Source organism: Bidens hawaiensis, unplaced genomic scaffold (genome assembly GCF_021521415.1).
Source record: "Bidens hawaiensis isolate Kalapana, Puna unplaced genomic scaffold, B.hawaiensis_p1.1 tig00057023_1, whole genome shotgun sequence".
Classification (NCBI taxonomy): Eukaryota; Viridiplantae; Streptophyta; class Magnoliopsida; order Asterales; family Asteraceae; genus Bidens; species Bidens hawaiensis.
The window spans coordinates 1-72089 of record NW_027506380.1 but is presented as its reverse complement, the minus strand read 5'-3'; the positions used below and the strand labels follow the sequence as shown (position 1 = coordinate 72089).

The following is a 72089-nucleotide window of genomic DNA, read 5'->3' as shown; positions in this document are numbered from 1 at the left end:
TTAACATTCAGAGATAAATCTTATTAAAAAAAAATATTTACGTGGAATGTTTTTTTAATGAAAATCAAGTACTCCCTCCGTTCTATTTTAAATGACATGGGATCCAAAATACATAAATTAAGAAATGTTTAATCATTTTATTTTATGAGCTATAAAATGACAATAATGTGCTTTAAGTTATGTCATATGCTCACTTGTTTTGTAAAATGAAACATCTAGTATATGTAATAGTAAGGGCACAATTAAAAATTGAAATTATATGTATAGAAATGACATTTAAATTGGGACAACCAAAAATGAAAATATGAACATTTAAAATAGGACGGATGGAGTATTATTTTATTTGCCACTTGTCCAAATTCTGTTAGTTTCTTGGATTTTTTTTGGATAAACTTTATTATCTAAGAAACTCAAGCATTATCTAATTTAAAGTGATTTAAAAAAATCAAACTCATGAGAGGTAGGGGGTTCAAACCTCACTATCACCAATTTATATTGGAGATATGAGGGATGACCATGGCTTGCCAGGGTTCGAGTCCTAATCTCACCCGGTTTTACCCGCTCCTCGCTGTCGTGCCATTTGGCGGGCGTGAGGGTCGGGTTTTATCTGGTGAATCCCTCAATAGGTGGACCGCTAGGGACTCCGTCCGTTCGAACTAGTGGCCAGCTCGGGCTACCTTTAGCCAACGGGGGCCGCGTACGGAGTACCCAACGTTACTTAGTTGGTCGTTAAAAAAATGAGACTTTTAGATATATTATAAATTATTATATAATAGTTGCATACTTTCATATCCACTTTCAATTCTCTATCTCTAATCTCTTTTAATTTCTAATTCTCTACCATGAATCCTTCATTTCTAAGCTTTTATTTGTGTGTTGGAGATTCTAGAGATTACCAGAATAATCAACACTATGAAAACACTTGTTACCTGTAATTTTATATCAAGTGTCACGTTTGTAACTTAAATTACCTATTTAGTTAATTATTTTGATGAACATAAATAATTTTTTTTAATATTATTTATATTTAAAATAATTTTGTTTAAAGAAAACATATATTTTTATTATGGGGAAAGTAAATACGGTGTGAGTCACCATTGATATCGACACATCTGACAAATGTTCTGAAGTTCCTCTATGCAATCAGTTTCCTTCTTCTTGTTGCTGCATATCTCGTTTGTACACATCTTCTCTTTGTTTTCGGGGCCTCTAGTGAGTTACAGACAGAGTTTGAAAATGTCAAATCTTTGTGATTCCATCATCTATGATTGAGTTGTGAAAGCTTCTGGATAGGTATCCTACATCTGAACCGAATTCTTTCTAGTTAAAGAATCTCTTTCTAGTTGCTCTGAAACAATTAGGAGCTTCTCTAGGCGGCAACATGCTATTGGGTGGTGGTCCCGCTTATGGGGTCAAATCAGGGAGGGATTTTGACTGATTTAACAAAGAAATTATCTACCCCACAAGCCAAACCCATCAAAACAACGTAGTTTTGATTAAAAACATACTAATTCAATATTTATCTCTTCCTAACCTAATGAGATTGAATAGACATAAGTCGTAAATGGTTTCAAACATCTCTCTAGATTACTAATCATTAGCTTTATTTTGATTACGGATGTTGATTTGAGGTTTCATCCAGATCATTTACATGTAAAAATTAGGGTTTAATATATTCTCTTCCTGCACCTGCTCATTTAGAATCTAAACCTATGTGTTTAAATTGATTCATTCTAAAATTCTGCATCTTCTCAAATTCCAGGAGTGCAATAAGTGTTCGTGCGCCCGTGGGGGATACTGATTTCTTCCCTGTAGAGGTAGGCCTTCACCGGGGGTCAGCGTTGAGCCCGTTTCTTTTTGCAGTAGTCTTGGATGAGTTGTCAAAGTCGATTCAGGGGACGCTTCCGTGGTGCATGATGTTCTCAGACGATATTGTGTTACTTGCTGATAGAAAACAAGACCTAAACAGGAGGTTAGAGGAGTGGCGAACAACCTTAGAGACAAAAGGTTTACGAATTAGTCGCTCTAAGACGGAGTACCTTCACTGTGATTTTGGTGGAGTAAATGACAAAGAGGACACCCAGATCACCATTGAAGGGCAAGTGTTCCCGCAGGTAACGAAGTTTAAGTATCTAGGATCATTTGTTCAGAGCGATGGGGAATTAGACAGTGATGTGATCCATCAAGTTCAGGTAGGATGGTGTAGATGGAAGCAGCCACAAGTATATTGTTAGGGCACAAAAATTTGACACTGTGGATACGTTATCCTGACATATGTTCTTGGATCAGTTATCCTTAGACAGATCCTGTCAGGATCAGTGGTCCTCAGTACTTGGTATTATTAACAATTGTTTCTTGTGTGTAGGTTGTTATTTAATAAGTATAACGGCGCCACGACTTATTCTACCAGATATCTCGCTATTGGACTTGTCAAACACGTGGTCAAAGTCGTGGATGAAGATAGTGGGAAGATAGCGGATTTATAGGACTTCTTGTTGAGGCACAAATAGCTGAGTACTGAGGATATGTTATTCTTGAAGACGTGTCTGGATCCATTATCCTTCTGAAATATTCTCTAGCTGAGTCTGGATCCAGGATCCTGAGTCAATGTTGCTATTGATGGAAGATTGTCGTATGAAGACTGATGTTTAATAACCACAACGGCTCCAAGACCTGGTCTACCTTGTATTTCGCTACTGGACTCCTTTATGCACGTGGTCAAAGTGATGGGAGTGGTTAGTGGAGTAGTTGCGGATTTTTAGGAGTTAGTTGTTAGTTGTATTTTCCTTTATAAACCGAGATAAGATCGATTAGAAACACACATTGTATTACACACACTCAGAGCAGAAATCATTATTCTCTCTATACACATTAGCAATTATTGTAACATCGATCTAGTCTCTACAACCATTTGTAACCACCTTTCGTTCTATTAATATAATCGATGGTGATAGTTTTCACCGTCCGAGGGTTTTTTGTGCAGGAGACCACGATAATCATATACTCATCGACCAAAGGTTACCTTGTTGATCATTGACTAAAGTAATCCGACCAAAGATTATCTTATTAATCCTTGACCGGAGTTATTTTACCAAAGATTACCTAGATAAGTTTTGACCGAAGTAAGACTATCTTGGTTAAGGGATTTTTCCCTCGTGATCAAACCTTTGTGTTCACCAACTTTACGCATATACATTTGTCATTATCGAATTAGCACCTCACCTCACATAACAGATTTGGATACTTGATCCTTAGCAGATTTTTGTCCAAAACAATTTGGCGCCCACCGTGGGGCAATTGGTGCTATAATCCATATTATTCTTATCATTCTCAACTTTTTTATACCCATATCACTATCAATGGCCTCTCAATCAACCTCTACTTCATCAACCATGCCGACTACGGTTCCTCTCTCATCGAGGACTTTGCCACCGATGCCTCCGCCAATCACGGGAACGCAACGGCCTGCTGCTGCTGGAAGCAAGACGCAACTACCAGTTTTCCAGAGCTCAAAAAATGCTGCTGCCCCGGTGGTTAACACTAACAGTGATGTTTCATCTATGTTTTCGTAGGTTAAAGCCTACATGGAACAGCAGAACAAGACCAACCAGAGGATCCTTCGTGAGATCGAAGATCTCAAGAAGAACAAGAGGCCAGCAGAGGATCTCACCCCCTGATGCCAAGGATGATGGATTTCACCAGTCCAGAATCCATGGCTCAGTTCTCTCAAGGATCATCTATCCTTCAACAGGGGTCCATGGGTCAACAGACTCAAGGATCCTCGCGCTATTTCAGCCAGGATCATCTATCCTTCAACAGGGATCCATGGGTTAGCATAATCAAGGATCTCATATTATCAGCAAGGATCAGTCATCCTTCCACAAGGATCCTATAGTACCCAACCTCAAGGATCCTTCACCCCGAATCAAGGATCCTTCTTTCCGAATCAAGGATCCTTGGGCGTCCAACATCAACGATCCTCTGAAGTCCATGAAGGAGATATAATCCCCATGCAGACCATAGCTTCTGGGGGACTTACTCCGATTGCTGACTCCTCTTATCCCAAATACTCGTCTGGAATACCAAACTCCACCCAGCAGAGAGGTAACTAGTACGATCCTATATCTTTAGATACTAACCATGTTCCCATGCAGGATTCAGGTATCAACCAGGCCATGGCCAGAGAATTACAAAAGCTAAAGCATATGATATCCAGTGTCCCGGGAGTGATACGTCCAATCCCTGAAATACCGGAGGGAAGTCACAAATTATACAGATTCGCTCCGCCCATATGTGATGCTGAAATCCCGAAGCGGTTTCAAACTCCCAACATGAAGACGTATGATGGAAGCACCGATCCTGAGGAACATGTAGCCCAATATCGGGAGAGAATGGAAATTAATCATGTTCCTGAGAGACTCAAAGAGGCTTGCCTTTGTAAAGGTTTTGGAGCCACACTAACGGGAGCTGCACTAAAATGGCTGCTAAGTCTCCCCCTTTCTCGGTTACATCTTTATCTCATTTTGTTAATTTGTTTAACACTCTATTTCCTGTAGTCGGAAATTTGAGAGGTTAACCAGTGATTTATATTGTGTTATCCAGCCTAGTGATGAATCCCTTATGGATTTCGTTACCAGGTTCGGAAAGGAAGCTCTAGAAATCCCAAACCTTGATATGACTACTGCTGTTGAAGCATTCAAGATGGGAATTCAAAAGAGCTCCCTTTTTTATGATGATTTAGTGATGACTCCATGCAGGACATTAGATGAAGTCAGAAGCAGGGCATTAAGATACATCCGCTTAGAAGAAGATAAAAAGATCCAGGATCGTCTCGGGGGACAAACGAAGCAAGAAACTCCTGAAAAGAATAAAGGGTCCTGGAATAGGAACTACAATTCAAAGCAGTACGCCAAGCCCAATAATCACAACGTACAGGCAGTTGAAGAAGGAGATGACGATGAAGACTATCCTTGCATCTCTGATTATTGCTTCTCTGTGGACACTCATGGCTTGATCTGTGCCATGAAGGACTTGGGAGAAAAAGCGAGGTGGCCATGAAAGAATGAAAAGGTTGTCGGCTTCAAAGACAAGTATAAGTGGTGCGCTTTTCACGAAGATTTTGGCCACGCGATAGACAAATGCATAGCCTTAAGGAAAGAAATTGGATACCTTCTGAGAAAGGGTCACTTTAAAGAACTCTTGGGAAGGAAGAAATCCAAGATCCAGAATCCTGAAGATCCTCCACAAAAAGCAACACCGCCACCCCGCCGGATGCTCATGTGATCAACTTTGTCTTCAGAGACTACGAATTGTTTAGAGATTCTTGTGCCGTAGCAGAGAGTCTCGCAGAAGAATTCGAGTTGGATAATGAGAAAAGACTACTCATCCCCACTATCGAGTGACTGATCAGAGAATCTTTTTTAATTCAAGGATCCAGGATCCTCGACAAGACAAGCCAGATGTGCGAGCAGTTAACTTCATTTCGGGAGGTTCAGACATATGTGGAACTTCCTTCTCTGCCGCAAAAAGATTCGCCAGGGAGATCAAGATGGATAACGGAGATCGTCCAATAGTGTCAACCACATTAACAACAGACAAGAGAATCTTCTTCGATGAGGAAAACAAGCTGAACATTCAGGATCCTCATCATGACGGTTTGATTGTTACTTTATTTATCTCTAACCATTATGTACGTAGGATCCTAGTAGACGGCGGCAGCTCGGTCAACATTATCCAACATGATGTCATTAAGAAAATGAATATCCCGGATTCAGAAATCATCCCCAGAACATCGGTGCTAGTTGGCTTCAGTGGCGAAACCAAGAAGACACTGGGGGACATCAACCTCCCAATTTATATCGAAGGGTTAAATTCATACCAAAAATTTTGTGTTATAGATAACCTTTCCTGTTGCAATGTTATTTTAGGTAGGCCGTGGCTCCACGGAATGAAGGCTGTAGCCTCAACTTATCACCCGTGCATCAAGCTACCTACTCCTTGGGGAATTGTAAAGATAGTAGGTGACCAAGCGGAGGCCAAGAACTATTATTCATCATCGATGAAGCCAACACCCAAGCCAACCATAGCATAGCAACTACAGCAACATCCTAGGGACGTGATGGAAGCTCGGGAGAAGACCTTAAAGAAGTATCATTGGACCCCGAGGATCCTGAAATAAAAGTGTTCCTAGGATCCAGTATCCCAAGTAAGATTGAGGAGGATATAATATCCTTCTTAGGGCAAAGAAGATCTACCTTTGCCTTCAAGCACTCGGACATGACAGGTATTTCAAAAGAGGTAATCACTCATAAACTCGGCCTTGATTTATCTGTTAAACCCGTCCATCAGAAGCGAAGAAAATTCGCTCCTGAGAGGAACAAGATCATACAAGAAGAAGTTGAAAAACTTCTTAAGGCCGGTATGATCAGAGAGGTTCAATATCCTCAATGGCTAGCTAATGTGGTCGTTGTTTCAAAAAAGAATGGAAAGTGGAGGGTGTGTGTCGATTTTACTAATTTAAACAAGGCATGCCCCAAGGTGGATGCAACGGCAGGACATGAAATGCTTACCTTTATGGATGCTTCCTCTGGATTTCAACAAATTCAGATGGAATCATCTGATCAAGAGGATACAGCGTTCATGACTCCTACAGGCATATATTGTTATACTGCTATGTTGTTCGGACTAAGAAATGCAGGGGCAACATACCAAAGATTAGTCAACATGATGTTCAAGGATCAGTTGGGTAAGACTATGGAGGTCTACATAGATGATATGGTGGTGAAATCAAAGAAAGCTGAGGATCACCTTAGAGACCTCGAGGAAGCATTCAACATCCTCGACCAATATAACATGAAATTGAATCCATCAAAATACCACTTTGGTGATAAGGTTGGAAAATTTCTGGGATATATGGTAACTAAGAGAGGAATTGAAGCAAGTCCCGAACAAATTGAAGCCATCATCAATTTGAAATCTCCTGCAAACACAAAGGATGTCCAAAGGCTTACAGGAAGAATAGCTGCTCTCAACCGATTCATCTCAAGATCCTCCGAGAAATGCAAAGACTTCTACGATATTCTTAGAAAGAATAAGAAGTTTGAATGGACAGAAAAGCATGAGGCAGCACTCAAGTCGTTGAAGGATTACTTATCCTCAGCACCATCCTTAATGAAGCCTATGGATGGAGAATCCTTATATTTATACCTAGCAGTTTCAGGTAATACAGTAAGTGCTGTTCTCGTTAAGGATCATGAAGGTGAACAACACCCCGTATATTATGTAAGTAAGAGTCTGTTAGATGCAGAAGCCAGGTACTCTCATCTTGAAAAATTAATTCTTGCTTTAATTATGGCTTCTACTAAATTGAGACATTATTTTGAAACTCACCCTATTATTTTGAAAATTAATTATCCTGTGAAGAATGTTCTTAGAAAACCAGAGTTATCAGGTAGAATGGCCAAATGGGCAGTGAAGTTAAGTGCATATGATATCCAGTACGAGCCGAGAACAGCAATCAAGTCCCAAGCACTGGTGGACTTTGTGGCTGATTTCACTAGTGATCTACAAAAAGAAGCTGACTTGGAGGTCCAACAACAGGAAAAGATCAAGGATCCTTGGATCCTCTTTACAGATGGAGCATCCAACGTAAGAGGAACGGGATTGGGCATACTACTGAAATCGCCACAGGGGGACATAATACCCCAGTCCATTGCATATGCATTCCAAGCTACCAACAATGAAGCAGAATACAAAGCACTCATAGCAGGTTTACTTTTAGCCAAAAATATGAGGATCAGGTATCTTCAAGTTTATATGGATTCTTTACTCATTACTAACCACTTTAACGGTTCTTATACAGTAAAAGGTGAAAATATGATCAAATATTTAGAAATTGTGAAGGAATTAGCAAAATCCTTCGAAGTGTTTAGTATAGTATAGGTACCAAGAGAAGAAAATGCTGGGGCAGACGCTTTGGAAAATTTAGCCTCATCCCTAAAAATACCAAAAAATACTAAGATCCCAATTATTCACATACTCTCGCCAGCAATAGGAGAGCAAGAAGTTGGGGAAATAACAAGTGATACGCAAATTGTACTTTGGGATCCATTATCCTCGGACAATCAAGGATTCTGGATCCTCCCGATCAAAAAGTACATCCAAACAGGAGAAATTCCATCAACAGAGAATCCCAAATCCTTCAAACTCAAGGTATCACAGTACATTTTATTAAACGATATACTATACAGAAAATCTCTTGCAGATCCATACTTGAGGTGCATCGAGGATCCTGAAATCCAGGAAGTACTTAAAGACTTTCACGAAGGAGATTGCGGCAACCACACAGGTGGAAGAGCATTATTTTCCAGGATACTCAGAACTGGATACTTCTGGCCAACAATGAAGAAGGATGCAGTGCAATATTCAAGAAAATGTGATGCTTGTCAAAGACACGCGAACATCCTTCATCAGCCAGCGGAGCCTCTATATCCTATATCCTTCTCATGGCCTTTCATGAAATGGGGTATGGATATTGTAGGCAAACTACCAAAAGCACCAGGTGGAAAGGTCTTTATGCTTGCTATGACTGACTACTTCTCCAAATGGATTGAGGCAGAAGCATTTGTACAAGTCCGAGAAAGGGAAGTAATATCTTTTATTAAACGAAATATTATAACTAGATTTGGTATTCCTGCTGAAATTATTTGTGACAATGGTTCCCAGTTTATCGGGAATAGAACCACTAACTTTTGTGACAGTTGGGGCATCAAAATGATTACTTCCACTCCGGTTCATCCTCAAGCCAATGGCCAAGCAGAGTCTAGCAACAAGATCATCATCAACAATCTAAAGAAGAAGCTAGGATCCAAGAAGGGAAAATGGGCTGAAGAACTTCCTTATGTTCTTTGGGCAGACAGAACGACTCCAAAGAATGCAACAGGTCAAACACCCTTTTCACTGGTGTTTGGATCCGAAGCAGTAATTCCCACAGAAATGGTGGTTCCTACTGCGAGAACGAGCATCCGTGATCCTCAAGCCAATGAGGATATCCTTCTTGAAGACTTGGATACTATAGAAGAACTCAGAGACCTAGCAAAGATCAGAATGGCAGCTTAGCAGCAAAGGGTAGCTGGGGCATACAACAAGAATATTAGGATTCGAAGATTTCAAGAAGGAGATCTAGTTTTGAGGAAAGCCTTCCAAAATACAACCAATCCAGCGGATGGAAAGCTAGCACCTAAGTGGGAAGGCCCCTACTTGATCGAGTCAGAAGCCGGAAAGGGGGCATATCACCTGCTAACTATGGAAGGCAACAGGTTACCTAGAGCATGGAATGCTATTCATCTCAAGAAATACTTTTTCTAATCAGGATCAAGTATCCTCAGAAGGATCAAGAATCCTAAAATTGGTAATATCTATCCGATGACTTATTCATTTCATATTCTTATTAATTTAGGATAATATATTTTTAATGTTTTTCTTTTTCCAAGTTTTAAATAACAATGCAGATTTCAATAAGAAGTTCAATGTCTAAGAGGCTGGCCACCTCTCCTTTACATATAAGGTACTTTACTATTTCCCTTGGCCTTGCCCACGATTGGGTATGACCCCCGTTGGTCATATCCCCTAACGTTTAAAGGTTTTCACCTTTTTCACGATCGCCAGTTGCACATGCTATCCGAGGTATAGTTCGGGGTAGCGGGACCAGTACACGCTTAGTGGCTGACAATTTCGTTGTCTCCGGCTATATGGAGGATCCTACGAATAATGGTAGACGTACCATTTCCTAAGGTTTAAGGGGTTTTCACCTCTTCTCAAGGGTCTTGTCGCCAGTTTAATCATAAGGTTTAAGGGGTTTTCACCTCTTCTCAAGGGCCTTGTCGCCAGTTTAATCCTAAGGTTTAAGGGGTTTTCACCTCTTCTCAAGGGCCATGTTGCCAGTTTAACACCAGTCTATTGGGCTTGTCCCCAGAATATTTGTTGGGCTTGTCTCCATTCTATTGGGCTTGTCCCCAGAATATTTGTTGGGCTTGCCCCCAGTTTATTTTATGGGCTTGTCCCCATAATATTTGTTGGGCTTGTCCCTAGTTGCACGGGCGTTTCCCCAGTTTATTTTATGGGTTTGTCCCCAGCTTGTTGGGTTTAATCCCAGTTAACATTATAAGTTATTTGCAACATAGTTTCTAAGTTCATTATGAAGATCAAGACTTATGGATTCAAAATCCTTAAATTGCTTCTACCAGGATCACAGAAGGATCATTACTTATGGTAACCTAGGTCTAATTAGACCTTATGGTATGGTTTCTGATTGTCAATTTACCTTTATTTGTCTAAGATCTTTGTAATCCTTTTACTTAAGGATTTAAGATCTTTAAATTATTTTTGCAAGGATATTCTATCCTAAAACTTTTTAGTCAAGATTATTTCTTAAAACTTTCAATAAAGCTAAAGCTATATCAAACACACTTTCAAAATAACAAGTAACAAGCATATTGTTTATTAAACTTACTTACGATTACCAAAATTCTTAACCCGGATTTCACCATTCGAAAGATGGACCATCCACCTGGGTTAAACATGTGTTACTAGCTGTTCATGATTTGCAGGGAGAATAAGAGGAGCTGGATATATAGCCGGAAGGAAAGTTCCCAAGGAACTCTATAGATATATGATAATTATATCTAGCTTGTCAAATCTCATTTGTGTTTGCAGGAAGTTTGAATTCAAAGGCAAAATGACAGATGTGATCTTATCATAACCGCCATTTTGGGGGAAATTGTTAGGGCACAGAAATTTGACACTGTGGATAGGTTATCCTGACATATGTTCTTGGATCAGTTATCCTTAGACAGATCCTGTCAGGATCAGTGGTCCTCAGTACTTGGTATTATTAACAATTGTTTCTTGTGTGTAGGTTGTTATTTAATAAGTATAACGGCGCCAAGACTTATTCTACCGAATATATCGCTATTGGACTTGTCAAACACGTGGTCAAAGTCGTGGATGAAGATAGTGGGAAGATAGCGGATTTATAGGACTTCTTGTTGAGGCACAAATAGCTGAGTACTGAGGATATGTTATTCTTAAAGATGTGTCTGGATCCATTATCCTTCTGAAATATTCTCTAGCTGAGTCTGGATCCAGGATCCTGAGTCAATGTTGCTATTGATGGAAGATTGTCGTATGAAAACTGATGTTTAATAACCACAACGACTCCAAGACCTGGTCTACCTTGTATTTCGCTACTGGACTCCTTTATGCACGTGGTCAAAGTGATGGGAGTGGTTAGTGGAGTAGTTGCGGATTTTTAGGAGTTAGTTGTTAGTTGTATTTTCCTTTATAAACCGAGATAAGATCGATTAGAAACACACATTGTATTACACACACTCAGAGCAGAAATCATTTCTCTCTCTATACACATTATCGATTATTGTAACATCGATCTAGTCTCTACAACCATTTGTAACCACATTTCGTTCTATTAATATAATCGACAGTGATAGTTTTCACCGTCCGAGGGTTTTTTGTGCCAGAGACCACGATAATCATATACTCATCGACCAAAGGTTACCTTGTTGATCATTGACTAAAGTAATCCGACCAAAAGATTAATTAATCCTTGAACAGAGTTATTTTACCAAAGATTACCTTGATAAGTTTTGACCGAAATAAGACTATCTTGGTTAAGGGCTTTTCCCTCGTGATCAAACCTTTGTGTTCACCAACATTACGCATATACATTTGTCATTATCAAATTAGCACCTCACCTCACATAACAGATTTGGATACTTGATCCTTAACAGATTTTTGTCCAAAACATATATTATGCAACAAGAGTTTCCCAACTAAACTAAAGGGAAAACTCTATAGGGTAGCAGTTAGACCTGTAATGCTATATGGAACAGATTGCTGGGCCATCAAGAAGGCACAAGTGCGGAAGATGGAGGTAGCAGAGATGAGAATGTTGCGTTGGATGTGTGGGCACACAAGGTTAGACCGAATAAGGAACATTGTGTTTCGAGAGGGATTAGGGGTAGCTAATGTTTCGGTCAAAAATTAGCAAACTAAATTTTGATCAAATTAGTGTGTGAGGTGGGGTGCTTAATGGTAAAATGATTGAACACAATGATGTGATTACGATGGAAAAAAACCTTGATTATGATAATCTTGTCTCGGTCAAAAATTAACAAAGTAATCTTTGGTCGAATTGCTTCGGTCAAAGATTAACAACGTAGTCTTTGGTCGAATTGGTACTTGATTATAATAATCTCCGGCACAAAAAACCCCCCGGACGGTGAAAACTATCACCGTCACTTTTATTAATAATAAAATGGTGGTTACAAGTGGTGGAGCTGATAAGTGATCGTAAACTATGTGTTACAGTGTATGCTAGTAGTTAGGTGAGTGAAGGTGTGTGTTCTAATGATATTATCAGCTCGTTTATATAAAAAAAAAGTTACAACTGTTATCCCGAATTATCCGGAAACCCTAAACTATTTCTTCCATAATACGTTGCTTGCCCACGTTCCAATTGACGAAGTCCAAGCATTAGCCGTTGTAAGTCCATGTTCAAATTAGCATATTTAGCACGTGATCTTATCTGCAAAACAAATATAAGTAATATAGGACAATTGAATTAGTCAAATATCATCCTCTTAATATTAGCGTTGACAGGATAGCTCAGAATCCTTGAATCGTAGCTCATCCTGAGGATAAAAAATATATACCCAACAGCTAACATATCAGACAAGATAAGATAGTGGAGATTGAGATGGTTTGGACATGTGAAGAGAAGACAGACGACGAATCCAGTTAGATCCGTAGAAAACATTACTATAGAGGGGAGGAGGGGTAGAGGATGACCTAAATTGACGTGGGATGAAAGGATTAGGCATGATTTGATAGACCTAAATCTCTCAGAGGACATGGTTGGGGATAGGAATTCTTGGAGAAGTAGAATTAAAGTTGAGGATTTTTAGGGGGAAATGAATACATTATGGGCTTCTATTTACCTTATTTTTTATCACACACCATTACGGTATTTTCTTTTCATATATATATAAATATATATACATATATGTTTCGGTCAAAAATTGGCAAAGCAACTTTTGATCAAATTAGTGTGTGAGGTGAAGAGCTTGTTGATAATAAGATCGAACACAATGATATGCTTACGAGGGAAAAAACCCTTGATCACAATAAACTTACGTCGGTCAAGAATTAACAACGTAATCTTTGGTCGAATTACTTCGGTCAAAGATTAAGAACGTAATTTTTGGTCGGATTCGTATATGATTATGGTAATCTCCGGCACAAAAAACCCCCGGGCGGTGAAAACTACCACCGTCGACTTTATTAATAACGAAAATTGGTGATTACAAGTGGTGGAGCTGATAAGTGATCGAATGCTAAGTGTTACAGAGTATGCTAGTAGCTAGGTGAGTGAAAAAGTGTGTCCTCTAATGATATTATCAGCTCATATATATAATAAAAGATTACAACTGTTATCCCGGGAAATCCGCCCTTGTCTTTAATGCTTTGATCACGTGGTTTAATGGCTTTAAATGCGAAGTTATGTCTCTTAGCCGTTACTCCTCACGTCTTTGACTGATTCTTTATGGAGTCACTTGTCAAACATAGTCCCATCTGCGAAATAACTTCAAATATTCGAGGATAATACAACAGTTAGCAATTATCGGGGATACCGAATATTGAAAACCTGTTAGTAAATCCGGGATCCTTAAACATTGAAATGATTCCTGATGATAATAGAGTTCTTCCACGTGCTAATATTAACTATAAGTGCGAGATTTCAGGATAATAGTCAATATTTGACCGTTAACCATTAATTGGCCTTTACTCCTAACGGTTATAACACATTTGACGCGTTTTCTTCAACCACCAACCGTGTATTTCGCATCAACAATTAATATCTGCAATTATAAATCAACACCAAGAGAATATATCTATTTATTAGTATTAATACTCAGGACACTAAACTTATTCGAGAATCCTGAACATAATCGGGATCTTGAGCATATTCGGGATCCTGAGCATAGATCCAACTATAAAACTTGGGCCCTAACAATTGTCCTCAAAATTTGACAGCTGTTTTTACCAATTTCAGCTGTTAAATTTTCTAATGATAAACTGTTATCCATGTAGCACCAAAATTTTATGTTTTTGCACTGACTAAAGTTGACATTATTACAAGAATAGACCAGTCCTTCGAAATCCCTGTTTATTAGAGAAAAAAAAATTTTAGTTTGTTAAAAATGAAAATTTTCTTAGTAATAGCTTAAGTTTTAGTCAATAAACCAATACCAAGTCATAAACTTCATCTTGTAAATAAGATAAGTAATACGAAATATAGAATATTCACAAATAGTAAACCATACCAGAACCGTATATCAATTAACCTGGATAATGTCTAGACCATCTTATTTTTGCAATAAGACTATTTAAGATGCTCCTCTAATTCTGGGGATATAGCGATAAAATCAGCATTATCCTGAAAATAATTTCAGAAATTCTGGCGACAAGGCCTCAATAAACTGGCGATAAGGCCCTTTAGAAGAGATGAAAAATCCCTTAAACCATTAGAAATAAATTTGCGACTAGGCCTTTTAGAAAAGATGAAAATCTCTTAAACCTTAGGAATGAACTGGCGACGAGGCCCTTTAGAAGAGATGAAAATCTCTTAAACCTTATATTATGGTACGTCTACCATAAACTTGAGATTCAAACCAATAGCCGAGGATAACGAGGTAACAAGTCACTATATTTCATGTGTTGGCCCCGCCTCTCGAACTAAGGCCGAATAAACACGTGCTACAGGCGACTTTAAGAAGAGGTGAAAACCCCTTAACCTCAAGATTCAAACCAATAGCCGAGGATAACGAGGTAACAAGTCACTATATTTCATGTGCTGGCCCCGCCTCTCAAACTAAGGCTGAATAAACATGCGCTACAGGCGATCTTAAGAAGAGATGAAAATCTCTTAAACCTTAGAAGAGGTGAAAACCCCTTATACCTTATGAATAAGCTGGCGACAAGGCCTTTATAAACTGGCGACGAAGGCCCAAGTTGACCTTATTCCATATGAAGGTCCCTCATATCTACAAAACAGTCAACTCTGAGTGAGGGGTGGGTAGCCTTGCTAACACCCCTCTGATGCTTAAGTCAGTACTTTGTTTGAAGAATAATAATATTAAAAATGAATAAGAGTATAAAATTGAATACATACCTTGAATGTTTAGTATTAACAGTTATCCTCGGGATAGAAGTCTTACATGAAATATTTTTTGAGGTGTATAGCATTCCAAGCCCTCGGTAGCAAGTTACCATCCAAAGTAGACAACTTGTATGCCCCCTTTCCTGCTTCTGAGTCGATCAAGTACGGACCTTCCCATTTTGGTGCAATCTTTCCATCCTTAAATTGGTAGTATTCTGAAAAGCTTTTCGGAGAACCAAATCCCCTTCTTAAAACCTTCGAACTCTGATATTCTTGTTTTAGGACTTTGCTATCTTTTGTTGATAGGACGCCATTCTGATTTTTGCCAAATCCCGGAGTTCTTCTACCGCATCTAGATCTTCAAGTAGACTTCGAGTATTATCTTCGGGATTTTGATGACTGACTCTGGCTGTTGGGATAACCATCTCTGTAGGGATAACTGCCTCAGCTCCAAAAACTAATGAGAAAGGAGTCTGAACAGTAGCATTCTTCGAAGTGGTTCTATCTGCCCAAAGAACAAAAGGTAGTTCCTCAGCCCACGTTCCTTTCTTAGACCCCAACTATTTCTTCAGGTTATTGATAAGATTTTGTTGCTTGATTCCGCCTGTCCATTAGCCTAAGGGTGGACAGGTGTTGATGTGATCATCTTGATTCCCCAACTGGCACAGAAGTTAGTTGTTCTCTTGTCGATGAATTGAGAGCCATTGTCACACACTATCTCTGCCGGAATCCCAAATCTTGTCAAGATATTGCGTTTGATGAATGAGATAACTTCTTTTTCTCTGACTTGAACAAAGGCTTCCGCTTCGATCCACTTCGAGAAATAATCCGTCATAGTTAACAAAAAGACTTTACCTCCTGGGGCTCTTGGTAATTTCCCCACGATATCCATTCCCCACTTCATGAAAGGCCAAGGGGATATAATAGGATATAATGGTTCTGCCGGCTGGTGCAAAATGTTGCTATGTCTCTGGCATGCATCACATTTTTTAGAATAATTCATAGCATCCCTCTTCATCGTTGGCCAGAAATATCCCGTCCTCGGGATCTTGGAGAATAGTGCTCTGCCCCCAGTGTGATTCCCACAATCTCCATCATGGATATCCTGAAGAAATTCTTGAGCTTCTACCTTCTCCAAGAACCTAAGATATGGTCCTGCAAGAGATTTTCTGTATAATATATTATTCATTATAGTATATGGGGTTACCTTTGTGCGAAAAGCTCTTGGGTTTTGATCCTTGGGGATGACTCCATCCTGAAGATATTCCTTGATTGGGATAATCCAAGAACTTTCATTATGCTCAGGATTCGTGACTCCTATATCTCTACCATTTTCTGATATCTCATTGACACATTGTCCTTCTATTGTTGGGCTCAGGATATGTATGATAGGGATCTTGACATCTTCTGGTATCCTGAAGGATGAAGCTAAATATGCTAGGGCATCTGCTCCAACATTTTCTTCTCTAGGTACCTATGAAATATCAAACATTTCGAAACACTTTGCTAGATTTTTTACTAGCTCTAGATATTTCATTAGTCTTTCTCCTCTAACAGTATATGAACCATTAAAATGATTAGTTAATAATAACGAATCAACATATACTTGAATAAACCTGATTTTCATGTCGATTGCTAGTTGTAATCCTGCTATCAAAGCTTCATATTCTGCTTCATTATTTGTGGCTTGAAATCCGCAGGATATGAATTGAGGTATAATGTCCCCCTGTGGTGATTTCAGCAGAATCCCAAGACATGTTCCTCTAACATTTGAAGCACCATCAGTGTATAGAGTCCACTTATCTTTGGTTTCTTCAAGTTGTTGGACTTCCAAGTCTACCTTTTCTTTAAGTTCACTGGTTAAATCTGCCACAAAGTCTGCTAATGCCTGGGATTTGATGGCAGTCCTAGGTTCATATGTTATATCATATGCACTTAGCTTCACAGCCCATTTTTCCATTCTACCTGACATTTCTGGTTTTCTCAAAACAGACTTAATAGGATAATTAGTTTTAACACATATATGGTGAGTTTCAAAATAGTGTCTAAGTTTAGTAGATGCCATAATAAATGCTAAAATTAATTTTTCAAGATAAGAATACCGGGTTTCAGCATCCAAAAGACTTTTACTTACATAATATATGGGATGTTGTTGACCTTCGAGATCCTTAGCCAAAACTGCACTTGTAGCATTATTTGATACCGCTAGATATAGAGATAGGGATTCACCTTCCTCGGGTTTAACCAGTAGAGGAGCGGAAGAAAGATAAGCTTTTAAGGATGCTAAAGCTTCCTCATGCTTACTGGTCCACTCGAACCTTTTGTTTTTCCTCAGGATATCATAAAATTCTTTACACTTTTCTGAGGATTTGGATATGAATCTATTGAGTGCCGCTATCCTGCCGGTTAGCCTTTGAACATCCTTGACTGACTGTCACACCCGGCCCTGAACGGCGGAAACAGCCGGGCGCGCGCGAGTGGGGATTGATAATTAAGCACGGGTCATTGCAAACATTCAAAGTAAGATTTTCATTGCGCATGAAACGTTTAATACAAATACATTACATTGCTTAAAAATTTCATAAAAACATCCAAGTATGAAAACTGTTGAAGATTTCCACGCCATATCCCCTCTGCGCGGGGCGGGAACAACCGTGCGCATCGAAGGGATAGAACTAAAATCTTCCAAAAAGCTAGTTTTAGATGTTCAGCGTGAGGTGCTCTAAGTGTGACTTCATGCATTACCTAGTTATCTCCTGAAAGACACGTAAAACATTTGAATCAGTATAAACTGAGTGAGTTCACAAGTTTTAGTAACTTGATAAATCGTATTGCATCATAATCTTGATAAAAAAAATCATTCTGAAACATAATTCTGATAGCATCATTATAACACATGCTTGGTAAAACATAGTTCTATCAACATATTCTGATAAAATCGTTCCGCGGGTTACGCGCGAACATTTCTGGGAACTGTGCTCGTCTGTGTAAGTGGCGCTGCCACTACGAGCGAAATAAGTAATACCGTCCCGCGGGTTACGCGCGGACACTTTTGAAAAATCGTGCTCGTCTGTGTAAGTGGCGCTGCCACTACGAGCGAATAATACCGTCCCGCGGGTTACGCGCGGACGTTGTGCCGGAAAACAAGGCGCTCGTCTGCGTAAGAGGAGCGACCTCTACGAGCGGGCTTACTCCCATAGTACTGCCCCGTGCTAGGCACTCGTCTGTGTAAGAGGTGCGACCCCTACGAGTGGGTGGATCAAACCAGCAGTCCCTACCCTTAGAGTTCCAATGGTAAAGTGATCACTTACTCGAATCTGGCGCACTAACATCGAAAACCATAGATAACCGTTTGCATTGCTCGTAAATATACCATAATGAAACATTATTTAAACACATAATTGCTTGTATTGCTTGTAAGAGTATCATGATAAAACATAATTTAGGTACGTGTCCCTCGCCCCGAAAACAGTTTAAAATAGCGAAAACAGTGAAAATAGGGACTGTGAGACTCACCTGTGGTTCTTGTTAAGGGATTAATCGAGATTCGGGTTTTCTTGGTGTTGGCTTTTGAATTGAAGGTCTAGTAACAGGAACGGAATTGAAAATAACGGATGCTTGGGAGATGATTAGTGCAAGTTTGTAGTTCTTAAGAGAGAAGTTTGAAGTGTGTTTTGGGTGATAATTTAGGTTACATATTTATAGGCAAACTCAAGGGAACACAATTCCTTGCTTTAGGGGATTGTAATCTTTTCATATCTAGGTGTAATGATGATAAAGTATGGAAATTATTATTATTTATTTAAAAGTGGAGGAGTGGATAAAAGATTCTGATTTGATTTGGACAGGGCATGCAGGTCTGTGGTTGGTGGGAGTAGGGTGGCTGACAGTTGACTTTTCATGTTACAGTATGCTTTTTCAGGTGCTTTAGTCAGTGTACAGTTAAAAAGTAGAAATTTCTGAAACACGCTACTGTTTCCTTTTGGGCGGGAATAATCCTCCTTAAATCTGGAGATTAGGCTAAGTGTTCTGCGCGTATAACTTTGTGCGCATAGCTTTCTGCGTGAAGGACATTTCTTTGCTGCGGGTAGGTGCGTAACCTTCTCGCAGTTAGGGACATTGAGTTTCTTTTGTAAATTCTCCAGGTGGTCTTGGTATTTCAACATAGTGATCAGTCATGTTGAAGTCAATTCCATCTTGGAGCTTCAGACAAACTAGCTCTCAATGTTCCCGTCATGCGGGGAGGTTAGTTCCCTTCCGCACGCGCATAAATGATTTAGGATGCACCCGCCTTAGCATCATGCGGGACGGTCAACCCATTAGACAACATAAAGTTAAGTTACATGAAAACATAAAGCCAAAACATTCGCGCATGGCGCATATAACATATGCCCACGCTGGTTCTTACATCGCGCGCTCGCGCAGGACGCACATAACGTGCCCGCGCTGACTCTAACATAGCGCGCTCGCGCAGGGCGCACATAACACATGCCCGTGCTGATTCTAACATAGCGCGCTCGCGCAGGGCGCACATAACATGCCCGCGCTGATTCTAATTTAGCGCGCATAATATTCACAATCACCTAATTATTAGGTTGATTACTTAGTTTATAGCGTTGGGAAATTACCGGGTGTCACATTTTCCCCCTGTTAAGAGAATTTCGTCCCGAAATTTAGGAGACGTCGCTGGCAGAAGCCATGCTCTGAAAGAGGTGTGGGTATTTCATGCGCATCTGGTCTTCTCTTTTCCAAGTGAATTCAGGCCCACGCCTTGAGTTCCATTGAACCTTTACTAACTTGATTCTGCTTCTGCGTAACTTCTGTTCTTTCCAATCGGTTACGGCTAGAGGCTCTTCTACGAAGTGTAGTTGTTTGTCGATGTGAATCTCGTCCAACGGTAAAATTAACGTTTCGTCAGATAAACACTTTTTGAGGTTGGACACATGAAACGTATCATGAACTCCACTGAGTTCGGCGGGTAAACGGAGTTTATAAGCAACCGGACCGATCCTTTCCAGGATCTCAAATGGTCCAATGTAGCGCGGATTCAACTTTCCTCGCTTGCCGAAACGGGGGACTCCTTTCCATGGAGAGACTTTCAAAAGTACTCTATCCCCTACTTGAAACTCCAACGGTTTCCTTCGTACATCTGCGTAACTCTTCTGTCTGTCGCGCGCCTGTCTTAAGGCGATCCCGTATCTGAAAAATCTTGTCTGTTGTTTCTTGGATCAATTCTGGACCAGTCATTTGCTTGTCACCCACTTCAGCCCAGCACAGTGGGGATCTACACTTGCGCCCATACAAAGCTTCAAACGGCGCAGCCTTGAGGCTTGTGTGATAACTGTTGTTGTAAGAAAATTCAACCAATGGGAGATGAGTATCCCAGCTTCCTCCGAAATCGATTGCGCACGCACGCAGCATATCTTCCAATGTCTGGATTGTTCGCTCGCTTTGCCCATCCGTTTGGGGATGATATGCCGTACTCATGTCAAGACGAGTACCTAAAGCCCCTTGTAACGATCTCCAAAACCTTGAGGTGAACCGACTATCTCTATCAGAAATGATGGACACTGGGACTCCATGTTTTGAAACTACTTCTCGAATATACAATCGGGCTAACTTTTCCATCTTATCGGTTTCCTTGATCGGCAGGAAGTGCGCTGACTTAGTTAGCCGATCTACAATAACCCAGATCGTGTCATAACCCCCAGGTGTCCTTGGCAGTTTGGTGATGAAGTCCATAGAGATTTGTTCCCACTTCCACATGGGAATTTCTGGCTGCTGAAGCAACCCCGACGGCTTCTGGTATTCAGCCTTTACCTTCGAACACGTCAGGCATTTACTGACATACGTCGCGATGGCGCCCTTCAGATTGGGCCACCAATACAGCGCTTTAACATCTTGGTACATCTTGTCTGCGCCAGGATGTACGGAATACCGCGTCTTGTGAGCTTCGTTTAATACTTGCTCGCGCAATCCTCCCTTGAGAGGGACCCATATGCGGTTAGCAAAATATCGAGTGTCGTTCTCTTTGAGCTCCAAATCCTTAATCATACCCCCAAGGGATTCGTTTATAACAAACTCTGGTTTCAAGGCTTCTTGCTGAGCGTCTCGGATGCGGGTAGAGAGATCTGCGCGAATGGTCAACCTTAGAGCCTTGACTCGTAGCGTTTTTATTCGCTCCTTCCTACTTAGCGCGTCTGCTACCACATTCGCCTTTCCAGGGTGGTACTTAATTTCACAATCATAATCATTCAACAACTCCACCCATCTTCGTTGCCTCATGTTTAAATCCTTTTGATCAAATATATGTTGAAGGCTCTTGTGATCCGTAAAGATTATACACTTTGTACCATAGAGGTAATGGCGCCAGATTTTTAGCGCGAAGACAACCGCTCCAAGTTCCAGATCATGCGTTGTGTAGTTCTTTTCATTGGTCTTGAGTTGGCGCGAGGCATACGCTATGACTTTGTCTCGCTGCATAAGGACACATCCGAGTCCTTGATGTGAAGCGTCGCAGTAAACGACGATGTCATCCGTCCCCTCGGGCAGAGACAAAATTGGCGCACTACATAACTTCTGTTTTAACATTTGAAATGCTGCTTCCTGATTTTCGCCCCAAACAAACTTCTTGTCTTTCTGAGTTAGCGCGGTCAGAGGTAGAGCTATCTTGGAGAAGTTCTCAATGAAGCGTCGATAGTAGCCAGCTAGTCCTAGGAATTGCCTCACCTCAGTTGGGGTTTTTGGCGCTTCCCAGTTTTCGATGGCCTTGACCTTGGAAGGATCGACGTGTATTCCTTTCTCGTTTACAACGTGACCGAGAAAGTGAACTTCTCTAAGCCAAAACTCACACTTGGAAAACTTTGCATACAACTTTTCTTTCTTCAACAATTCCAAAATCAATCTCAGGTGTTGCTCATGCTCGGCCTTGGTCCGGGAGTAAATCAGAATATCATCTATAAACACAATCACAAACTTGTCCATGTATGGTTTGCACACGCGGTTCATCAGATCCATGAATACAGCTGGCGCATTAGTTAGCCCGAAAGGCATCACTAAGAACTCATAATGGCCGTATCTAGTTCGGAAGGCTGTTTTCGGCACATCTTCCTCATGGACCCTAAGTTGGTGGTATCCTGACCGTAGATCTATCTTCGAATAATAACTGGATCCCTGCAACTGGTCAAATAAGTCGTCAATCCTCGGTAAGGGGTACCGATTCTTGACTGTCAGCTTGTTCAGCTCCCTATAGTCAATACACATTCTGAACGAACCATCCTTCTTCTTAACAAACAGTACTGGAGCTCCCCAAGGTGAAAAGCTTGGGCGTATGAAACCCTTGTCCAATAGTTCCTGTAACTGATTGGATAGCTCTTGCATCTCAGATGGAGCTAATCGATAAGGCGCTCGAGCTACTGGCGCAGCTCCTGGGACTAAATCAATACGAAATTCGACTTGTCGGGTGGCGGTAATCCGGGCAAATCTTCAGGAAAAACTTCTGGAAATTCGCGCACTACTGGTAAGTCTTCAATTCTTCGCTCATCTCCTTTCTTCTCAACTACATGCGCCAGGAAGGCGTAGCACCCTTTCCTTAGGCACTTGCGCGCCTTTAGGCACGAAATCAGTTTCGTCGCATCTCCCCTTCTTTCCCCTTGAATCACCAAGGTTTCTCCGTTCAACAGTGGGATCTGAACCTGCTTCTCATGGCAAATAACCTCTGCGTGGTTCTCGACTAACCAATCCATACCTACCACAATGTCAAAACTTCCCAAGTCTATTGGCAACAAGTTAATATTGAACCCGTGACCTCTCATGACTATTACACATTGTTCAGTTCTTTCGTTCGCGCATAACTGCCTACCATTGGCTAGTTCTATAGTATAAGGCGTGTCTAGCCTACTGGTTGCTAGGCCTAGGGAGTTTTTAAACTCAGCAGATATAAAACTTAGGTCAGCGCCAGTATCAAATAAGACAGATGCAAAATGGCCGTTAAGCAAAAACGTACCGGTTACCACATTCGGCTCTTCTTTAGCTTCGCTTGCGCCGATCACAAAAGCTCTCCCGCGAGCTTGGTTTCCCCTTTGCGGGCAATCCCGACTGAAATGCCCTGGCTTTCCGCATGCGTAGCAGTTGTCACTGGCTCCAGCTTCTTTAGCACGGCAATTCACCGTCTTGTGCCCTGGCCTGTTACATTTGGCGCACGTGACGCTCGCGCATTCACCCTCGTGGTGAAACTTGCATTTGTTGCACCATGGGTAAGGCCCGCTGTATCCTTTCCTTGATGGCTCCGCGGCTTGGATCGCGTAAACCCTTGCGCTCTCCTGCTTCTTGAACGGTGGCTGCTTGGAGTCGGACCCTCGGTGGTGAGAGTTCCATTTCCTCTTGGAGTCAGAGGTTCGCTGCTCGTTTCCGCGCGTAGTCAACATACCCGCACGGACCGTATCCCTTGTAAGGGTGATGGCCCGCGCTACCGCCTCATCAAAGGTTGGAGGCGCTGCGGCGTTGAGCGGAACCCTAACAACAGGAGGTAACCCAAAGATATCTCTCGATCTTCTTTTCCTCCGTGTTTGCCATGTCTGGCACCAACTGGCAAAGCTCGTTGAACCGGTTGTTGTAGGCGTCGATATCCGTTCCTACCATGGTGTGGTTCCAGAATTCCTGCTGCAGACTCTGGATTTCTGCGCGAGAGCAGAACTTTCTTATCATCATTTCCTTCAGCTCCTCCCAGGTCTTGTGAAGAGCAACTTCTCGCCCCAAAGTCTTCACTTGAAGCTTCCACCAAGACGAAGCTGCTTCTTGGAACATGCAGGTCGCGTAAAGGACCTTCTGGTTCTCACTACATCCGCTAATGGAGAGAACTGTCTCCATCTTGTCAATCCAGTTGTAGAGCCCAATGGCCCCTTCGGTACCCTTGAATGGCCAAGGCCTACAGGCCATAAATATCTTATAGGAGCACCCTTTGTCCAAGGCTCCTGATTCGGGTTCTGGGGTCTCGTTCTGACGACCCTGACTAGATTCGGCCTTGCTGGCCTCATGTGTCGCGATCGCCTGCGCGATTATTTCCGGGAGTTCCTCGGGTGTCATGGTAATTCCCTTGGCTCTAGTTGGAGGCATTCTCGCTTTAAAAGAGTGAAAATATATTAAACTTAGCGCATGTACTCTGAGCACATAATGTTCTTATCTTTATTTACTAGACACTGTGTGACCCGTGTTCCTAAGTGTGTGTATAGTTTCTTTTGAAAATATTCTTTGAAAAAATATTTCATGCGATTCCCCAACGGTTATAGTCTAGGTTAAAACTTCTTTTCCTAGTTCGCTATAACCAGTGCTCTGATACCAATCTGTCACACCCGGCCCTGAACGGCGGAAACAGCCGGGCGCGCGCGAGTGGGGATTGATAATTAAGCACGGGTCATTGCAAACATTCAAAGTAAGATTTTCATTGCGCATGAAACGTTTAATACAAATACATTACATTGCTTAAAAATTTCATAAAAACATCCAAGTATGAAAACTGTTGAAGATTTCCACGCCATATCCCCTTTGCGCGGCGGGAACAACCGTGCGCATCGAAGGGATAGAACTAAAATCTTCCAAAAAGCTAGTTTTAGATGTTCAGCGTGAGGTGCTCTAAGTGTGACTTCATGCATTACCTAGTTATCTCCTGAAAGACACGTAAAACATTTGAATCAGTATAAACTGAGTGAGTTCACAAGTTTTAGTAACTTGATAAATCGTATTGCATCATAATCTTGATAAAAAAAATCATTCTGAAACATAATTCTGATAGCATCATTATAACACATGCTTGGTAAAACATAGTTCTATCAACATATTCTGATAAAATCGTTCCGCGGGTTACGCGCGAACATTTCTGGGAACTGTGCTCGTCTGTGTAAGTGGCGCTGCCACTACGAGCGAAATAAGTAATACCGTCCCGCGGGTTACGCGCGGACACTTCTGAAAAATCGTGCTCGTCTGTGTAAGTGGCGCTGCCACTACGAGCGAATAATACCGTCCCGCGGGTTACGCGCGGACGTTGTGCCGGAAAACAAGGCGCTCGTCTGCGTAAGAGGAGCGACCTCTACGAGCGGGCTTACTCCCATAGTACTGCCCCGTGCTAGGCACTCGTCTGTGTAAGAGGTGCGACCCCTACGAGTGGGTGGATCAAACCAGCAGTCCCTACCCTTAGAGTTCCAATGGTAAAGTGATCACTTACTCGAATCTGGTGCACTAACATCGAAAACCATAGATAACCGTTTGCATTGCTCGTAAATATACCATAATGAAACATTATTTAAACACATAATTGCTTGTATTGCTTGTAAGAGTATCATGATAAAACATAATTTAGGTACGTGTCCCTCGCCCCGAAAACAGTTTAAAATAGCGAAAACAGTGAAAATAGGGGCTGTGAGACTCACCTGTGGTTCTTGTTAAGGGATTAATCGAGATTCGGGTTTTCTTGGTGTTGGCTTTTGAATTGAAGGTCTAGTAACAGGAACGGAATTGAAAATAACGGATGCTTGGGAGATGATTAGTGCAAGTTTGTAGTTCTTAAGAGAGAAGTTTGAAGTGTGTTTTGGGTGATAATTTAGGTTACATATTTATAGGCAAACTCAAGGGAACACAATCCCTTGCTTTAGGGGATTGTAATCTTTTCATATCTAGGTGTAATGATGATAAAGTATGGAAATTATTATTATTTATTTAAAAGTGGAGGAGTGGATAAAAGATTCTGATTTGATTTGGACAGGGCATGCAGGTCTGTGGTTGGTGGGAGTAGGGTGGCTGACAGTTGACTTTTCATGTTACAGTATGCTTTTTCAGGTGCTTTAGTCAGTGTACAGTTAAAAAGTAGAAATTTCTGAAACACGCTACTGTTTCCTTTTGGGCGGGAATAATCCTCCTTAAATCTGGAGATTAGGCTAAGTGTTCTGCGCGTATAACTTTGTGCGCATAGCTTTCTGCGTGAAGGACATTTCTTTGCTGCGGGTAGGTGCGTAACCTTCTCGCAGTTAGGGACATTGAGTTTCTTTTGTAAATTCTCCAGGTGGTCTTGGTATTTCAACATAGTGATCAGTCATGTTGAAGTCAATTCCATCTTGGAACTTCAGACAAACTAGCTCTCAATGTTCCCGCCATGCGGGGAGGTTAGTTCCCTTCCGCACGCGCATAAACGATTTAGGATGCACCCGCCTTAGCATCATGCGGGACGGTCAACCCATTAGACAACATAAAGTTAAGTTACATGAAAACATAAAGCCAAAACATTCGCGCATGGCGCATATAACATATGCCCACGCTGGTTCTTACATCGCGCGCTCGCGCAGGGCGCACATAACGTGCCCGCGCTGACTCTAACATAGCGCGCTCGCGCAGGGCGCACATAACACATGCCCGTGCTGATTCTAACATAGCGCGCTCGCGCAGGGCGCACATAACATGCCCGCGTTGATTCTAATTTAGCGCGCATAATATTCACAATCACCTAATTATTAGGTTGATTACTTAGTTTATAGCGTTGGGAAATTACCGGGTGTGACGTTGGGGATTTCAGATTCAGGATAGCTTGTATCTGCTCTGGACTTGCCTCTATCCCCCTTTTGGTGACCATGTAACCCAAGAATTTGCCAGACTTCACTTCGAAATGGCACTTTGAAGGATTCAGTTTCATGTTGTATTTGTCAGGGATATCAAATGCGGTCTTGAGATCTTGGAGGTGATCTTCAGATTTCTTGGACTTCACCACCATATCATTTATATAGACCTCCATCGTGTCCCCCAGTTGCTCTTTGAACATTATGTTAACTAACCTCTGATAGGTCGCACCTGCATTTATAAGTCCAAAGGTCATAGCAATATAACAATAAATACATGTGAGAGTCATGAAGGCCGTATCTTCTTGATCTGAGGGCTCCATCTGGTTTTTTGCTAAAATCCTGAGGATGCGTCCATAAATGTCAGCATCTCGTGGCCGGCTGTAGCGTCTACCATCGAATAAATTTGTGGTAGAGGGAATGGATCTTTAGGACAAGCCTTATTCAAGTCTGTGAAATCTACACAAACTCTCCATTTGCCATTCTTTTTCTGTACAACCACCACATTTGCTAACCATCGGGGATATTGAACTTCCCTAATCATTTTTGCCTTTAAAAGTCTTTCTACTTCTTCCTGAATAATTATATTTCTTTTAGGTGCAAACTTTCTTCTCTGTCATATCTTCATGTTTCCATGCAAATGTTGACAGCCTTGTCTTGAGGAAATCGAGCAGATTTGATTCAATATCCTCAGGAATACTCGTTCCTATCAGCACTTTGACTTCGAGATCCTCGGGATAAAGAGGTACTTCTTTAATTTCTTTTTCCCTGGCCTCCATTACGTCTCGTGCTGGCTTCTGTAATTTCTACGCCTGCTGGGGTTTAGCAGTACCCTTCATAGAAGAGGTGTAGCAATTCTTCGCATCTTGTTGGTCACTGATAATTTTGATAACTCCCCACGGACTTGGGAGTTTCACGCATTGGTGATAAGTCGAGGGTACCGCTTTCATGTCGTGTATCCAGGGCCTGCCTAATATAATATTGCAACAAGATAAACAGTCAATAACACAAAATTTTTGCATTTTATTTACCCCTTCGACATATATTGGGAGCTTAATCTCCCTAATAGTGTTCTTAGTTTCTCCACTTAATCCAACCAATACTGAGGAACTAAGGATGATCTCATCCTCAGGAATATTCATCTTTTTCAGCACATCTAATTGAATAATGTTGACAGAGCTTCCGCCATCTATGAGGATCCTGCGAACATAATGGTTAGCCACATATAAAGTTATTACCAAACTATCATGATGAGGATCCTGAACATCGACTCTATCGCTTTCATCGAAGGATATAATCCTCTCTTGAGTGAGAACAGATGTCTTTGTTGGCCTGTCCAGCCACTTCTAACTTTCTTTGGTCAGCATTTCTCTTTGCAGCAGAATAGGAGGTTCCATAGATGTCGGATCCTCCGGATATGAACATGATTGTTCTTGCATCCGTTGGTGGTAGAGTTGGCTTTTCAGGAATTTTCTCGGGATCCTGCTCTCTTCCCTTCTTCTTGCCAAGTAGCTCTTTCAAGTGGCCCTTGCTGAGAAAATAACTGATCTCCCTTCTGAGTGCAATGCAATCATCAGTCAAGTGCCCAAAGTCTTCGTGGAAGGCACACCATTTTGATTTGTCTTTCCAGGCTCCTGGTCTCTCCATTTTCCTTGGCCACCTGGCTTTCTCACCTAAATCCTGCATGGCACACATTAATCCACCAATATCAACAGAAAAACAATATTCAGAGATCTTTGGATATTCTTCATCATTTTCCTCATCTACTGCATTAATCCTGGGGTTATCAGGAAGGTTTTGCTCGATATGATTTTCCCGGGGATTCGGATTTCCTGTTCGTCTGATCATACTTCGGGATATCGACCTTAGAGTTTTTCTTGTCGTCTTCTAGCCTGATAAACCTCAGAGCTCTGCTTCTTGTTTCGTCTAAGGACCTGCACGGAGTCATAACGAGATCATCATAGAAAGAGGAGCCTTTTTCTAACCCCAACTTGAGAGCTTCCACTGCTGAAGCTGGGTTTAGATTCGGAATTTCCAGCGACTCCTTACTGAACCTGGTAATAAAATCTCTCAAGGATTCCCCAGGATTCTGGGTAACCCTATAAAGATCACCTGTCATTTTCTCAAAAGTTCTACCGCAAGAAACTGGTTATTAAACATGTTAACTAAATGAGAAAAAGAATTGATAGTGTTAGTAGGAATACTCAGTAGCCATTTCATGGCTGCTCCGGTCAAGGTAGACCCAAACCCTTTGCAAAGACATGCCTCTTTGATTTCCATAGGGATTGGATTGATCTCCATACGTTCTCTATATTTTGCGACGTGTTCCTCAGGATCCGTTGAGCCATCATATAGTTTCATATTTGGGGTTTGAAACCGTTTTGGGATCTGTACGTCGCTAATTGATGGCACAAACCGGGATATCATGTGACTATTAGTGGGAACTTCAGCTATGGGACGGATTACGCCGGGGACATTCGATATCATGTCCTTAAGTTTTTGTAATTCCCGGGCTAACCTCGAACTTATGCCTGCATCCTGCAAAAATACATGATTAGCATTAAATGGAATCGTATTGAAAGAGTTACCCTGATTAACATTCTGAGGAGCGGTCTGGGCGTTGTAGCTCGTATTCCCAAACATAGTATTTCCAAGGTTGGTAAGCGGAGCAGTTGGAGCATTGGCCTGCATCGGGATAAAGTCTCCCTGATGCACATCAGAGGATCCTGAGGGCTGCTGAGCTTGAGCTAATCCTGAAGATACCGCCTGCTGATAAGGACCAGCCTGATGGAACAATCCTGAGGATCCGGACTCTTGAAACAATTCTGAAGATCCAGACTGCTGGAACAATCCTGAGGATCCAGACTGTTGGAACAATCCTGAGGATCCAGCATGTTGAAAAGGCCCAGCAGATGACGCATACGGGTATCCTTGAGATCCAGATAGGTGCAATCCCGCAGACCCCAAATTCTGGAAAGATGGGGGTCCAGAGTTGTGCGCCGTGGTCGGCTCTGGATGCACCAATCCTGAAGATCCTGGAGGAGTGAAATCCAGAGATCTCGGGACTAGTGGTGTGAATTCTTCCACCGGCTTCTTGGCTTTCTTGAAATCTTCTAGTTCCCTCACGAGCATCTGGTTGGTCTTGTTCTGGCGATCCATCTGTTCCTGTAGCCGTCTGTACGGAGACAGAAGTTCGTTGTTGGACACCATAACGGGATCCTGAGGAGACGGCCTCGAACCTGAGAATACAGGAGTAGCAGGTTTCTTCTGAACGTTGTCAGGTTTCTTCGGGATACCACCAGCAGGAGGGAGAGGCATAGGCGGCCTCGCTGAGGAATCTGAGGTTGCGGCAGAGGAAGAAACAATCTTTGGTTGGGAAGACATGTTGTGGATATTGAGAGTAGGGTTTCATTTGAGAGTGAATAATGATCAAAGCACCGTTTGCCCTACGGTGGGCGCCAAAATGTTTCGGTCAAAAATTGGCAAAGCAACTTTTGATCAAATTAGTGAGTGAGGTGAAGTGATTATTGATAATAAGATCGAACACAATGATATGATTACGAGGGAAAAAACCCTTGATCACAATAATCTTACGTCGGTCAAGAATTAACAACGTATTCTTTGGTCGAATTACTTCGGTCAAAGATTAAGAACGTAATTTTTGGTCGGATTCGTATATGATTATGGTAATCTCCGGCACAAAAAACCCCCGGGCGGTGAAAACTACCACCGTCGACTTTATTAATAACGAAAATTGGTGATTACAAGTGGTGGAGCTGATAAGTGATCGAATGCTAAGTGTTACAGAGTATGCTAGTAGCTAGGTGAGTGAAAAAGTGTGTCCTCTAATGATATTATCAGCTCATATATATAATAAAAGATTACAACTGTTATCCCGGGAAATCCGCCCTTGTCTTTAATGCTTTGATCACGTGGTTTAATGGCTTTAAATGCGAAGTTATGTCTCTTAGCCGTTACTCCTCACTTCTTTGACTGATTCTTTAAGGAGTCACTTGTCAAACATAGTCCCATCTGCGAAATAACTTCAAATATTCGAGGATAATACAACAGTTAGCAATTATCGGGGATACCGAATATTGAAAACCTGTTAGTAAATCCGGGATCCTTAAACATAGAAATGATTCCTGACGATAATAGAGTTCTTCCACGTGCTAATATTAACTATAAGTGCGAGATTTCAGGATAATAGTCAATATTTGACCGTTAACCATTAATTGGCCTTTACTCCTAACGGTTATAACACATTTGACGCGTTTTCTTCAACCACCAACCGTGTATTTCGCATCAACAATTAATATCTGCAATTATAAATCAACACCAAGAGAATATATCTATTTATTAGTATTAATACTCAGGACACTAAACTTATTCGAGAATCCTGAACATAATCGGGATCCTGAGCATAGATCCAACTATAAAATTTGGGCCCTAACAATATATATATATATATATAGTATTATCATTTTTACTACGTGCTATTATCAATAATACTATAGTTGAACTTTGATTTCCTTTTATATTGCCGCATACATATGTAGTCAAGAGTTGAGGGTCTCTCTGAAAGTCACCTCTCTATCCCATTGGATAGAGATACGGTGTGCCTACATCACACCCTCCCCATATCCTACTTATAGCTTTGCTATTGATGGGACTACACTGTGTATGATTGATTGACTATCCGTCAATTGAATAATATGATAATATCTATTTAGTCCTCATGCTTATAATCAATTTATTATTGATATTTCATGGTAATCATGCTTTTGATTAATTTGGGTGTTAACAAAAAGTCAACATAACCCTTGGTGACTTTCTTCTATCAGTAAGTAAGGAAGAGATTAAAATTGAATCACTAGTGATTTTAATCAAAATTACGTCGTTTTGGAGGGTTTGGCGTGTAAGATTACACGCCTAACAACACCGTATTCACTTTCCCCTTTTAGTATTTATAACATAATATATATTCCTTCATTTGATTTCTAACTGAATTGAACCAATTGGCCAAAAGGCATTGACCTTCTCTAACCACAAACCATTTTTTTCTTGTTACTCTTTGAAAAACTCTGTACTGCCTCTACATTGGACTTTGACTATTAGCAATTGTTTACCAAAACAGCTTCTGGACCATGGATTTCTACACCATTGACAGAAGCTAAAAATGTAAACTTAGGGGTTGAGGGTAAAGTTCTAATGTCACTGATGTAGAATTGATCATATGCTCCAGAGATCAAAACATATAATCAAATAAAACTTGATGACTTAATTTCAATGGATGATATAAAAGTAATTGAGAATGATAACACGAAGGTTAATGTAAAACAGAAAGATGATCCATGGCAGTTTTATTTCTTTAGTTTCAATTTGACGACCGCGCAAATATTCAACATAGATAACAAATTTTAGGCATGATCTCATAGACCTAAACCTCTCCGAGGACATGGTTAAGGATATGAAACTTTGAAAAAGTAGAATTAAAGTTAAGGATTTTTAGGAATAAATGAATACCTTAGGGCTTATACTTAACTTATTTAGGACACATACCATAATAATGGTATCCCCCCGCATGTATTATTATTATTATTACTACTATTATTATTAGTATTATTAGTTTTGATATAACTGTTGAACTTGATCCCCTTTGTTCTGCTTCATACATATTATTATTATTAGTAGTATTATTAGCTCTTTACATAAAAACTTTGATTTCCATTCTTTTGCTCCACACATATGTACTTAGAGCCGAGTGTCTCTCTGAAAGCCACCTCTTTATCCCTTTGGATAGAGGTACGGTGTGTCTACATCCCAATCTCCCCAGACCCTACTTATAGCTTTGCTGTCAGTGGGACTTCACTGGGGTATGATTGAGATTGGGATTGAGATAACAAATTTTAATGGGCACCCAAACATCATCATAGTTAAGCCAAAATTTAATTAAAGAAAATGGCAGAGTTTAACAAAATTTGGAAGGCAAAAACATTATCATAATTAAGCCAAATACAAATCCATATATAGCCTTTTCCTATGCATCTTCAAGACTCTACATCCATACATCAATCTCTTTATATAATTGCAAATCTTTTTGAAGGCCATCACTTCCCTCATAAAACCAGAATTCGGCCTGGAATTCTGGGTTAAAAATGTTATGGGGCAAAAGGCAACAAACACTCTTTTCCGGGCCTGAAGAAGTACTTGAGCATACAAGTTAAGGGCGAGTTTTCTCGATATATTTAAGCGCCTCTGCCTTTACATATTCGATCCTTTCTTCATCTCCCTTTGACTTCTCAAATTCAAGATACTTTTTAAATAAGAACTGCAAACCCCAAAAAGAAAGTGAATCATGTGAACCAACTGTGGAAACCGAGTAAAAGATAATTAATCATAAAAATATTTAGGGGGTGTTTGGGATTCCTTATTTTCATCAACTTATAACTTATAAACTTTTTGAAAAGTTAATAAGGTGTTTAAGGTGTTTGGCAAACCATAAGGCCTTATGGATTTTAACTTATGATAAAGACAAAATAAAGGGGTTTTGAAAAGTTAAGAATATGTAACTTGTTAACTTAATGGGTTTGATTTACCTTACACCCCTTTAACCCTCAAACCCATTACACTCATTTTAAAAAAGAGTGTCCTTTTTAGTCATTTTGGTTTCCCCCGACACATAAGCTAATCCAAACACTTTTTTAAAAACTTCTTTTAAAAAATTATTAAGTTTATAAGTCCTTTTAGCAAAAAGTCCTTTTTCACTTAAATAAGCAATCCCAAACACACCCTTAAACTCACCTTCATTTTCTTAAGCGGCAGTTCTAGACATATGGTTCTCTCAAATAGAGCACGGATCACATCCTCATCATCAAGCCGGATCTCCTGTTAAAAATAAATAAAATTCACATTAGATCACAAGTGCGGTAGAGTTATTATTAAATACAATAATAGTAATAAAAATAATAATAACAGTAGGGAATGTTAATTACTTGGTCCAGGTAAACACTCCACAAGTCTGTTCTTTTCGGGTACTCACGAAGCATTCCCTCAAACAATGACCTCCCTCTATCAGGAACTCCACTCTTGAACTCAGATATTGCTGTTTGTGTAATGAACTTAATATGTTTATGTTTGGGAAGACATATGAGGGCACGTTTTACAACCGACTGAACCATATCCTCATTTTGCTTTAATACTCTCTGAATCCGCCTTAACCAGACCTACATTTTGATTAAACTGTAAGCATAGGTCCCACTAAACCCTAGAAACAAAAAAAAAAGACAATTATATATCAATCAAGGCACCTTGCATGAATGCTTAAACTTTCTAATCATCTTTTCAAGAAGCTCGTCTGCCAATTTATGTTGATCGGTCCGCTCATACATACTTAACAGAGCAAAATGAACCTTTTTAGGGTCACACACCTGCAACGCCCTTTGAAATACTTTCACAACCGCATCCTGAACAAAAACATATGAAAACAATTAGTTAAACAAATTGCAAATTAACAAAAATCAATAAAACTTATAAATCTGTATACCTCAGGAGGGTTTCCAAACTCATTTTCTAAATTGAAGTAAGCAATCCAAACATTTAGCTTCTCTGACTCTTCTCTAATGTTAATTGTTCTCAAAGCCCTGCAATATCATATGAACGGTCATGTATGTTAAATTATAAACGAGCATTTGCATGTATCATTGGTGGTACAGTACCTCTCGGCCATTGATCTGGCCTTATCGACTTCATTCAATGAGAGTAAAAACGCCATGTATTTAAGCCAGATAAAGCTGCTATTCGGGGAGCTTCTAATCAACTTCTCATAATCATCAGCAGTTCTAGGCACATCTTTCTGCATTAATCTTTCCTCAGCAGCCCTAATTTCTCTCTCCCTGCATATCATCATTAAGAAAACATTTATTCAAATTACTCGTTAAAAAGCATTACCATAAGTGACCAACTGATAATAAAAATCACCTTTCTTCCAATTCTTTCTTCTTGGTGCGCCTAACTTTGTTGTCACTCGTTTTGGTTACGTTATCAACGGGTTCTGGGTTTTGTTCACCTACATCATCCATGGGGGAGTCCTCGGTTTCATCCAATTGAACATCAAGTGGAAGAACAGAAGCCCTAGATTCCACATCAGCTAGCACGGGATGGCTCACGTTTCCAAACAGAGCCACTGGCTCCTCTGACTCGATTAGGGTTTCATCATCTGAATCAGAATTATTCTCATTTAAGGAATCAGAACCGTGATTTGCAGGTGTCACATCGGTATTGGTATCAAAATATGATGGCTTCAAGCCTAAAGATATTCTTCCTCTTTCTTCATCAATCTAATAATGACAAATTGAAGAAAAAAGTTACATGATCAATACATCAATATATGGTTGCAGCCTATATGCAGCTTTGAAAGGAGGGACTATAATAATGTAAATGTTAATCACCTTCAAAATTTTGGCTTTAACTCTTTCATGAGTTTTGTAATTCATTTCAAGGTTATCGGTACTATCCTCGGGAAGCTGGGACACATGGCAGAGTCCAACCTGTGCAATGAAAGAGAAAGTTATAGTCAACTTTTGATAAAAACATGCAACTAAATTGGCCCTGCACTTACCAACTTAGATTGGTCGATTGTGATAAACAAACCATACGACTCGGTACGTTTTACTCTTCCGGACACAATATCTCCAACATGGAGACTGTTAAAATCTCCACCGTCAGCTTTTGATTCTTTAGAACCACTTGTTTTGCGAAGACTGACTTCAATTCTCTTTGAAAGTGGTTCCAAAGAAACCACCCTGTGTAAAACAAATCAATAATGAGCATCATAATCAGGTCTTCTTTATAAAAGGTATTAACAACAAATGAAATAACTACCTTCCAGTTACAAGTGTCCGAATAGGAAACTCTTCTTCAGGTTTTGAGACAAAATCATCAGACAAATTTGAAATGAGGATTTTAGCATCAAGTTTTCTAGAAAGTGTAATGAAACATCCCTTTGATGTAATGTTCTTAACATAACCCTGAAATAAACAGTTAAACCCGTGTGAAACATTAGTTGGTACTTGATGTCGTAAAAATAATGACCTCTTGAAATGTGACATTAGGCATGTATACCAACCAAATGTTCAGCGAACCGTTCGGCGAGAAGTTCGTTTGTTTTAATAATGACGAACATGAACACGTGTCTAGTTCATTCATTTACATTCGTGAATGTTGGTTTACATACGTTCACTTAATTTGGTTTAAGTTCCATTTATGTTCATTCACGTCTGTCTTAAGTTTTTTTACATCCAAACACAAACATGTTCATTGTCTTAACGAACGAACACAAACAAAAACAAAACCTGTTTGTTTAATTGTTCCCGTTCAATAGTTTGTTCGGTTAAAGTTGAACAAACAAACACAAGCTTGCTTTGTTTTTTATTCGTTCGGTCATTTACAAGCCTATATGGCATACACTAAGGTACTAAACAGAGGTGAGTAGTCAACACAAACACAAGTAGTCACCTGTATGACCAAATCAGGTTTAAGATCTTCAATCTTTTCATATCGAATATTTCCAGATTTTCTGCAAACATTTATTTATATAAATTCACAGTTTTCCTCTTTCTATAATAACAAAAACATACTAGTAGTATTTTAGTTACCCGTTAGTCCCAATTCGCAAAGATAGATCAACATGAGCAGCCCCGGTCCCAGAACGATCAACATCAAGTACTTTGCATTTCACAAACTGCCCTTCGTGATACGCAGACAAAGGATCGGTTATCCAAGAATCGGTTAATTCTGTAATATGAACTTTACCCGAGAAACGGGGATCGATTTGCACGATAGCACCACTGACCCCTGGCAGTATTTTAGATATTCTACCACCCACAATTGCACCTTGAAATATATGAGATGTGACAGTTTCACTATCATCTGCCATAGAAGCTCCATTAGCAAGTAGTCCACCTAATGGATGCAATAGTACCCGCAACAATCTTTTATCCATGTAAGAGCTTAGAATATAACCAGATACATGTTTTCCAATGTGAAAGCGCTTTTGGAAATCTTGAAGCTCAACAGGGTCCGTTGAACTGTCAAGAATATATAGTTGAGCACGTATATCACGAGTTACGGTTATCCATACCCAATCTTTATCCACTTTGTACACAAATCCATTCACGTTTTCACCGATTGAGTAGCTGAAATCTTGTGATGCACACACATCTGATTGGTCTGCAAGTCCATAATAATAAACATGGGAACTCATTGCAAATTTGACAAAGTGACAACTAAGGTGACAAGTATGCAGACAAACATGTTTTACCTGCAAGCACAGATGGTTTGATGGACAGCTCCCAGTGAATATTATTATTTTTTTTTTCAGATTTGGATTTAGACACAATCTTTGCTGTCAGTGTCTGCCCAATTTTATAGTTACTGAATGGATTCTCCAGAATATTATCATCACTTACCTGTTAAAATGCAAATATTAATTATGTATCAAGAACAAAGTCACAACAGTGTAAGAAATACATGTTACCTCTGTGATGTGTATTCGTCCATGTAAACCAGAACCGAATTTCAATTTAAGCTCTAATGGTTTTATTTCTGTAATCTGAAAACCAATAAAGTCGTATCTATTACAAAGTTGTTTCAAGGCCACAAAATTTTTATATAAATTAAACAATATACAAAACTGACCTCTGTTTGAACAGAAGATCCAACATCATAACTAGACTTCTTTTTTGCCCTTTTTGCACTGGAAGTATCCACGGCTTCACTATTGGATTTAAGCAATAACAGTAACCTGTCTGCCGTTGATGAATCTGGAAGAGCCATAACAGATGCAATCACCCTACAGCCAAAAAATATACATTATACACATCAGCATGAGATAACAACAAATAGGGTTAGTTTGGTACTTTACCGTTGTCCATTGACAAATTGTTTTGATTGGAGTCCTTGAGTGTTGTAGTCATATAAAGATGCATATCCCAGTGCATATTTAGCATCCGGTATAGAAAGAACCTGAGCTAGCAAAAAAGAATTCAGGTATTATGTAACTGCAGATCACTCAAACCTGTTTAAAAAGTTGCACATATTGGTGTACATGGTTTGACTATATTGCAAATTCTTGGTCCCCAAATGTAAATATTGCAAACATAGTCCAAAATTTTTTGAGGGGATTGCACATTTATTAGTCCCCACTATCAAGCCCAGTTAGTTTTTAACAGAAAAACGATGCCATGTGCTATTCATGTGAGGGTGATTGTGTCTTTTCAAATTTGGAACCTCAATAAATTAAAAGAGTACTTTATTAGAGTTCCAAATTTGAAAAGAGACAATTACCCTCACATAATTGGCACACGTCATCAACTTTCCGTTAAAAACTAAGCAGGATTAACGCTGAAGACTAAACATGCAACTCTCTCACAAATTTTAAATATAGGGACCAAACTCACAATATGGTCAAAGTGTCAAACCACAGACCATTTGTGCAATTTTCTCAAAACTAAATCAATAAATAACACTTGCCAAATAGTTCTCCTTAACAATTTCGACCACTGCATTTACAGTTTGATTCACATCCAAGTCCTTGTGTGCTGATCGTTTGCGCATCTGAATAACAAAACATAAACAAGAATTAAAAAACATGTGTGCAATAAAAAGAGAGATAATGTTGTAAAACAAAATATGGATAACCTTTTTGGGAGTTCGAGAATCGGGGTCCTCTGAGTATCTGTTAACTAACTCGGCCTTCAATGACAAATCCACAAGGCAATCCATCTTGGCTAAATCAAGAACCGTGGCTTTAACAGTTGAGCCAATATCTATAGTTGATCCACCACCTGCATAGAAGGTATATGAAAAATGGTTACTTAGTTACATGTTGCATAAACCAACCTGACTAACTTGCAGTTAAGTACTTACACTGGTGATGTGTGATAAATCCAAAAACATCATTAAACTTCTTAAAGCTGATAATAACTCCAGATTCTTTTACTTCATGAACAGTGCCCTCAACCACATTACCAATCGGAAACTCTTTCACCCATTTCAGATTAGAAGATTTTGAACCAGAGTCATTCAGCTTAGCAATCTGCGAAATTAATTAAAAAAACATTTAGAAGAGAGTAAAAAACAAACAGTAAAAGAAAACAGAATAATGCACGTGTCCGTATGATAAAAAAAAATAATCACCTTTTCCTCCAAGATAAAGTATTCTTGAATAAAAGATGCATCTGTTGAAGAGCACATTGATTGCTTCAATGATAGTGTTATCCTACCAGTTTCAATGTTAACCTGGAAAAAAATGTAATGGTCATTACAAATATGTGAAGGATATAAAATTCTAACAAAAAGAAACAAACTGCAAATCCTTCATGTACCTCTTGTATGTTACTACGAACAGACTGTCCAACATAAAAGGCTTCAGAAAGATCAGCCCTTTGGCCATCAACAGCCTAAACAATATAGAACAGAAGGTTGTGTAAGCTAAATAACCAACAATAAGTTTAAAATAATTCATTAGCAGACATACCCGGTTTTTTGGAGCAAACCCAGTTAAACGGCCAATGAAGCGCACAAAGCAACCAGTGTCAATGATATTACAGATGTAACCCTAGCTCAAAGACAATATTACAGTATTAAGTCTAATGTCTGCAGTTTTATACTAGGTCAGGCATAAAAAAGAGCTAAATATAAAAAATACAAGTAGATCTTACAGGAACCACTGAATGCGGGGAAAGCTGACTGGCATCTGCAGGCAGTGACTGGGCGGCATTTACAAGCGAATATTTGGCAGTTAGAATCAAGTTGTGGTTCTCAACATCTGAAAAACACATGTAAAATTTGTGAACACAATATCAAATTATTACAAAATACATACTTGTATGCGACATTCCACTAATCAGTAATCATTTCTTGTAACAATAAACACTTACCTAAAACCAATAGTTTTTCAAACTTGTATCCTGGCTTCAATTCCGACTTCAAGATAGAAGCAAGCTCTAAACATTTAAAAACTGGAAAAGTTAAATGGTAAAAACTAAAAAGCACAAAGTTTGTTTTCAATCATTGGCCAAATAAAATGCTTACCATGGTTGTCTGCCAGATGTTCAGGAGTAATCATTCCCATGTTGTAACCCTTAACACCAACATCAACTATTATTGCATTAGGAGTTACTCGTTCAACAGTACCCGATACAAGACTCCCTAGTTTGACTTCATAATCTTCAGATTTCCTGCAACAAAGAATATTAAGGCTGATATCTTTATATGGTCCTAATAACTACTAAAAAATTGAGTGAACAAAAAATATGAAAATTTTAAGAACCTTGCAGTAGTGGCTAAGAAACTAAGGTTGATCCTCTTTATAGCAGGAACTGAACTTGTAACTCTGCACTTGACAACTTGCTCAACATGGTACATTGAGCTCACATCAGATCCTGGATCTAGTCCAAGCTCAGCTCTGATTCCAAAAAATATTTTATTATAAAAGATTAAAATATAAAACTCGTTGCGAAAACCAAATATATGAAGTATTTGGATCTAACCTTCGAGCAAATCCTTGAACGCCATTGTAAAATCGAACAAAACAACCATGAGGTTCAACTTTTGTTATCCATCCATGAGTAGATAATCCTTCAGTTGCATCATTATATGAACTAAGAACTGCAAGCTTTGATTTTACCTGACAAGATCAAACAAAATCCTTCATTTAAGTAAAATGTGAACAGACTGAAACACGTGACGCGTTTACTTTTTAACAAGCTCAAAAAAATCAAATGCTGTAGTTCTAAATAAAGTATGTAAGATATAACAGAAGAGCATACAAGTGTTTTCTTGTGTGTGACGGTAATTCTTTTAGACTTGCAACCAAGCACACGAAAGACTAATTCAGCACCAACCTATACAAACAAAGACATTTTATAACAAGATGGTGACTTTGATAACAGAAGAATATATTGCAAAAATTTTCACAAATAAGTATGTTGTAAATCACCTGAAACTTCTTTCTAGGTTTTACAATTTCAAGTTCTGACATATGACGAAGAGGGCAGAGTGCCTTCACACCACTGGCAAATTGCACAATTGCCCCAAAACTATCAACAATTAAAACTTTGGCTTTCACCACCATTCCAGGTCTGACATCAGAATGAGTAAAAACAGATCCCTCAAATGCACTAGTCTGTATAGGGCCAAAAAAACAAGTAATGCAAGTCAAAAAGTCAAATTTTCTCAAATTACAGATAAAATCCACAAATTATAAAAGATAAAAGGCTAAACCTTTAAAACACCAGTGGCAAGACCCTCCAAAAGCCGAAAACCAGAAACTCTCACACGAACAACACTACCTTCCTTGAAGGTCTTTTCCCATTTCTTGATTTCTTTGTCAGATAAATCTGACACCTACAAGATCATGAATTACATTCAAAATTCAGATAAATCATTTGGTACAAAAACTATAGTTTCAACTGCATATGTAAATAAAACTTACATTAACATATGCTGGAGTTGGAATTGGAGTAGAAGGGATTTCCAGAAGCAGTCCAGACCCTCTATCGACTCGTGCCACTTTTGCATCGTCAAATATATCTCCAGTTTTAACCAGCTGCATACAGGTTACATCAACCTTATCAAAAGCTTAACAAGCGTAGTAGCAAAAACTATATAAAAACTGCTATTGCATAAGAGGATTATAAGTTGTTAAAATTCCTATCAGCAGTAGTTTCTAGATGTGCATACAGATTTCTTTCAGTATAAAGAACTTTCTAAGACTTACCGAGGGTGGGGCATTATTATTAACAAGATGCGGATTCAGGGTCAAACCCACAGCCCGGGTTGATGAATCGGTGAATAGAATCCGAGCATTGACCTGGCATTGGGAGCAAAACAAAACTGATGACACTGATTCACCAAAATCATAATAGTTTATACAGATATAATAAAATACATGTATTTCTTTTGTTACATAACACAAAATAATCTGCATAATACTTGGCAGTTGAGCTTGTTCTTAAGCATAACATTTTGCATTCTTTTTATACTTTGTGTTTAAATAACAAAGTGGTGTGCTAAAAGATGGCATGTTTTGTTGCATAAATCAAATATATATAAACCTACAAAATCGGTATCTTAAGTAAACTTCTGAGCCCCTAAAAGAAAAGTGTGCACTTTTACCTTCTTGTTTACTGTGTACTCGTCTTTCCACTTTGAATCAGGAAGAGTTTTTCCCAAATGAAATATATCAACCTACAATAATCAGAATTCCAAGGCCTGACGAATTAAAATACAAAAGCAAATAAATGATAGAAAGTAAGACCAACATACAGTTCCACTAAAGAAAGAGAGGAAAGAGAGCATGATGCCATTTTCGAGGGTTGACCGCACAGATGCATTGACCATCATACCAGGAACAAGCAGATCAAATGAAATGCCTTTAAGATCCTTTGTCTATATAAAAGTACAAGAATGACATAAGTTGTAGCAGTTTAACAAGTCAGACTATCATAATAGTAGAGAAATGGATGGCAGATATATACCACGCATTTGGCCACCTCGTCAGGATTAGAACTAAGATTAACAACTTTACGAGTTCTATCAATACTGTTTACAACTCCTTGTACGAGACTCCCGACAACCATCTTAGCATCACTGTTCCCTGCTTGTTTCCATATGTATGTAAATTGAGCAAATCAATAAAAACATAATAAACATCTTAATGACTAATACATAGCCAGAAATAAAATAGCATGTTATCCATCTTAAGAAGATGACATTAAATTCAAACCCTAAATCACAAATGATATCATTTCAACACTAGTATGTAGCTCATACGGTCATCAAACATTAGGCGACTTCATCTGTTGCTTGAGAATATGTAAATAGGCAAAATTTTAAGACACGCAAAGACTTGTAAAGATTGACATTCCAAAACTAGTATATGTAGATTCATAAACAAACACTAATTTAGCACATTTGCAAAAACAATGGTTAATAAGAATGAGAATGCTGTAGACCTAGAGAACACATCAAAAATTGTATACAACAAAAGAAGATCCTTTTTAGTAACAATTACCGTCTTTGCTGCCTTTTTGCATGAAGCCAGTAAATGAAGTTACTCCAAAATGAAGCATGTAACCATGGTCTTCAACGCTTTTCACGTACGCACTGAGTACCTGCAAAGCACATCAAAAAATCAGAAGCTAAAATACTTATAAAATAATGCATCAAAAAGAAAACAAGATGGTATTGTGTTGCCCATTGTATAACAAGTGTGCGCTGGCCTATTAAAAAAATACTCAAATCTAATCTTCAGTAACACGTTAAGTTATAAACTCTCATTTCTAATACATAGTTCAGTAATTTCGATCCGACATATTACATAAGTATGCACTCAATCTCACTCAAGAATAACAATTATGATCTCAAGTCTAAAAATTTGTTGAAATGGCTCACCATCCCTTCTTGAAGAGAGTCCAAAGTGAAGCTACTATGCAACAAAGCAAGACGAATAGAGAGCCAAATCCTGTGCATCCCTTTTTCGTTCTTGTCACCATCTAATTTGAGTACTATGCATGAAACCAGTTGACCAACCTTATATACAGATGAAAGAACATCGCCTTCTGCGTCCTGTTTGAAAAAAAAAATTATACATCAAAATGCAAATTTTTGCAAGAGGATATAAAGAGTAGATATTCTGAAAAATCCAACTCTAGTAACTGGTAACTATAAAGCTTTTGAAAGATTACTACCTCTTTCATTTCATCATGTAACAGAGGATCTGTTGCTTCAGAGGCACGAACTAAACCACGAAGACCACCTGGAAGACTAACTACAAGATCTTTATCATTCACTTCTGATATTACACCCCACAGCTTCATTCCAGGAGTAACATTCTGAAAAAATCCAGAAAAGAAAAAGAAAACATTACGCAACTTTGATCATAAACTTTATGCAAAAGAAACGGTCTGTAAGTTGCATAATTGCATGTCAGAATAACATGCTAACAAAAACAAAAATTAAACATAAAAAAATGTACCTTCAAGGTGATCTTATTAGCAAACCTAGGAACCTTCTGACCGTTCACATCGCCAAAAAGTGAACCCAGGTCATCCTCGGTTGAACGAGTCACGCTTTTCTTTCTATCTTTCTTTGTTTTCTTCAAAACCACATTCCCTGTTTCAAACTCTTTGTATACCTCCGCCCGAACTTTATCTACTTCTTCCCGACTGAGTGAACTCTGTCCACCTACAATACTCAAAACCTTACATGAATATCTATGTGTGACTCAAAAAAAAATTGTATACACAGTTGAAGACTTGAACCTCTGGGGAAGTCTGGGAAATCATCTTCATGCTGAATTGGTAAAGAATCTTTAGACACGCTCTTTGACTTTTGAGGCGTCTTAAAAGGCTTTTTAGATGGTTTTTGAAATGTCTTAAGCCTGTCTTCTGAGTTCTTGTTAAAGGGTTTCTTGAAAGGTTTACCCATGTCCTGCACATAAATAAAATTCACTAAGTAGCACATAATGTTTCTACCTTGTAAATGCATAAACACCAATATCTGAATTACATACCAAAATATTTAAAAAAAAGCATAAAAAAATTTTAATAAGATGTTATGTCATTAAATCTGTTTAGTTAAATGATTAAATTGTGTTTATGTGTAGGGGTGTTCATGACCCAGTTTTGATGATTGCTAGGTTAAACCATGAACCAAACAGTTGTAACGTTTATGAAGTCTTAGTCTCTAAACCAGAATCAAACTGATGCAAATTTGAAACTGAACCGAACCAAACCTTATAACGGGTTTACTGGGCCTTTAAATTAATATAAAAGCATAAGCTATTACATTTAAGGATGATCTCATATATCAAAACCTGACTGATACCAAACTTACCCAACAAAAATTGGCCATATCAAATGTATCCATTTCATATGTTTTACATAAATAGCCTTCTCTTATGTTATAATTTAAGTTAAGAAAGTTTGAAGTGTAAAGAGAAAGAAAGTGGCATAGTTAGAAAAGGTTGTAGTTGATGAAATAGGTGGATTTGAAACTGTAAATGTTTCGAATGAGTAATATACTTGATAGTGAGTTTTCAGTTAGGTATATTGTATATGGTATTATTACAAATTTTAAGGGGCATATATAAAATACAACCTACATTTAGAATAAACATAACACGTAATTATAAATCAACAATACAACGTCAACATCACCCATCAAAATTTAAGCAAAAGTTAAGAAAATTAGATTGATTGAACAGAAATTGTAAGACATAAAGTGACACAAGTTTAAAAGAAGATCAGTGTTATTAAAGATGGCACTCTAAGAAGCTTGATTAATGGAGGGCGACGAGAGTTTTAAAATGAACGAACACGGGCTTATCAAACATAACGATTAAAGCATTAATGAATATGGCAGTTCATGTAGGTGTTATATCAATAATCAATTACAATAACAACATGTATGACATAGGTAACTGAAATAGTAGATACAGTTAGAGCTTGAAGTTTTAAGTTTGCATATGTAGTTCTGGTTTACACAAGTAGCCTATGCATACTAACACACAAATTCACAGATGATGCTATGCATAGCAGCATACTTACACTGTCCATCGACTATACAGCTAGACATTTATTATAAATATATGTGATTAAACAGTCAAATTAGGGATTGCATTAGCTTACAAGTTGAACCAAATTTAGGGCTTTAACACCAGGAGATAAGAAACAGGATTAAAATGATGAATAAGCAAACCCTAACCTAAGTACAGCTGCTGCCACTGGCTGAAGAATTGGCTCCGGCGACAGAGGTCGTGACGGCGACTGTAACAAACGGTGGATGTGTAGAAGAAACGGCGACGGAGTGAGTTATAGCAGGTGAAATTAGGGTTTAGGGTTCTAATGTTTTGGCGGTTAAACTCTATTTATGTGGACTCAAGTTTATAGCTTTTTACAAAATTAGCACTATACTTCAATATATCACCAAAGTTAATTGGGTTTTATGTCGGGTTAGTTTTTTTATTAAACGAGTCGCTCACGTTATGGTTCATTTGTTTAGCATGTTTAATGTTTACTTAAATATATGTCTGACCTATTAATCTGTTTGATTAAACGTATCGACCTGATGATTCATTTTTACTTGTTTAACCTTCTTTTAGCAGCATGTTGAATTGATTAACATTTATTCAACCTGATTAGTAATTCTACTCGTCAACATGTTTGATAGGTTTAGGTAGATGGGTTAAGGGGGTCGTGTCGGGTAACATGGATTTAAGTATGTATAGTTAAGGTTGATTTTTTTACACAAATAAAAAGATGATGATACTTGCGATATTTAAAATATTTGAATGAAAACTTACAAAAATTATCTAACTTGAAGGTTAGTTAAAAATAGCTAAATAAGTAATTTTATATTTTTTTAGTAAAAAATGAGCTAAATAGACATATTATAAGTTATTGTTAATAAAATATAGACAGAGTTACAGATTTTGTCCTTTAAACAAAGCCAGTTTATGGATCGTGTCCTTTTTTAGTTTGTTGACAGGCGGTGTCCTTTTAACATTTTTTTCCTACAAGTTATGTCATTTACACTAACTGGGTTAGAAAAACGCAGTTAAATATCGTCACATGAGGGCTTTTTGGTCTTTTACCTTTTCTCTCACCCACCTTCTTCTCTTTTTCTTTTCTGTACTCTATTCCTTTATTCCTCTCTCTTTTTCTCTCTACCACCATCACACTCCACCACCACCACCACCACCGGACCACCATCAACACCACCGACCAGCATCGTCCCCTCCATCATTGTCACCATTGTCTTCGACTCCGCAACAGCAACCACCGCCGACAACACCATTTTCTTTTTTCCCCAAATCTAAGATTGGAGTTCAATTAGGGTTTTGGATGGAGACCAATCGATGTCTCTTATCAGGGAGGATTATGAATCCCAATCGATTCTCGATTGTAGAACGATTCAGGATGGCTACCTGTTAATTAGGGTTGCGGAGGATTTATAACAGTCTCGTCGTCTTCCTCGCGGGAGAACACGACTGGATATGGTACCGGATTTACAAACTTGTACTGATTTTGTGGTAAAAGACAATTGACGATGTGGGTGCTGCAATGGTGATGGTGTATTGGCGATGGTCCGTTTGGTGAGCATGGTGGTGGTGGTCTCTTTGTGAGCAGGATGGTGGTGGTCGTTGTGTTGAAGGTCTGTTGAATGAAGATGAAAGTTGGGTGACAATGATGGAGGGGGCGATGCTGGTCGGTGGTGTTGATGGTGGCCCGGTGGTGGTGGTGGTGGTGGAGTGTGATGGCGGTAGAGAGAAAAAGAGAGGAATAAAGGAATAGAGTACAGAGAAAGAAAAAGAGAAGGTGAGTGAGAGAAAAGGTAAAAGACCAAAAAGCCCTCACATGCGACCCATGTGACGATATTTAACTGAGTTTTTCTAACTCAGATAGCGTAAAGGACATAACTTATAGGAAAAAAATGTTAAAAGGACACCGTCTGTCAACAAACTAAGGTGGTGTTTGTTTTTTCCTAAAATCACTTCTTCACCTCTTTTGTATGCCACGCAGACCACGCGCAGACGTTAAGCTCTGCAGCGTGTTTGATTTTTAGAAGACATTTCATTTAAAAATGTCTGCGCGCCCTGTTCTCCTAGAAGTGTTGCCCTAGTCACTTCTCACCTCTTCTCCTTATTTTCATTATCAACAACTCTAGTAGACCTCCACCCTCCTCCTTCTCTACCCCAACCCTAGCTGACTCCACCATCGCCGCCGCCACCGGCCTTCCTCCCCCACCGCCGCCGGCTATCTCCAAAGATCCGTCGCAGTCCGCCTCTCTCTCTCTATCCAAAGTTCCGCTGCCTCTCTCTCTCTCTCCAACACAGATCCGTCGCCGTCTCTCTCTCCAACAGGTTATCTAATTACCTTTTGTTTTAACTTTGTTAGATTATGTTATTGTTAGTTTTTTGTTAACTTTGAGTTAATAAGTTTTCTCCGTCGCCGACTATTTTTTGGATTCCAATTTGTATCTCTTTCACATAATAATAATAATAATAATAATAATAATAATAATATGAACAGACAGTCTAATTAGTGAATCTGTGAATTGATTATTGCAATCTAACAATTGGCTTTGGATGCTTGGTTTCTTTCTGGGTTGTGTTTCTTCCTTTTATTTAGATTATCTTATTGTTAGTTTTTTATTAAATTTGTTAGATTATGTTAGATTTTGTAAAGTTTTAATCTTTTAATTCCATATGTTTTCATCTCTTTCCAGTTTCGTTTTTTTAAATTAAATTGTTGATGGCTTTTTGTTTTCTCGATTCAGATTTCGTTTTGGTGTGGCTAATTCTGTATATACCAGTTAGATTAAGTTCTACCGGTGATTAAGAAAGCGTGCAGTTATGATTACGTACGAATGAGGGCAACACGGTGTCTATATGTTTTAAAATCACCCGACCTTGTGAGTAGTTTATATATTTATATGCTCTGTTTAGTACATTATATGTTTGAACTATCAAGTTGGGTTTGTTGTTCGGGTTTTGGTCCGGGTGTATGGTTTTTGGGTTTAGTTATAATGAAAAAAAAAGCGTTCAAGTTGTTTGGTTTCTGCGTTCAAATATAATTAAAAAAAGGTGTTCGGGTCATACGGTTTCGGGCTTACATGAACTAATAAAAAGATGATTAGTTTTTTTTTGGTGTTCAAAAGTAAGAATAAATGTTTGGGTTAGGGGTTGGGTTAGCTTAGGTCGTGTTTGGGTTATTTTGCGTCATGTTGTTTGGTTTTTGTTTGCGTTAGTTCGGGTTATTTTGGTTTGTTTGGGTTATTATAACTTGTATTTATTTATTTGTTTGTTTATTTAGACTTGGCAAGACTTGACAATGGCTACACTGATGGAACTTGACGATTTGATTATGAGAATAATGCTGGAATTTATAGATTGTTTGTAAGGCCTAATGATTCTCATACATGTTAATCTTGGATTATGTATTTTGATATTGTGAGTATTTTTAATTATGGATAATTTGTATTTTTTGGTATAAAATTTGGATTTATGTATTAATTGTTGTTGGATAATTTGTGTTTTTGGTATAAGTTTATACATTAAATGTATTAGCAGTCTGCAGACGTTGAAAAACAAACAGTCTTCTTCTTACAGACTGCAGAGGTTTGGTCCACCTCTTCTGCTACAGATGTCTGCAGATGTGGTCCGCAGACTGCAGACGTTTTACCTCTTAAAAAACAAACAGCACCTAAAAAAAGGACACGATCCATAAACTGGCTTTGTTTAAATGACAAAATTTGCAATTCAGTCTAAAATATATTAAGATGGTTAAATATGAAATATTCATCATACAAAATCATCACTAGGGTTCGATCAAAATTATCAATTCATCTAAATATGTAAAAGGACTTAACGTTAAAAAACTAACGGGGTTATTGAGATGAACGAAAATGGCAAGATTTAGAAACCTCAATAGTTCAGCTGGAAAAAAAATTGTAATAAAGTTGCGTAATTAACCAAACCTCGTTAACGAAAGAAAACACTTTACTCTAAATTAAAAGCGCAAATATGTATATAATATGTCAACATTTGAATGAGGTGTATATACTTGTTGATTAGTACATATTACATCACATTTTGTATAGTGCTACACAATTAACTAGAATCTACAAGACATACAAACCTTATTCGAAATTTATAACAATGTTGCGAATGAAACCAAGACTCATATAAATAAGAGTGACAAAATGGTTCATGTTAGATACAAACGGATAACAGACTAACCCAAGGGAGGGATTGTGTTCATATTAGTTTGTAAACGTCAGGAAGATCAATATGGTTGGTGGAAGCCGGGAATTTCCATGATGGATGAAGAGTGTCCTCGGAACTAGTCCAAGTAAAAAAAATGGTCATTGCATCCTAGAACTAGATGAGTGTCCCACAAACCAAAGTAAAGCTAATATTCCAAGCCATTCAACATTTTGATAACTTTACATATAATCATACAACCATATACGTTACTATCATACTATGTCTAAAGATCAACTACTACTAGTCCATAAAACAATACATGTTTGGCAATCAAAAACCCCATACTATACCAAAATTTTAACCAAAACTTTAAAATGACGAATATGCCTTCCTGCGGTATCTTCGTCTGTTTAGAAATATGTTCTAGAAACAAGGATGGGCATCTACAAATCACAGGTTGAGTTGAGAAAAGATTGAAGGGGCAAGATCCACCACAGACCAAGCAAGGCCAGCATATTGAACCAGCCTTATACCCGTATCCACATCAAACGAATCTTCATTACTGAAAAACAAGAGTTTTTGGAGATACCCATTTGATTGTTTGACTTTGTTTGACTCTTTGACTGTTGAAGTATCGGTCAAAGCCGGGACATAGCCTGAAGACCTTATAGAGATCCCTAATGCATTAGCTGCAATGGGTAGAATCCATTTTGCTAAAGCCTTGCTACAGAATTTGACTAGTAGTATGGTGGGAATGCCAACTAGGATCCTACCAGCAAACGCAACGATCGGGAGCTCAGGTGTGAACACGCGTGCCACGTGTTCATGGTGGAAGTGATCATATGTTTGTTGTACCCCGGTCACCTGGATCACATGTAGACCAGTTATTTTTTGATGTATTGATACTCATAAAGCATTAAGTCATGCAACATAGGATTTGTGACACACGTTACAAATCTATTTTATTATTTCTAGTATTTGATAGAGTTATAGCCTTACAATTCCCAAAGCAACGCCTGTGAATGCAGTGTGAAACTCAAAACTTGGAGTTGGAAGCTCGGGTGTCGGGTATGCAAATAGCAAAAGGAAGCTAAGTGCAACACAAAAGAAAGTAACTGCAAAAATATAAGAACTAGGCATTAAAACTTTTAGCTACTAGAGCAATTTCACATGTTTGAATATTAATATGTAAAACAGGAATTCGAAGCATTGATTGAAGTATTAAACTAAGTACAAGAAGTCAAGAACTCATACCATTTTGGTCCGAAATTACAAAACTGTCAACATGTTCATGAACACATAGCCAAAATTTAAGTATTGTTAATCCAATCACAAGACCACCGATGATATCAATCACACTGTGCATGCCAAGATAAATCCGTCCTGAAAAAAGGAGGAAGCGCCGGGGGGGGTGGGGTGGGGGGTGTCAGTTACTTATTTGTTGATCAAATGTGTAGCCAAAGAGGTGAATTCAATGAAGATTGAAACATACCCAATCCAATAAGGCCTACAAACAAGCAAACAAAGGCAAACGCAGCTAGTTGAAAAGATGCATCTGAGTTTTCATTGTACGATAAGATATAATGCAAGAGGTATCTGAATATCCAAGAAAACACAAATATAAAACCATGATTTCATTTAGCATATTATCATTAAGCAAGAACATCATAACGCATACCCTGATAAGCAGACTGTATTAAGAGTATGTGAAGAAGGAAACCCGTATTCCATTGCATTTTCTTTCTCGTCTTTAGTGACTGTTAGTCTCCTCACAAGTGGTGATTTCGGTCTAGGAGCCGACACCACATCCTAGAAACATAAGTTTATAATAGTTAATATTTATTTACAATCAAATATAACCCAAAAAATACTCGCAAACATTGTAATTAAGAACAAACCGATGTTATACCTTTATACAGTTTCCCATATAATCACAAAACGCCATCAAAAACGTCATTTGCCTTGCCAATTTCCCATGTCCACTCTACAACACAAAACCATCAACTTATTAATCAAATTCATTACACATCACCGTGAAAAAAAATGTCTTTTTTGGAATGCAAAGTATATTTTACAGTATGCAAAGAAGAAGATAAAATACCCAGAATAACAAAGGAAGAAAGCCAGTATAGAAGGGAACAGAAACAACGGAAGATAACCCGATAAAGAATGCATCCAATAGCTTATGCTGGTATTTCTGCACAAATTCAACAAACGGGTATAATATGAATTTTCCGCAAAAACGAAGAAATTTGTTGTAGAGAAATGGTCGAACAGTTGGTGGGCATACCTGGATTTGAATAATAATGGGATTAGCAGAGCTTACATAGCTTGAAACCCATGGTTGGGTTAGTGATCTGATTAAACGGGTGAGATTGAGCATGGAAAAGATTGCAATCCATGTTAAAATCCCAGACAAGAACGAAAGTTGCCATGTGGGTATTATTAAGCTATCCATTTGAACTTATGGAATTGAGGGATGAAAGACGATGATCACCGAATGGAAGTTTAATAATAATAATAAGAAGAAGAAATTTGGGAAGAAAATTCAAATATTATTAATATTCCAGTTGGTCGCCAGCCAGCCAGTCGAGGTCTGGAGGAAGGTTCCAAATGAAAATGTCCACGAGAGAGAGAGAGAGAGAGAGAGAGACTAATGGAAGTTGGATTTTGACCCAACAATTTTCAATTTCAATATTATTATTATTATTATTATTATTATTATTATTATTATTATTATGTGATTTAAGTATTTGACCCACTAATCAACGGGCTTGCCCAATGGCCAGGAACATGATGGATGATCCGGGTTTGAATCCTGATTCCAACTGGATTTTACCATAGCATTAAAACATGTCGTGCCTTCGGGGGGGTGAGCAAACTGGGTTTTACCGGGAACGCCAAGCCAAACTCGGATGCCAACGTGGATCCCGATCATGTCAACATAGTTGGCCTGAGTGGGGTGGCGGGGTGCGACGTGTTCGCGCAGTGAGATAGCTTAACTGTGAAAGTCACCGTTCGAAAAAAAAAATATTTGAGCCACTTGTTACCAATAGGATTTCACAATCACCTGATAAATCTATATGGTTTACGTGCTATCCCAGCCAACTGAAATAATAATCCTTTAACCACAAGGGATGGCTGATAGATTTTTCCAATCAAAGGGGGTCTTTTTCACTTTGGCGAATATTAGATGGTGATTTAAGTTAGTAGTTAGAGGGTGAAATCTCAACTGATAATGGGGGTTAAAGTTTATCTTAATAAGATGAAGTGGTGGTATGTAGCCCGCTTTTCTTTATTTGTTTTATTATTAAAAAATGTCACGTCGGCAATATACTAATGAAATTAGGGTCCCTTTAGTTTGTGGTAGCAAAAGAAAATAAGTTGAAATTTGAGAATAAACATTTCATTAGTTGATAGTGTTCCTGAGCAACAAGTGAAAGTAAGGATTGTTTAAATCCAGTAATTCAAATAATTTTGACGCCTTACAACTCTTTAAGAGGGGTTTGATACGATTTTTTTAAAGAAATAGAATATGTCCCAACCAAACATGCAAGGTATGAAAAAGTTATGAATTCATCGGAATATATTATTAGAATTCTACATACGAAACAACACTAAATCTAGGGATACATATCAATAAGATTTAATAACCTAAAACTACAATTTTGATTACCGATAAAGTGGTACTTTGATTCCAATCCTCATTTCGATTGATGATGATAGTTATTTTAGTTGGTGGTCACAACCTTTGTTTCTTTGTTTAAGTTGGTTTTATCCATTTTGCTTGGATACAATCGATCAATTTTGCAAAACAAATCGTCATGAGCTTCGTCACAGGAAGGGAGATCACCCTAAAATATTCATCCCCTGGCGTGAGAATAAGCCACAGAGTAAACGAAATAATCAATTTTGAAAGAGAGAGAACAGTACGAGAGTACATAGCACATGGTATATATAAATAGGTAATGTGTCACACCAAAAAAATGTCGTGTGAAGAGTTAGATTTACGCAAAAAAACATCTTATTGTAAAAGACAACGAAAGTCCTAGTCTTAGACAAACAAATTACAATAAACGTGACTAAGAGTATGTCTATAAGAGTTAATAATACGAATTAGACTTTTTAAACATACTATTTTTTCTTAAATCACTAAAACCTATTTTAGTACTACTTATTATCACGTTTAAACTTAAAAGTTTCAAGAATTCGTTGTAAGCCTATGGCATGATTTAATAAGTTGCTAGGATCTTGATAAAAAGAACATTGGATCAAAAAATAAGTTTTATTTGGGGTTGCCTTTTGTCTATTACAAATTTTAATATTTAACGTGATCCTTAAACGTTTAGTTTGGTATTATCTTAACCATCTTAAAGAAATACATTGAAACTTCAAGATTAAAGATTTAGTTTTGTAATCTCTAATTTATCCTTCATGACATCGTCCGAAAGATGTAATAACGTACTAATTTATTATTGGAGTTTTCAACTTTTATTTTCTTAGGCATGGCCGATCTGCAACTTTATTATCGTCCATCTAAAAGCGGAACAAGTGAACAAGTGTTCCTTTGCATATACGTGATCAGCCCATGTAGAACCTTTAGAGTAACACTATAGACAAATTGAATGTGATGCGACCTCAACTAGCTATCACCAACACAACAACACATTTAGGTGTACAAGTTGTCTAGGAGAAAAACTGCACAATTAAACATGCTTGAGTGAGGTTTTCAAGGATGGGTGGCCATTGGCCTGGCCTTGTGGGCGTCTCTACCAGACGTCTCTACCCGTGTGATTAAAACAAAGTTGTGGGCGTTTAATAAAAAGAGAGAGAGCTAGCATTAGTTGGTATAAGAGTGTGTGTAGTGGGCGACAAGTGAGGGGATTTTTGGGCGATAATGGGCTACAACCCCCCCCCCCCCTCGCGCGATATGTGGGGCGATAAGGGGGGCATAGATTTGTCGTTGGTGTATATGTTGAAACTAATAAAATTACTGAAGGGGCGACAAAGGCGACAACACCACTAAAATGAAAATCGCCCCTTTGATATAGTGTAACGTGTCGAAAATCCCCAATTTTGTAGCCTTTCACTACACATAGCCTTAGCCTTAGAGGTAGATGTCACATTACGTTTGAAGTCAAATAGTATCCAAGATTCCAAGCCAGTTAAACCATATTTTAACTTGATTTTGAACTATTTGGTCAACTCGATTTTTGTCTGGCAAAAGATTGGGCATTGGGCAAAGTGTTTTAAGTAGAATGAATGACTTGACAAATAATAAAGGATTGATGAGAACCCATTTTTATTTTAGTGGCATTAGGAGGTAAAGAATAAACCAAAATTTTCAACCCATTGTCTTCTCTTAAAATAAAAAGTTAAGATTCTAATGTTCCATATATATAAAATTTTTGTTATGAATACATCATAAAGTAATGACTCTCCATATTCATAACCTCTACGTTTCATTATGTTTGTAATAATATTATAGCCTTATAAATAGTGGCTCTTGTTACTATATTAGAGACACCTCTCAATGAATAAGAACTATCTCCTTTTCTACTTCTCATTTTCTCTATATTCTATAATTACATGCATTTCCTATAATCTTAAAAGGTATATTATTTTTTTTTGTTCATTTTCCAGTTGTTTGCATTTGTTGAAGGTTACCTAAAAGTTATTTTTTAAATACTACATTATTGATTGCCAAACAAATCCCCAAACTTAAAGAGATCAAAAGTCATGCCTTGATTTTCTAGTACACTTGTTTTATCTTGTTGTTTAAATACGAGTCTGCTAGTTATTATTAATCATTGTCTACGTATCTATGTTACATTATAATACATATCGGAGATTCCAATATGAGACGCCGTAAGTTAAATGATCTCTTCACCGGCAGGCAACTTATAGGTTATCCTCCGGCGACTTTAATTGCTCTCATTCAAGTGCTTTAATTGCTCCATCAATCGTTGCTTTATCTGATCGAATTGCTCCTTCAAACGATTTCAAATCATCGTTTCAATAATATGTTGACAATTCTCTCTCTCTCTCGCTCACCGGATTCTTCAGCTCATTCATGTTCGATTATAATCAATACTACTTGCCGGCCGACACCCTCATCTCCAGGCTATCGTATCATCACTCCAACCCACTTCCTGTTATGGTGGTAAGTGTGGGTATTATTTATCTCTGAATTTGGGATTCCAGAATTTTGAAGGTTTTGTTGTCTAGCTTCACTTGATTAGTTCATTGTTGATTTTGCCCTAATTTTTAATAGTTTTATTTATGGTTGGATAGGTGAACCAGTTACCAACCTTGTCTGAGTTTAGGGCTTGTAATCTTGGGTCAATAATCATTTTAATTCTTCTGTGCATTTGTCTTATCAACCACCAAGGTGAGTACTATACTTCATTGGCAGCTTATTTAATAGTTGATGACAAACATTGATTTTGCAATGTCCTTGTTCTAATTTGGATGGACCCGCCATCGAATATGATTGGCATTCAAGCGTACGAGAAATTCTTTGATGATTCTGATGTTCTACATGTTGGCAGAAGAGGTAATAATCAACTAATCCATATCTATATAAATCTCATGAAATCAAGCTAAGAATAATCAAAATCAAGTCCTAAATAAAGGGTTGGTTTTTTTTTTGGTTTGTACAGTTATTTGAACTCGGTGAGAGTCTTTTTTGCTGGGGTTCTAATGTCACACTATGCATGGCATAATTCAAGCTCTAGGTATGTATGATTCAGATATATATTTTTTTTTACCAATTTTATACTCCATTAGTTTATTTGCTAGGTCATACTTTTGTTTCGTGTATTGAAAATTCTCCAATTTCAAGCATGCATTTGCAACAATGTTTTTTATTGCAGAAACATTTGTATTTCTCTATGTGGGAATGGATGTACTGGACTATTAGAAGTTAAAATGACCATATTAAGGTATTATTGGTCTTCAATTGAAGTTAATCTCCACACATTTTTCATCTTTGTATAATTATATTTTTATTGCAGCTGTTGGACTCCAATAGGCATATACATCACTGTGTACTGATGTTGATTTGCTTGGATGTGATGTGCTTGTGTATCCTCTTTTATTTATTGCTAATTATATACATATAGGTGATGATCTTTCATAAAAATCACAGGGCAACACCAGGTAATTCTTTTTTCTGAGCATTATATTATTATTTATTATGAGCATTATTAATATTCTTATTATTTTTTGAAAGGCTTTGAGCATTATTATAATTTGGGTATAAGAACTTAGTTTTATCATCCATAAGATGATCTTAACATGATATCCATTTTGTTGTGCCGCATCAAAGTATATCGTTCAGTTATTTCTTAATTTATTACTTTGTTGAAACTAAATTTATTAAAATAATTTTTTATGTGGTGCAATTCGAATTTTACTTGCTTTTGCACACATTAACGGGAATGCATTTGTTGTCTTTAACTTGTTAAAATGGGCTATTTTAGAATATGTATCAATATGGTTCGGGTCACAACCTTTTATTTTAAAAAGGTATTGAATTGGTTAGGGTGAAAACTAATCGTTTTGAAAAGCTATCGTTCTGGTTCGGATCAAAACGGTCCATTTTAAAAAGGTATCAATCCAATCATTCAAGGCATCATCGACGATTATATTATTATCGGCTTAGTTCGGGTTATTGCGTATCGTTTGCTTCAGGTTGAGTTCCTGATACCTGATCACGCATACCTGAACTAACTGAACCTAACCCGACATAACCACTCTAACCTGTATCCAGTGACCAATTTTGAACAGTTTGAATTTACCCTTACACATTGTTCAAAAGTAATGATACTAATAATAATGCAATTATAATAATAGTTCATACTATTTCAAAAACAATACCTTTTTTGAAAAGTTCAAGCTGGCAGGTGAATATATATGTTATTTTAAGCCCTACTTGATTAATGAAACAACTTGATTTATACGGGTTAAAATACAGTGCCATTGGATACATGTAAGACTTGTGATGTTTGGGTCTATTGTTTAGTCACGTTCGGTTATTTCAGGGTTGTGCACTCGAGTTTCGTTTGCTTCGGGTTGCGGTCGTAATACCTTTCACTTATGTGTTTTCTTACCCAGTTGTTGTTGCTAAAGTATTAATTACTAAATCTACTTGACAATTGAAATTAAGATTGTTGCTCTACGATTCATGTAAGTCTAGGAAGCTTACTAATTTACTAGAAGTTAATATGATGTTTTTTTTCCTTGCACATTTTGATACTATGGATAGTAGGGTTTTTGTATATTTTTGGGCTAATACTTATGTATATGTATGATCATAGCAATAATGATTAAGTATGAATTTTGATCATCATTATGTGATGGAATTTGTGTTTGAGTGATCACTGTACATATTGTTTATTGCTTAGTTTTTGATTTAATATTATGAAAAGTTGTTCTTTAGTATAGTTTCCTTTAATAATTATATGTGTTTATATGACTATAAAATGGTTTGGGTTGCATAATTATATTAGCAACGACCCTCATGCAGTAATAGAACAATACAACTTTTATAGCTTGGGTGGCGTCATGATTATTGATTTTACAGAAACAAAGCCGACTGGATCGTTGAAGCTAACAATGCTGCATTTTGTTAACCAAGACGGATCCTGCTTTGATCATCATATCTTTCTCTTTGTACGTTCATAATTACTTTCCTACATTTTTTTGTATGAACCCTAAAATGCTATGGCTTCTTTCTCAGATTGTCTGTAAATTGTGTATGCAGGTTGTGTGTATGTGTAGTTTAATATTTTTGTTTTTAGAATGCTTTGATACAATATACCGTACGTATGTATCTGTCGCTTAGGTCCTTAGGAGTTAGGCGGTCTAGGTGTATTGTATTGTTAATGCTTCTTAGTTGTATCATTGCAGTCTTAGTAGTTTTGGTAGCTTGTTAATTATTTTTATTTAGTTGCAGTCTTAGAATCTTAATTGTTTTATTATTAGCACATATTTTCTAGACAGAGTCAGAATTTTGTGGAACTTTTTCAATAATTGAACTTGAACTTTATCGTATTGTTAGCATCTTAATTATTTTATTGTTAATATATACTTCTTTGGATTTGAGCTAAATGGTATATGAAGAATTTGTAGTTTGACCAAATAAGTCAAAGCTACTGGTCTTGGTCAGTTCTGATTAATAGTTATAACTAATAAACGGAAGTATTTAATTTTTAAGCCCATACTTAGGCATTTTTTTGCTTATTTGTTATATAAGTATAAACATTAATTAGTAATTAGTTATGTTTTTAACTTAACAAAATAAATACGTAATTGTCTTAATTCACTTTTTATGATAACGTCTTTTTATAAATTTCTCGTTTTATGTATCGTGATAACTTTTGGATATAGCGAATGTTAATACCATAATGATTCAAATCCATACCGATCGAATCCATACTACGCCTCACTTGAACACACATAATCCTCTACTAGGGGGGTTGAATGTATATAATTTAATAATAACGGATGGAATTAGCATATTAGACGCACACTTATATTACTAACTATTTTTTAATAGACATTAGTGCTTATGGCTATTTTAGTTACCTTACGCAACGCGTAGGTTTGCTTACTCTTTTTTAACATTTGAAAGTTTTTATCACAAACTAATAAATTAATATAAATTATAAAAATCAGTTGCCACGTGTTTATTTATCATGTTCTAATATGAATTTTTTTCAAAACCAAGTTTACCCGTCGCTAGATGGACTCTATACATGGACTTTTTAGTCATCTAATCTCTTGCCATTTTAAATAATGCTTAGATCGACGTGCTATACAAACCAAATTCCCGTTGTATCCCTCCACAACAAGCGACCGTCTTAAAAAGGTATCAAATTATTTGAGAAATATCTGGGAAAGCATTATTTCAATATTAATTAAATTATTTCATATTTATGAATATTTAGGTTTTCTGTTGTTTTTATTAGAATTTCTTTATAACATTTATTAGTGATTAAAATATAGTTAAGTGTATGTTGTTAGTTACGTGTATGCACGTTGTGTTTGTTGGTAAAATTGTTATTAATAGTGTTTCGATTATTTACAACTTACGATATTTATATTATTATTTTCGTTGTAATTATTAGTATTGGCATTATTAATATAACTGTTTTAAATATTATTATTGTTATTTGATTATGTGATGCTTATGACACACTAATGCTATTAATTCGAAAACTTTAGTTAAATGAAACCATAAAATAAATAAACTAATAACGAAACTAACAGATTACTCTACAGTATCACAATATGATTGAAAAGTTAACATAACCGAGTACCGTCTTGCAAATTATCATATGTTGACCTTAAACATTTCTCACTCTCTTTGTCTTATTTGCCTTATTGTTACTCAACCTCTACTAAGATCTCTTGCATTGACCTATAACGAACTATGATACAGTCACAAAGCGTACCAATGCCATCAAATTCATGTAGCATCTCCGCCCCAAACTGAGCTCATATCGACCAAATCTGTGTTGTGTTCCCGCCGCAACGCGCGGGCACACTTACTAGTCAGTTCCGATTTATATTTGATCTATGTAACTCATATATATTTCAGGGCCGGCCTATAGGGGTGGCGGGGTGGTCGACGGCCACAGGCCCGACACATCGTTAGGCCCGAATTTTTTTTTTCGAAATTATTTTTATTTTTATTAAAAACAATATGTATATTTAATGTTTAAACTTAATTACATGACCACTAGCTTGGTCTAGTGGCAAATGAATATTACTCTCAAACAAAACGTTATTGGTTCAAGTCTAATTTGATACATGTTTAATCCTTGTTTTAGATAAAAAAAATTTACACACCCAAATTATAACCAAGTAAACCTATATAAAAATTTAATTGTTTAAACTAACAAAATACTTTTTTATTAATTAAGGCTCAAAAAAAATTTCGCCTTTGGCCCAAAATTTTTTTTGCTTTCTCGAAGCCGGGCCTGATATATTTGAACTCCTCTTTACATAACGTATAGTTAGAAGAAAATGTAATGAACTACGAAAAAAAAGGCATAAAAAATAAAAGCGTTGATAATGGATTCCTTGCAATCTATGTAACAAAATCAGCGAATAAGGTTCGTTCACTTTACAACGGTTGTGAATCTATTCGGGTACATATTGTAAGATGTTAAACGCTTTGTTGTGCAAAGGAATTAGAACTTTGTCCAAGAATAGAAAGTCAGTGATGTGCATGATAAACCTAAAAAATGTGACATCTTATTCAAAGATTCTATGCTTCACTTCAAATGCTATATAATGGCATTGGTATAATATATAGGATACACACATAAGAAAATCAAGATTGAAGAGATAAAAATTACATGTGTTTGCATCTTTTTTGGGTACATGTTGAAGATGCAATATAGTCTATAAGAAAAGAACATCTATACATAAATATGCCCATTACACAAGAAAGACACATGTTTTTGCGAGGCGGGAGTGGTAATTCGGGAATTGTTCTTTCAAGTGATGCAAAACCTAGACTTAAATGGACACCAGACCTCCATGAACGGTTCATGGAGGCGGTCAACCAACTTGGCGGAGCAGATAGTAAGTGCTCGATCTTTCTTTTCTTTTTCTTCTCGTTTTTTAACCAACTTGTTAACTTATTTGTTGTAGAGGCTACCCCAAAATCAGTCTTGAAACTAATGGGGATTCAAGGACTTACATTGTACCACTTGAAGAGTCATCTCCAGGTAGATTACATACAAACCAAAGTTTTGTTAATAGTTTATCACGATTTTAAGGTGTTTATCCAATACACCCCCCTTCCAAGAGAAAATATTAAAGCATTCTATGAATTTTTGTTTGAAAAGCGCGATTTAAATATGTCTTAGAAATACAAATTATCATGCCACTGCAGTTTGCATGGTTAGAAGTTTAGAACACTTTCAAGTTAAAACAACTTAATTATTATCTGAATTTTTCTGTCATTTTTGTTTGACAGAAATACAGGCTTGGTAGAAATTTTAGTGGACGGGCTAATAACGGTGGAGGAAATAAAACTGGTAAGATATCTGAGCATGTAATAATATTTAATGTTACACAAAGTTTATTAGGAGAGATTAATTCATGATGATATAAATATGTGGGCTTTAGGTGTGTCCCCACAAGCAAGAGGCAGGATGAATGAAACAGATCTGTAGGGGTATGGTACTAAACCCGGTTTTACGACCCTAAATTTATTATGTTTGGCTTATTTTATTATGTGGACTAATACAATGTTATTGGGCTGAGGGGGTTTTGTGGAGGTAACCCTAACTGGGCTAGGCCCATTAGGGTACCATGATGGTGGCCATGAGGCTCCCTATATAAGGAGGTCTCCACCTCCTTATTAGGGGTTGGTCATTCTCAATAAGAGCCACCACCATATTTTTGTGTCTGTGAACAAGAGATCCTGGAGATTTCTTAGCGGTCACCTCCACACCCCCAAAAAGTCATTGCAGATCCCAACCAGCCGGAGAAGAAGATCAAGACGTGGTTCGTTCATCTCGAAATCCGTGGAAACATCGTCATGGATCAGGTCAGATTCATCTCGTGCTTCGACATTGGCGCCATCCGTGGGACGGCAATGAACCACGCTTCGCTTCTCGTCTCGGCCCTCCGATCTGTTCATCAATATCTCGGGTCTACGGTTTCTTCTTTCAGATATGTTCTATGGAAATCCAAAAATCCGTAGATCTAAAAAATACTTCCAGATCTGGAAATACACAGGAAGAAATACCACCGAACTTTTGGGAAAAACCCTTAGATCTGTGTTTTTTCTAAGTGAAATATACCAAATCTAGTTATGATTTTTTCAGATCTGGGTTCGTTTGAGCAACAGTCACACTTCATATTCATAGATCTATAAATCCTATTAGATCTGTTGGTTTTACATAAAACCTACCTGATGTGGATATTCAAAATCTCTAGATCGTGCGCGCCACCGCGGATCAAAATCGCTCCCTATGGATCAACTTCGGATTCCGCATGCGCGCTCCCGGCGATCACTCTACGCCACAGCGGGCCGCATGCGCGCTCCCGGCGATCACTACACGCCACAGCGGGCCGCATGCGCGCCCCCGGCGATCACTCTACGCCACAGCGGGTCGCATGCGCGCCCCCGGCGATCACTCTACGCCACAGCGGGTCGCATGCGCGCCCCCGGCGATCACTCTACGCCACAGCGCGCCCCCGGCGATCACTCTACGCCACAGCGGGTCGCATGCGCGCCCCCGGCGATCACTCTACGCCACAGCGGGTCGCATGCGCGCCCCCGGCGATCACTCTACGTCACAGCGGGTCGCATGCGCGCTCCCGGCGATCACTCTACGCCACAGCGGGTCGCATGCGCGCTCCCGGCGATCACTCTACGCCACAGCGGGTCGCATGCGCGCTCCCGGCGATCACTCTACGCCACAGCGGATCGCATGCGCGCTCCCGGCGATTACTCTACGCCACAGCTCACGCATATCACATGCTCATGAAGACAGCCAAAACCTATGCTCGTGGCGCATATCACATGCTCACGCATCACGCATGCTCACGCGTATCACGTATGCTCACGCATCACGTATGCTCACGCATCACGTATGCTCACGCATATCACATGCTCACGCATCTCATATGCTCACGCATCACATATGTTATTGGGCTTCACGTATGCTCATGCATATTAGATGCTCACGCATCATGCACGCTCACGCACCACATCTGCGCGTGAGAATAAAGGAGACATTGCGCAGGCCGCGCGTAAGCGACATAACAAATGAACAGTCTAATCCAAATCAGGATAAGAACAACCATGATTGTACTCACATGGCTACGCGCCATACTTAAAGGTTGGGAATCCTCATAATATCCCATATGGCTACGCGCCATACTTAAAGGTTAGGAATCCTCATAATATCCCATATGGCTACGCGCCATACTTAAAGGTTGGGAATCCTCATAATATCCCATATGGCTACGCGCCAAACTTAAAGGTTGGGAATCCTCATAAACCCATAGGCCACGCGCCAAGCTTAAAGGTTGGGCACACCTCATAATTTGCCCGAGGATGGGAACCATGCAATACATCCACTTTTAGTTGACATGTTTTTGCAGGTTCGGCTACGAGCCGCACAAACACCTATGACATCATTATTATTATCTGGCCATTTGTGCCTCCATTATTATTTTGAAAACAGGCCGGGATATTCATCCTGCGCGGAGGAGGCCCTTGTGGGCCAGTCATTATCATCATTTTATAGCTTGTAAGACGCCTCGCGCGTAAGCTTTTATTATTCTTATAGCTCGTAAGACGCCTCGCGCGCAAGCTTTTATTATTCTTATAGCTCGTAAGACGCCACGCGCGCAGGCTTCATTATTCTCATAGATCCGTAAGTCGCCTCGCTCGCAGGCTTCATTATTTTTACAGCTCGTAAGTCGCCTCACGCGCGCAAGCTTTATTATTCATATAGCTCGTAAGACGTCTCGCGCGCAAGCTTTTATTATTCTTATAGCTCGTAAGACGCCTCGCGCGCAAGCTTTTATTATTCTTATTGCTCGTAAGACGCCACGCGCGCAGGCTTCATTATTCTCATAGATCCGTAAGTCGCCTCGCGCACAGGCTTCATTATTTTTACAGCTCGTAAGTCGCCTCACGCGCGCAAGCTTTATTATTCATATAGCTCGTAAGACGCCTCGCGCGCAAGTTTTTATTATTCTTATAGCTCGTAAGACGCCTCGCGCGCAAGCTTTTATTATTCTTATAGCTCGTAAGACGCCTCGCGCGCAAGCTTTTATTATTCTTATAGCTCGTAAGACGCCACGCGCGCAGGCTTCATTATCCTCATAGATCCGTAAGTCGCCTCGCGCGCAGGCTTCATTATTTTTACAGCTCGTAAGTCGCCTCACGCGCGCAAGCTTTATTATTCATATAGCTCGTAAGACGCCTCGCGCGGAAGCTTTTATTATTTTTATAGCTCGTAAGACGCCTCGCGCGCAAGCTTTTATTATTCTTATAGCTCGTAAGACGCCACGCGCGCAGGCTTCATTATTCTCATAGATCCGTAAGTCGCCTCGCGCGCAGGCTTCATTATTTTTACAGCTCGTAAGTCGCCTCACGCGCGCAAGCTTTATTATTCATATAGCTCGTAAGACGCCTCGCGCGTAAGCTTTTATTATTCTTATAGCTCGTAAGACGCCTCGCGCGCAAGCTTTTATTATTCTTATTGCTCGTAAGACGCCACGCGCGCAGGCTTCATTATTCTCATAGATCCATAAGTCGCCTCGCGCGCAGGCTTCATTATTTTTACAGCTCGTAAGTCGCCTCACGCGCGCAAGCTTTATTATTCTTATAGCTCGTAAGTCGCCTCGCGCGCAAGCTTTTATTATCCTCATAGCTCATAAGTCGCCTAGCGCGCAAGCTTTATTATTCTCATAGCTCGTAAGTCGCCTCGCGCGCAGGCTTTTATTATTCGGCGTGCTATATCTTATTCATGCTAGTGCACCATCATTATCATAAAAACCACAACACGTCACCATCATGAAGAAAACCTCCCAAAACTCAAAGACAATAAAGATAAGGCCGAAGAAAAGGGAAAAAACCGCCTCACGCCCTAACACACCTCATAAAGTCCAGCGCTCCACCTAAACACTTGCGCGCCCAGGAGCAACGCTGGACTTGGGGGGCTTGTAGGGGTATGGTACTAAACCCGGTTTTACGACCCTAAATTTATTATGTTTGGCTTATTTTATTATATGGACTAATACAATGTTATTGGGCTGAGGGGGTTTTGTGGAGGTAACCCTAACTGGGCTAGGCCCATTAGGGTACCATGATGGTGGCCATGAGGCTCCCTATATAAGGAGGTCTCCACCTCCTTATTAGGGGTTGGTCATTCTCAATAAGAGCCACCACCATATTTTTGTGTCTGTGAACAAGAGATCCTAGAGATTTCTTAGCGGTCACCTACACACCCCCAAAAAGTCATTGCAGATCCCAACCAGCCGGAGAAGAAGATCAAGACGTGGTTCGTTCATCTCGAAATCCGTGGAAACATCGTCATGGATCAGGTCAGATTCATCTCGTGCTTCGACAAGATCAATATCATATGATCACTTCAAGTGCTGGACCTCAAACAAACAAGTACTTATTGTTATCAATTTTAAATATCAGTTCTTCTAAAATACTTGATCTAATGAAAACTTATTCATACAGAAACATACAAATAAACGAAGCACTACATATGCAAATTGAAGTTCAGAGAAGGTTGCATGAGCACCTTGAGGTATAATCATGCATTCGCAGCATTTTGCATTAATCTCATCGCTAACGTGGAGGTGGAAATTTCAATCCCCATAGTTATAAATGGAAAAATGCAGTTTATTTGATCTCTAACCGATTAAACTCATGAAGTTAAATAAATTAGCTTAAAGGAAAATAGGTTGAAATGCCCCAATAGTGTTTTTCATGCCTAAAACATACAAAATTATTAATAATATGATGTTTTATAGCACTTTATTTATAAATGGAATGGAATAGGTACAAAGACGCTTACAACTCAGAATAGAAGCACAAGGCAAGTACTTGCAACAAGTTCTTGAAAAAGCACAGGAAATTGTTGGAAGGCAAAACTTAGGTGAAGTGGGACCAGAAGCCACATACCACCTTAGTTCTGCATTTTCAGGAATGAATTATTTGTCAAACCAACCAACAAATTGTTCAACTGACAGTTGTGTGACATACTATGAAGGCAAACAAATGGATCAAGAGATGACGGGCTTGAACTACTTACGTGGTGATAGTAACGCGCATTTGAAGCCAAATAAGGACAATTGCGAGCCAGAAAACGCATGTGATTTTAATCTGGAAATATCACAAAAGTTTCGGTTGCCAAATTTTGAACAGAAGCTAGACCTAAATGCCCATAATGGGTATGATCCTGCTTCTAGAAAACAATTTGATCTGAATGGAATTAGCTGACGATTACAAAAACAGTCCACAAAATTGATTATTATTATATGCATACATCGTTTTGATTATTGTCTACTTATATAAAAGGTAAAAATGTATTACACATGAATTACATGAAAGCCAATTACTCTAATTACTTTCGTCACAAAATTTCCAACATTCCAAAGTCTAAACGCACACGCACACTCGTTATTATGTGAAGTGGTGACACGTAGTTCACAATCTCGCTAAGTTTGACCTCAACATTTATTATAACGATTGGTGTTAACATATGACACAACATTAAACGAGCTTGATTGCAATCCCATTCAGTCAACAAGAAAAAAGCTTGAACTATAAGAGATGGAAATAATCATTGAACTATGGGTATGTATATTGTTAAAATAGATTGGTATATATACATACCTTGTAAATGAATTATTGCCTTATTTTTTTTTTCTATCAAGATGTTCCTTTTTAGACAAAAAATAGATTCAACCAAGCCACATATGTGCTCATATATGTTTCTAAAGACAAAGATGAAACATCATTTTTAACATGATAATCGTTGATTGACATATTATATTTATGTAATTAAGGTTGTAGAATGAAATGCACTAGCTAGTGGAGTTGTTGGTGTTGGTTACCAATAGGGTTGTTCTAGTGTAATAATCGTTGATCGACGTTATTTTCATGTTGTACAGATTCAACGTATTGTCGTATCGTATTTATTTGTTGATACTACTAGTTATCAATTTTGTTTTATAAGGCTATGAGTAATTTGAAAAGAAATTGGTTACTGAGTAACATGTCTAAAGTATAAGTCGTTGGTCGGATTGATTAAAATTGAGTAATATTTCTTTCATGTAGCTATGAAATTTGGTTTACGTCTGTTATCAACTTTCTTTATTATATATAGCAATAGAAATATACAATTCATACATAATTGGAATATAGAATCATTGTATGACTTTGTGTATGATGTATTAGATATAAACAGTTCGCAATTCATAACATTATGTTCGACTTCTACATCAAACTTTATTGTTTTATCTAAGGCTAATTTCTCCACAATAATACAAACAAAAACACCATACCCTTGTGTTGATAACACCTTTAGCAAATTCTATAGTTGGGGTTAAACAAAAGGTTACACATGAGGCACAATTTGTGCGTGCAAAAGTACACGAGTTTTGAGCATGTAGAACACACATTTACTCATTTATTTATGGAGTTAGAGTGCGATACACAACTTTGGGGTCGCTTACGACATGACTATCTTCTTGATTTTTTTTCCCTCATATGACTATATATGTATAACATAACCAGAAGAATGATTACTTTTATGAATTTCTCTTAAAATTGTTGTTGCATAAATCAACAAAAAAAAAATTGTGAATATTCACACCAATGGATCATCATAAGCCAAGTAGCCAAGTGATGTGTTCGATTATTACTTGCGCGTATATGGAAGCAAGTTTTCTCTTCATTCCTTTTTAAACGGTCTTGCAATTAAGATTCTTATACCAAGAGAAACAGAATAGAAAGGTTTTGACTGCAGATCCTCTTTCCATCCATCTTATAAATAATTGTGTAGCCTGAATAAGTACCTAACTTATTGTTGGAGAAAAAGGCCATTAATGAAATATGTACCTTGTTAAGTTGTTCATTGTTTTATATTTCTTTAACCATTCAAACAAATCCATTCACAAAGCATCCTTTTCTTATGCAGTATCTAGTTCCAGGTTTCTGATGCTCAAGTATCTTTGTAAATAACCTCAATATAGAAAATCGAATTCACTTAAAAGGAGAAGGATCAAAGTTTACTCAATATTTTTAATGCATTACATTCCTAAATCATATTATTAAAATAACATGTTGTAACTGGAATAATGTAGCTTTTGTTATATCACCCACACACAAATTGCTTATAAAATAAAAGGTATATCGGGTCAACAGTACATTACCCCGTGTTACCAACCAACCTATTTAGCCACACGCCGGTAAAAGTGATGTACATAAAATAAAATTTAAATGACTAACTCACACATCCTTTAAACCTACTACTAAATCTACACAAATGTCTACAACAATTCGAGGAGGACACAATTACGACACATGATGCTTCTAGGCTACAAGCCCTTGGCTATATATGTCAAATGGAACTTAAGTGGAAGAAAGAATACTAATTTTGGATCAAGCTACATTAAACAAAAAGAACCAGTTAAGCCAGAGAATCTATCTGGATGTATTATAATAGTTTCAGTTTCGATATTTGAACAAAAGTTAGGCCTTGATGCCCGTGATCAAAATGATACATACTTCAAGTAGAGAATAATTTGAGCCGGATGGGCTTAGCTGGTAATGACAATATTGAGTCAATTATATTGCATAGCTAGATTTTTAGATAAAAATTGCAGGGATATGATTGTAAAAATCGCGCCTAGGCTTCGATTACTCAACGAGTAATCCCCGAGTACCCCGAGTCCTGTCTAGGTCTAGTGCTTTGCTAGTCATCCCGAGTACTCGCAACTTCCAAGTCGACCAAGGTGGTAGCGCCTAGTGAAAATTAAGGGGAACTTTTCATAATGTCCCATTAATGGAGACATATTCCATTTTTGTCCCCATAAAAAAAAGTTTTCAAAGCTGTCCCATACAAACACGTCTTTGATGACGTGTTAGACCTCAACGCGTCTTTCACGACCTGTTGGCCTCCAAACCGCATCTTTCACGACCTATTAGCCTCTAACGCGTCTTTTACGACATGTTAGCCATATTAATTGTTTTTTAATATTACATTATTATAATTAATTTTACTCATATTCGGTTTTTTAATAACTTGTAATGCATAAAGATTTATAAATTTCCAAATATACCATTAAGGCGTGCTTATTTTTATCTATATGTTGGCATAAACTTTACATTAAACGAGCTTGGTCAAATTTTATTAAACATTTCGATATCAATTTGACACTCGATTTTAAGTAAAATTTATGACAACATGTAGAAAAAATAAACCTGCCTCGGCGACATTTTCAAAACTACATATAAATTTATATATTACAAGTTATAAAAGAAAAACCAAATATTGATAAAATTAATTATAATAATGTAATATTAGAAAAAAACAATTAATATGCCAAACATGTCGTGAAAGACGTGTTAGATGCTAACAGCCTAACATGTCGTGAAAAACGCGCGTTGGAGTCTAGCATGTCGTGAAGACGTGTTTGGTGGCCAAACAGGTCGTGAAAGACGTAACGAGGTCTAACTCGTCGTTAAAGACGTGTTTGAAAGAGGCATTTCTGAAAATTTTTATTTATGTAGACAAAATAGAATCACTCCATTAATGGAACATTTTATAAAGTTTCCCCATAAATAATTGTTATGTCGTATGTTAGACCATAGTTGTCAATAATGAATAGCGGTAAATAGCGACCGCTATTTCATATTTAGCGATAAAGGAGTAGAAAATTTTTAAGCAAATAATTAGGCTTTATATTCACAAAATAAGCTTTTACGGTGGAACTTGTAGAAGGTGCAGCTGTTTGGTCGATAAACAAGCCTTGAAAATAGGTTTCTACAATTTTTTATATTAAAAAATAAAATAAAAATTAAAAAAAAAACCTAAATACCGCTATAATCACGCTAAATGACCGATATTTAGTATATAGCGGTCTATAGCCGCATCGCTACATAACGCGCTATAGCGCCCGCTATCATCGCTATTGACAACTATGTGGTAGACACTATCACCTAAATGAATAAATTCTAGAACAAATTGACACGTATCCTTGCTAAACAAGGCTATGGTTTATTCGCATTTGTCGCAAGGTCAACAAGCTACCTGTGTTTATGTAAGAGTGACCCCTTGCTTCCAAAATCATGCATGTTCAATGCATAACTTTTCTCCTCGTCTGTTATCTAATTAGTATAACTACGAATTTTAATATCACAAAAAAAATATGTTATTTTTGTTTTTTATATATAACAAACATAAATGAACACACTTAAATAAACATAAATGAAGAAACACTAATCGGCCCCGGGCAGATTACGGATAACCTGGGGGTCAAATAGATGTTTCCCACGAGGGGTTAGACCCAGCAAAGATGGTTCTTCTGATAACCTGCAAAACAGACACCGTGAGCTCGTCACTGAGAAGGGGGGGTTCCTCCTTGTGACCACCATCCGGCGTGAGAATCAGACTAGATTGCTCTTGAATATAAATATATATTAAGAGATTGCTAGAGCAGATATCAGGTATATTATGTAAGATACAAGATTGTATATGATGATAAGATGATAAGATGAGATGATCATACCATTTGGGGTATTTATAGCCGAAGGTAGGTTTCCAAGAAGGTGTAGCCGGCTGAATAGTATTCCTGTTCTACCAACTGTGGCCTACGCACGTGCCATGCTGGTAGTTGGTGGGTAGGCAGCGGCTGTCAGTGACCAGGCCTTCTGTGTACTATTCATTTTCCACCAACTGCCGGCTATGCACGTGGTATGACAGGAGTTGGTGAGTAGGCAGCGGCTAATAGTGACATATAGTACAAGAGCATGCTGCTCGCCATACTGTTTATCAATGAGCTGTCGTATCTTTGGTCAGATCTTTTGCCCATACCTCGTCAGGTACAGTACAAAAGATCTTCCAGTATCGTACGGACTGGCTTATTTGGGCGAGAGTATTCCCCCTCCCGCCTTTGTGCGGGATTGTTCCCGGCTTTGCTCATTCCTTCAGGTGACAACTGAATTATTGAGAGCTAAGTGCCTTGTGCGTGTAGCCTTGCTGCGCGGGTGGCCTTCCCTGATGGCTTGTATCCGCAGCTGCGGGAACAGGCGGAGTACACCATTGGGAGGCATTTCCTGCGGGAACAACTTGTGTACTGCGCGTAAGGACGTCACGTCTCTGAGCATGGTGGGTCCTGCGGATCCAGTTGGTTTCTGCGCAGACGTCTCTCTTCAAGGTAAGTCTTGCGGGTCCAACTGGGCTCTGCTGGGACCTACCTCTTCAAGTCCTCCCAGTCCAATGTTCTTCTCATGAATGTTTAATAAAGTGAGGTGAACTTTTGGACTTAAGCAAAGGGTTTTGAAAAGGGTTTAGTTTTAAGGTTTTCCATGGGGATTCTTCCCGCGGAAGTCCTTATGTCACTTGCAGAAATTCCCGACTTTCCTGCTTGATCTTTGGGTATGATGCGGGTAGGTCTGTAACCTCCTCGCAAGTCAGGAGCGTTGAGTCCCACTTGTGTGGATTCTCCATGAGGTTTTGGTAGTTTTGAACATAGTGATCAATTATGTTAAAACCACCAATTCCATCCTGGAGCTTTAAACAATGTAGTTCTCGACGTTCCCGCTATGCGGGGATGTTATTTCCGTTTCCGCAAGCATTGCCTAGAAGATCCTTCTTGGTTTCAATTCCCTGCGGAGCGCTAGGTATGTGAAGGGTTTTGCCTTAACACTGTACCCGCGCTCTTCTTACGGTTACTTTACTTCCAAGGTATTCCT

The 72089-nt window shown here is 38.4% G+C and overlaps 2 protein-coding genes and 1 pseudogene across 2 annotated transcripts; 1 reads left to right on the top strand and 2 right to left on the bottom strand.

The window, feature by feature from the left end:
- Positions 1-33044: 33044 nt before the first annotated feature.
- LOC143617698 (rRNA biogenesis protein RRP5-like) lies at positions 33045-44391 on the bottom strand. Its single transcript, XM_077090178.1, has 40 exons — positions 44163-44391; positions 43877-44085; positions 43590-43733; positions 43294-43467; positions 42914-43013; positions 42378-42496; positions 42166-42288; positions 42016-42087; positions 41618-41710; positions 41333-41446; positions 41122-41244; positions 40838-41023; positions 40668-40742; positions 40389-40525; positions 40169-40303; positions 39931-40076; positions 39777-39842; positions 39558-39664; positions 39374-39454; positions 39222-39296; positions 39034-39135; positions 38764-38932; positions 38536-38681; positions 38368-38451; positions 37760-37860; positions 37534-37687; positions 37373-37447; positions 37157-37304; positions 36492-37065; positions 36352-36412; positions 35719-35864; positions 35456-35639; positions 35286-35384; positions 34816-35174; positions 34554-34730; positions 34382-34478; positions 34146-34301; positions 33831-34061; positions 33640-33723; positions 33045-33166 (listed from the first exon to the last, which is right to left on the bottom strand). Exons 1-40 carry the CDS (start codon positions 44386-44388, stop codon positions 33059-33061), a joined length of 5760 nt encoding a protein of 1919 aa, XP_076946293.1. The 5' UTR covers positions 44389-44391; the 3' UTR covers positions 33045-33058.
- Positions 44392-49820: 5429 nt separating this feature from the next.
- Positions 49821-52124, bottom strand: LOC143617697 (lipid phosphate phosphatase delta-like). Its single transcript, XM_077090177.1, has 8 exons — positions 51900-52124; positions 51711-51806; positions 51519-51593; positions 51288-51418; positions 51102-51205; positions 50864-50992; positions 50609-50724; positions 49821-50473 (listed from the first exon to the last, which is right to left on the bottom strand). The coding sequence occupies exons 1-8, from the start codon at positions 52065-52067 to the stop codon at positions 50060-50062; spliced, it is 1233 nt and encodes a 410-aa protein (XP_076946292.1). The 5' UTR covers positions 52068-52124; the 3' UTR covers positions 49821-50059.
- An 8822-nt stretch (positions 52125-60946) lies between these two features.
- LOC143617699 (myb-related protein 2-like) lies at positions 60947-66608 on the top strand (annotated as a pseudogene).
- Positions 66609-72089: the final 5481 nt, after the last annotated feature.

Coding starts and splice junctions, on each gene's coding strand:
- LOC143617698 (XM_077090178.1), bottom strand. CDS start 44,388: ATGCATTTACAAGGTAGAAACATTATGTGCTACTTAGTGAATTTTATT. Junction 39,665..39,776: donor TGAAAAACTATTGGTTTTAG/GTAAGTGTTTAT, acceptor TGTGTTTTTCAG/ATGTTGAGAACCACAACTTG. Junction 37,861..38,367: donor TTGTTAAGGAGAACTATTTG/GCAAGTGTTATT, acceptor TTGCTAGCTCAG/GTTCTTTCTATACCGGATGC.
- LOC143617697 (XM_077090177.1), bottom strand. CDS start 52,067: ATGGATAGCTTAATAATACCCACATGGCAACTTTCGTTCTTGTCTGGG. Junction 51,807..51,899: donor CCATTATTATTCAAATCCAG/GTATGCCCACCA, acceptor GAATTTGTGCAG/AAATACCAGCATAAGCTATT. Junction 50,993..51,101: donor TGTAGGCCTTATTGGATTGG/GTATGTTTCAAT, acceptor TCCTTTTTTCAG/GACGGATTTATCTTGGCATG.